Raw genomic sequence first — 60,948 nt, forward strand, 5'->3', positions numbered from 1 at the left:
TCAACAGGTGTACGAGCTGGAGGGATTTCTGGCAACTCTGGTACCACAGGCATGGATGGATTACTGTCAGCCTCTCGGAACATCAGCCAAGATCCCGACTCCACATCATCCTCGTCACTGTTATCCTCAGGGGGCCTTTGGGGCCAACCATCATAGCAAGTCTCTGTAGATGACGGGGCAGGCTTTATAGAGGTACGGTGGACTTGTCTAACAAGGTGAAGCCTATCAACTGGAGCAATTGAGTATACAACACCCCCTGAACTTGGTGCTCTCATGACTTGGTACACTGTAGACCCCCATGCGTCCTGGATCTTTCTGCGCCCTGGGCCAACATCACGCAGATATACTCTTTGCCCGACTTCAAGTGGCTCGCACCGGACCTTCTCATCATGCTTCACTTTCCTCCTGTGGGCTGCCAACTCCACTCTGCCTCTAACATCATCAATGGCCACATTTAGGCGCCTCCTGTGCTCTGCCACCCAATCACACACTTTAGATGCTGTGGGCTCAGGAAGATGGCCAAGCAGAAAATCCACTGGCAAGTGGGGCTCTTGTCCAAACATGAGGAAGTAAGGCGATTCACCAGTCGATTGATGGGCAGTGGTGTTATAATGGAAGACAAGTTGTGGGAGATGTTCAGGCCAATTTCCCTTTTCATCTGGTGCTAGGGAACGAAGCAGATTAAACATAGTTCGATTAAAACGTTCACATTGTCCATTTCCCTGTGGGTGGTAGGGAGTGGTGCGACTTTTCTGAACTCCGTACAACTCACATAACTGTTGTACCAGGATGCTTTCAAAGTTCCTCCCCTGGTCAGAGTGGATACGGGCCAGCACTCCAAAACGGTAAAACCACTCACGAACCAGGACCTTTGCCACCGTTGTCGCTTTCTGATCACGAGTAGGGATTGCTTGGGTGAACTTCGAAAACACATCCGTCATCACCATCACCAGCTCTCTTCCATCACGGGCTGGTTCCAAAAGTGTAAAATCAATAGCCAACAGCTGATTTGGTCTTGAAGCAAGAAGGTGACCCATAGGAGCTCGAACTCTTGGCTGAGTGTTCTTAGCAAGGGTACACGGTTCACACTGCTGGCACCAATCCTTTACATCTTTGTCCACTCCTGGCCAGAAACATCTCTGCTTCACCACATCTGTTGTCCTCTCGATCCCCTGGTGGCCATGATGTTGATGGAGTTCCTGCAACACCTCTGTTTTTAAACTCTCTGGGAGAAGAACCTGAAGAACTTCTTCACCGCCATCTGGTCTCCACGTGCGCCGGTACAAAACGCCTTCTCTCTGTACAATTCGGTCCCACTGGACTTCTGCCCACGGTCAGAAGTCCACGGGCACCCGGCCCTAAGCGCTCCTTTTCAGCCCGGCTCGGCACTCTTTGCTGCTGCTAAAACTCCAGAAAGGCTGAAATGGCCGGATCAGCCCCTTGAAGCAGGCACAGATCTTCTCTACTGCGGGAGGGAAGTGCAGTGATCGCCAACTGGGCAGCATCCTCTGGCACCCCGACAGACGCCTCACTGACCACTTCTGGAATTGCTGTCCCAGGAAGGTATTGCTGTAGTTGTGTTCGATCCTCGCTTGTCGATTGCCTTGAAAGGGCGTCAGCATTCTTATTTACATGGCCCGGACGATATCTGACACTATAGTCAAATACAGAAAGTTCAGCGACCCACCGATGTTCTGTTGCACCCAATTTGGCAGTGTCCAAATGGCTCAACGGGTTATTGTCAGTCCACACAACACATCGGTGGCCCCACAGGTACTCTTTGAATTTTTCAGCCATGGCCCACTTCATGGCCAGCATCTCGAGTTTCATGGAGCTATAGCTTTTCTCAGCAGCATGAAGGCTTCGGCTGGCATATGCAATTGGTCGTATTCGGCCACTCTGCTCTTGAGACAACACGGCTCCAAAGCCACTGTGGCTGGCATCGGTCTCTAAAATAAAAGGCAGTGAAAAATCAGCAAAAGCAAGAGTGGGAGCATTTACAAGCTTAGCCTTGAGCTCCTGCAAGCTCCTTTCACAGTCTTCTGACCATGCTCCTGCCAATGGTTTCCCTCGTCCTCGAGATGTCTTTGACCCAGCATGTGCTGAAACAAGACGATGAAGCGGACCAGCCAGGTGAGAGAATCCCTCCACAAACCTTCAATAATAATTAGCAAACCCCAGGAATGACCTCGGCTCCGGGACATTGGTAGGGTGGGGCCAGTCTGACACTGCTGTGATCTTGTCTGGATCTGTAGCCACGCCATCCTCTGAAATACGATGTCCCAGGTACTGAACCTGCTTTTTAAAGAAGTCACATTTTTCCAACTTCACCTTGAATCCCTCTTGTTTCAGGCAACTTAGCACCACCTCCAGCCGTGCCAAGTGCTGATCAACACTGGAAGAGAACACAACAATATCATCCAGGTATAACAAGAGTGACTGGCCATGCTGAGCCCTGAACATCCTCTCCATCAGACGCTGAAGAGTTCCTGGTGCATTGCACAACCCAAATGGCATAGGATTGAATTCAAAGAGGCCAAATGGCGTACAGAAGGCTGTTTTGGGCGATCCTCCTCTGCCACTGGGACCTGGTTATAGACACAAGCAAGGTCCATGGTTATGAACCAGCGGGCACCCGATAGGGAGTCCAAGGTTTCTTCTATTCGGGGTAGTGGAAAAGCATCCTTTCTGGTCTTTTTGTTAAGCTGCCTGTAGTCCACACAGAGGCGCAGACTGCCATCCTTCTTTCGGACCAGGACAATCGGTGATGCGTAAGGGCTACTGCTCTCTCGGATAACCTGGGTTGCCAGCAGCTGATTAATTTGAGACTTAACTGCCTCATATTCAGATGGAGGGATACGCCGATAACGCTGCCGCACAGGAACATCGTCCAACAATGGGATGTTATGCTCGATTAAGATGGTAACACCAAGGTCGCCATCGAAAGCAGAGAACACAGACTGGTACTTTAGCAACAATGTTCTCACTTTACACTGCTCTTCTCTATCCAGCATAGAGAGATTAATTGATGCTGTCTTCCCTTCAACCAAACCAGTCTCAGCAGTATGGGACCTGACAGCAGCCATAACTTGCTCCTGCACACAAGGAACTTCCTGCAACTCTGACGGTAAGCTAACCACATCTACAGGAGACATGACACCCAGAGCACAACGGGGTCTTAGTGTGACTGTACACACCCCTACATTCACCACAGGAACATAAACAGTGCCCCGAAAAACCTGCAAAAGGGAAAGAGACACCAACAAACCCTCAGGCAAGCCAAACTTTACCTCTAAGGGCTCGATTAATGCTCCGCCAGCCTGTGCCAACATGGCTGAACAAGTGGCAGGTACAAATTTAGTAGTGCCTCCAGGAACTACAACAGGTCTTCTACCGCGAACCTTTGCAACACTGGTTTGAATATGGCCTTTTTGAACCTCAGCCTGCTGACATAACTGAAAGGCAGGAAGCCAGGAAGTGGGAGCCCCTAGTATAGAAGGGAGTTTAAACAAATCAGGGCCATACTGGTCAAATAACTGAAGATAGTAGGACTTTATTATATTCATCCCGATAATTCCCGGTATCTGAGGTAAACTGGCCTGGCCTGGAGGGTCCCTAACAACAAGGATCCCTCTTCTAGGGATTATCACCCCACACACCTCAATATCAGGCTCAAGATAGCCCAAATAAGGAATAGTCAAACCATTTGCAGCCCTCAACTCTAACCAATTGCATACCTTTAACTTATCTGGGAAATGCTTTTTAAAGAAGCTTTCTGAAATGGTAGAAACCATAGAACCAGTGTCAAGAATACACTGGACCGGAACTCCAGATAGTTTTACAGTGACTTGGGGACAAGGTGCAATTAAACACTCCTTCACCTCATCTGCCTGGGGACTCACTGAGCCTGAACCACCCCCTCCTAATGTCTGGCTCCTAACACTAGGGGGAGTTTGTTTTCCTGCACCTGAGAATGAGTGGTAACTTGGACTTGAGGGGCACCACTTGCACGTGGGGACTTAAAGCAGCCACGAGCGGTACAATACCGAGCAATGTGGCCTGGTTGCTGACATTTATGACAGATCACACTACTAGAACTGAGAGACCTAATCACAGGAGACTGCTGCATAACTGCAAGAGATTGGGTAATCTGGTCCAACTGTTCCTGCTGTTTTTGTATAATTGCAGCAAGATTAGCGAGTTGTGAAGCAACAGAACTGGAAGGAGAGTCAGTTAGGGAAGGGGACCCACCGGCACTCTGTACAGCACAAAAAGAGGGGACACCACTACTTTTATTTTCCACCCCACCTTCACGCTCCCAGGTAATGGCCTCAGCCCTAACCTCCAGTAACGTAGACCGTGGATTATCATGAGCATAACGTTTTAGCTCTCTACGCAAGTCAGAATTACTAACATTTTGAATAAATTGATCACGAAGCAAAATATCTGCATTTGCTACAGCATTGGGAGAATTGGATTTAACTTTGTCCATCAAACAAAACAATGAATGAGAGAATTCCTGCAACGATTCACCATCTAACTGTCTCCGTGAAAAGAAGTCCTCCTGTAATGAGACATATGACTGTTGGCAACCATACAGTTCCTTTAAAATGGTGAAAACAGTTTCTGGATTCTCACGCTCAGTGGACGATCTATATTTAATTTCATCTCGAGCTTCTCCTTCAAGATGGTCAAAAATGAAAGCAGCCTGATCCATAGGTCCAACATGGTGGACTTGCATGCTCGTGCAAATCTCTTCTATCCACTCCTCCACCCCAATACCATGAGTTCCTCTAAAGACTGGACACTTTCTTTCCCTTGGCAGGTAGATTATGCGATCAGTCGTCCCATTGTTCCTTTGAGCTCCACTTGTACTCGGGCCAGCTTCTACATCATTCTCTTGTTTAGAATGTGCTAGTGCAGCATCCCTCTCCTTTTGTAGACGGCTCCTTTCGGCCTCCAACTGCTGGATGCGAGCACAGAGTTCTTGAAGTTCCTCAGCCATCGCACCGGGACGTTGATCCTTGTTCACAGCAAGAAACTTCCTGCCAGGTCCCACGATGTGCCTACTGTTGCACTATTATGCTCTCACCCTCTAAGTACTCCCCAAAAAAAACAGCAATAATGCTCTCCACTAATGCACCACAAAACCAGCACTAGGGCTGGGTATCATCTAGGATGAGCCGATTCGATACGATTCTCGATACACAGCTCACGATACGATACGATTCACGATACATAGCTCAGCTTGCTTTGATTCCAATATCGATATTTATTACTTTGAATTAATGCTCAGTGATTCAATCACCAAAATCAGCCAAATATTATGTTTATGTTCTATTTATTGATCACAGACATATTAACAGGAAAATAAAGTGCATTTGCTTCAATGCATTTAACGTGTCACAGAAACCAAAAATGTGCCCAAACATCTGATTTTAGGGACAAAGGAGCTTCTAAAATCCTGTCGGCCGTTCCACAAATTCGTCTCACTTGCTCTCCTTCGCTGTGAACTGTAATGGTTGCGCTGTAATAACGCCCCCTAGAGGTTGGGAGGTATATCGATATTGAAAGCCAGAATATCGATATTAAATCGTTTTTAAAAATATCGATATTAATCTTTATATCGATTTTTATGCACAGCCCTAACCAGCACTGTCAATAAAAAAAAGGAATATATAAACCCATACACTATCTGTTCCAACAACCAGATCCTGTCAACAACGCCAGAAAATTGTAACACGGGGAGATGGAGCCCGGACTGTGACAGAGGACGTGGCCCTAAAGCCAACTGGTAGACCTTAAATATCAAGTGGCCTAGGGTCTCCCAATTAAAAGTCCCCAGGTAGGTCTGGCTTAAGAATTATGAAACAGAAATAGTATACAAAATATATATTTTATTTCTACAGTCTTTTACAATATTAAAAATAGACATTATACCAATCTAAAACCCAATAAAGCACAGGAACACAGGACAATGCTAGAAACAATCTGAGAATTAAACACAAACAACTGCAACCCAAATTAGTAACAACCAAAGACACAAAATAATGTTAGATAACCAAAAAAACAAAACAAGTCTCAAACTGCATCAATCCAGTCCTGTAAAGCTGTGCCAAATCAGCTAAATAAAATTGAAAAGAACCCCGCACTATTGTCTGGTTCAGTGTGTGTGGTGCTACAACTCCAGCTCTAAACAACCCCTTTTCTTTATTAACCCAGAGCATTAACCATGCACCTGGGTGAGAGCATAATATGCAGCAGCAGCAACCTGAAATACCCAAAAAGATTACAATAAAGGGTCTGCTAACAACAAGACATAAGAAAACAAGGGAAAAACTGGTACCTTCAGATGCTGCAGTGAGAAGTCACTGAAATGATCCCAGCAACACAAATTTCCTGATACAGCAGGCTAACAGCTCCAGTGATCAGCCAAGTGAGATCCAAATCTACTCCTAGCTTGGCAGGCACACCTGGTGCCTATATACACCTACTAATGAGCCCAACAACGCTGCAAACCCGAGGAAGGTGGAGAAATAGGGCACAGATGCATTCAGGGACATTTAATGGGTAGGAATTTACAACCACTCCACTGTTCCCGACCAATAAACCACCCGGTTACATTAGGATTACTTTCTCATTGTGTTTTTCTCTTGTATACACACAGGTATCAGCTGGATTCTGTACAAAATCATTCTCAACTAAACATGTATGCAACATAGCATTCCAATTCCTCCCTGACTGTTTAAGACCATAGATAGATTTGCGTAACTTGCACACTAGCTTTTCACCTGATTTTGACATTTTCTCATAACCTTTAGATTGCTCCATATTAATTTCACAGTCAATTGGGGCATGCAAATAAGCGATCTTAACATCCATCTGGTGTAAGACTAGATCATCCTGCACTGCCTTTTGCATGACCACTCTCACACTTGTCATATCAGCTGTGGGTGAGAAAGTCTCATCATAATCAGTGCCTTGTTTCTGACTAGCCTTTTGCTGCAAATCTTGTCTTGTATTTGTCAGACCCATCAATTTCTGTCTTAAGTGCAAAAACCCATCTGCCCCCCACTGTCTGTTTGCCTGGTGGCAACTGAGTTAAGCCGGGCGTACACTGTACGAGTTTTTCAGTCGTGGTACTTATATACATCTCAAACTGTGCAACGGAACCGCGGGGTTTAAAAAGTTCACCGCTCACGATCTGTGCAGCGCGACGCTCGGACGAGACCGGACTGCTCACACTGTACGTCGTGTCCCCTCTGGGACCGCTTGCTGTGGGGACAGAGGCAGGCGAGCGACGGTAGGTGACAGGGACCCAGAGCAGAGGTTCGAGCCCAGCTCTGGCGAAGCCCGCAGGAGTGCCGAAACAGGCGGCCAGCGCGTTGCGCGGACCGCGGAGGAGTGCCGAAACAGCCGGCCAGCACGTTGCGCGGACCGGACTGCTCGCCCTCCCCAACACCGGCCGCAGGTTGCTTCAGGGACGCCCGCTTCCCTCCCTCCACTGGCGGGGACGGAGAGGAGGGGAGGGCGCCCCCTCGTAGCTCTGCTTGAGCAGCAGGATGCGCTCACGAAAACCTCACGACAGCCGACTGAATTTCAAACATGTTTGATTTTCACGATCGTCCGATTCCTGATCGGGAGGTAGTCGTGAGAAGCCAGTCCCCCCTCCTCCCCCCCTCTACGATCAAGCTGAATTTCGGCCCGATTCAAAAAATGCTCGCACGACTGAAGAATCGGCCCGAAAAGGGGAAAAACTCGTACAGTGTACGCCCGGCTTTAGGCTGAAGGTCTCGTTCTCCTCCAGAGATCGCATCTCCTCTTTCATGGCATTTGTCCACTGCTTCGCTTTGGTTGATGCAATAGCGTCCTGGTAAGTTTGAGGTATATCACACACCGCTCTGTAACAAGAGTCCATGCATGTGTGCAGTTTGTCCTCCTTATCCCCAGTTTCAAAATCCTGTAGATAAGCTGGTTTCTTTCTATTTCTCAGTGGGTACCTTTTGGTCAAAGTCTCTGTGACTTCACCTGGCTGTGTGTATTCAGTCTTTTCAGGTGAAGTCTCGGTAATACCACTTTGATCACCCTGACTGTACATTTTCCACATTTTCATCAACAACACTCTCTTCACTGTTGTCAACCCTTGGATGTACACCCCCGTGTTCTATGTGTGACTCAGATGTTTGTGTTTCCCTTTCCTGGGTTGTTTTAATGGTGAATTTCACCAGTCTATGCTTTTGGACCCTCTTTGTGTCTGGATCGTATACTAGATAGGCTGGGCTGTTTTTATCGTAGCCTATGAAAATGCCTTGCTTACATCTAGAGTCCAATTTGCTTTTCTCTTGCTTGTAAGCAGTGTGCAATTTGCAAAAAAACCAGAGGGGGGGATAATTTCAAAAGTTATATTAATGAGTCAAAGTTTTATTAATAATGGTTAGCTAGCAGGTGCTCTTTCAGGTAGCTAGCTAGATCCAGTAGGTTAGACTTTTGTTTTTAAACTTGCGCCATCTACTGTCGGGACTCAGGAGTGGGTATTGATTTACTTTAACCGCTTTGAGCAGAAAATGTAATAATACTCTTTAAATACAAACAACAAAATTAATTTACAAATGTGAAGGACACAAGACATGAATTAATATCAATTTTGAAAAATCCATCATATTCAGGGATTAAGTTAAAGCAAAAACAATCAATTTGACTGAAAACATTTTCTAGTCAGCCCATATATTCCCGGGCCGTGGACGTCATGCCACCTTAGTAACCTCATTTGCTTACAAGTCCACTTTAACCAAATCTGGTAGTTCCATTGACAATTTCTGTATCTCTCCCACCTTCCAGCTTCAGAGCCTTTGCACCATCAAGGACAGCCCTCTGCATAATCTCCTTCACTTTCCACACCCATAACATCACCTGGTTAACTTTCATATTTGCAGCATCAAGCAAGTTATTCCTTCGCACTTTTGCCAAACTGGTCCACAGTCCACTCACCTTTCCACTTTACAATTTCAAAACCCTCAATAAACTGCAGCTAATTCAAAAGACAGCAGCTTGCATCATTACATCATATTCTTCATACCTGTACATTAACACTACTGTAATATTCAATATAAATCAATCCTATATACTCTGTGTCCCCACCTCTCGCTCATTGACTGCTGGAGATGGTCAACAGCCCCATCCATGACCTTCTTTGTTACAGAAAAGAGCAGGTGGAATAATATTTATGATTTTTTTTTTTTACTTTTTCCGAATGAGACCCAGTCAAACAGGGACATCGGTTCACATTCCGACCCTCCTTCTTCTTAAAAGAAAAGCGCGTCATGCTAAATTAGCCGAGCTACAGCGTTACTCTTTCAGTTTTAAATAAAACATAACAGCAACAGACACATTTACCGAGGGAAGTTGTTGTCAGCTGTTTTATGCACTGAACTTTCTGACCTGCTGGTTTACATAAATCCAAAGAAAACCTTTGACTACCGCTACTTTCATTCATGCATCTGTGGTCTGTTTGAGATTTTCTTTTAAAAGTTAAAATGATTGAACACCGATAAACCTCAGACTGGTAGATTTCCGCTTTGCAAAGACCCGCCCTACTCTCCTTCTGATTGGCTAATGTCCTAGCTCTGCCAGATTTCATTGGTTAAGTGCAGCTTCTGTTTAAAATCTTGAATAAAAAGTCTACACGGAACATTTTGCGCTTATTTTCCAAATGACGAATGTCCCTCACAGCGACGGAGAACATTAAACCCCTGATAATATTACTTATTCAGATCAGAAGGGGGAGGAATGTATCCCCCCAGGGATAAAACACGAATGACCAGAGGGGGGTACGTCACAACCAGAGGGGGGGGGGGGGGGGATCCCCCCCATCCCCCCCAGCAAATCGCACCCTGCTTGTAAGTAAAACACATTGATCCGAATTTTTTCAATTTGGATACATTCAGTACCTTGCCTGTGAATAACTCGTAGGGCGTTTTCTTTGTGCGTCTACTGTAGCACATGTTTCTCACATAAGCTGAGGTCTACACAGCATAGTTCCCCAGCTCATCTGGCAGCCCGCTTTCTATCAGTAGGCATCTGGTCATATTGTAGAGTGTTCTCCAACCTCTCTCCGCAGTGCCATTTTGGTGGGGTGAGTAAGGAGCAGACATCTCATGCCTAATCCTATTCTTTGTTAATATTGCCTGAAAGTCTCGACTTGTAAATTCAGTGCCGTTATCTGAACGGATACACTTGATTTCTCCATAAGGCACTGTGTCTGCTAAGAATCTTTCTGTGGCCTGCACCGTATCACTCTTAGACTTTAGAAAGTACACCAGTATAGTGCCTGAATAGTCATCTGTGAAGGACTGCACATATCTGTGTCCCTCTTTGCTTGGTGTGGACATACACCCGGCTAAATCAGTGTGAACTAGTTCTAGGGGCTTCTTTGCTTTCCAATCTGGCTCCCTATTTCTTGTCTGAGTGAACTTTCCTTGTGTACACACATCACATGACTGATCCAAACCAACTGCACCTCCCTTAATCTCCATGCCCTTCACAACACATTGTAACCTTTTAACATCCTCAAAATTACAGTGACCCAGTATTTGGTGCCAAGTCTGTAGATCATGTCATACATTACACTGGTTGTAGCAGTCTAGCCAGACTTTATTCAGACGATGCACTCAATGATGAGGACTGATGGACTATGGTGGGGTATTCCAACCCATTTATTAACAGACAGAAAAATAGACCATAGACACACCGTAAGAGCTGTAGATAAATAAAACAAAATTACTCCAATGAACATATGACCATGTTTCATATTTAGATAACAAACCATAAAGGATAAATGCCATTAGCTAGCATTAGCTTATTCAAACTTTTTAGATATATACCTCAAATAAACACAGTCATTATAAACATAAAACTACACAACAAAGCAAATTATACCTGTTTGCCTTCCAGCTAGATGCCATATAAAATGTGGATGGGAACCCGTAATGTCCTTTAAGAAGCAGCAAAACCGTTAGGAACGGCCGTTAGGAACGGCCGTTGGAACGTAGCGCTTCTTTCCGTTTTACCGGAACCGGAAATAGAAAAAACATGCCTTCAAAATAAAAGCCCCGTGAACCTTTTTGCCGTAATTCACTATTAATGTAGAATTTATTAGTTAAAAACGGAAGAATCAGGAACATTAGGCATAAAAACAAAAGACAGTATATGAGTGAAAGTTAGAACAAATAATCTGGGTCATTTACACTCCAACCAAATCATTGGTGTTTCAAAAAACAAAAAAACAAAACAAAACAAAAACAAAAGGCAGATAACCACAGAAAGTGAAACACAAATTATTTCCAAAAAAAAAAATGACCAATGGCTAAAAATATGTCAATATTCACTATCTAGTAACAGGACCAGTTTCTGAACTGGGCGTTCGAGTACTGACTGTTTGGTGAGACGCTCACCTTTTTTGCCTAGCTTCCTGTCACCCAAACATATCTTTACTCTCCTAACCAAACCATCTCTATCCACTGTAGTTTCAACAACCCTACACAACCTCCAGTCATTTCTAGGCAAGTCATCGTCCTTCATCAGGACTATATCCCCCACTTGCAGGTTCCTCCTTGGGGCTTGCCTGCATTGTCTAACAGCAATGTTTGACAGATACTCCTTCCTCCAACGGCTCCAAAACTGCTCTGCTAAATATTGCACATGGCGCCATCTTCTTTTGGCATACAGGTCTTCTCTGACAAACTTGCACGGGGTAGGAGAAGCTGGAGTAGACTTCATGGTGAGTAGGTGGTTAGGGGTGAGTGGCTCAAGGCTGGGATCATTGAGGTTTTCAACAGTGAGAGGGCGGCTGTTAACTATTGCCATTGCCTCGTAGAAGAATGCTCGAAGGGAAGAGTCATTAAGATTTCCCGGAGAGAGCGAGAAGGTGGAGTTGAGAACGCACCTGATCGTTCTAATTTGTCGCTCCCACACTCTGCCAACATGGCTTGAACCTGGAGCATTCATAACGATATCACATTGATTCTCGGAGAGAAAGGTTGCCAATTTGTCATTGTCGACTTCCTTGAGAGCTTCCTTCAGTTCATTTTTAGCGGCCAGAAAGTTGCTTCCTTGGTCAGAATTAATCTGACGCACTGCGCCGCGTATGGCAATGAAGCAGCGCAGCCCATTTATGAAGGAGTCAGTTGAAAGATCCTCCAACATTTCGATATGGATGGCCCTAGAGGAAAAGCAGGTAAAGAGAAGCCCATATCTTTTACGTGTGTTTCGGCCCTGCTTTGTGTAGAAGGGGCCAAAGCAGTCCATCCCACAGTATAAAAAGGGGGGGAATGGATCTACACGCTCCGGAGGGAGATCAGCCATTTTTTGTTCTTCTGTGCATCTCCGAAACTTTCGACACTTCACACACACATGGATATGAGATGCCACGGCCCGACATCCCTGATATCCAATAGCCTTTTTCCCTGATGGCATTAATGGTCATTCCTTTGCCTTGATGTTTAATCTTTTCGTGACAGTGTGCGATGATCATTCTGGTGATGTGATGTTCCTTTGGAATGATAGCCGGATGTTTCACTTTTTAAGGGAGATTTGAGTCACGGAGTCGTCCTCCCACCCTGATCACACCATCCTTGTCCACAAAGGGGTTGAGGCGGTACAGACTGTTGTTGAGTGGCAGTTGAGAACCCTTCATTAGTAGCCTCAGTTCCTCTGAATATATTTGTCTCTGTAGGTTTTTGATAATGACGCACTCCGCATCTTCTCTTTCCTTCTCTGTTGGGAGACCATTTGATTTGTCTCTGTTAATCCTGCGAAGTATGCGTGCCACTGCACGCACAGCCCGGGACCAGGACGAGAGGCTTGACAAGCGATCTGTGATGGAGGCTTGTTCTATATTTTCTGTGCTTAGGGTCTGAGCTCCCTTTACTTCTGGATCTCCCACAGGTAGTTCCGATATCACCACTTGTGGAAAGTAGATTTCTCTTTCCCATAGGAAGGTGGGGCCAGTGAACCAGGTCGACGATATCAGTTCATCGATGAATAGCCCTCTAGAGGCATGATCTGCCGGGTTTTGGTCAGAGGGAACGTATCGCCATTGATCTTGAGTCATACTGTGATGTATTTTCTGGACACGGTTGGCCACAAACATGTGAAAAAGGCGAGCCTCATTGTTGATGTACCCTAGTACGACCTTGGAATCTGTCCAGAAATACTCTTCTATGTCAGCATCTCCAAGCTCCTCTTTCAGCACAATACTGGTTTTCACTGAGATTACAGCAGCTGTCAGCTCTAATCTCGGAATTGTGATGACCTTTGTTGGAGCAACACAAGATTTTGCCATGACTAAGGCACAGTGGATGTTTCCTTCTTCATTCATGAGTCTTAAATATGAACACTGTCCATAGCCAGACATGCTAGCATCCAAGAAGTGGTGTAACTCTCAAATTCCACCGGTGCATAACTCCGGGGTATGTTAAATTTTTCTATGTTGATTTGGTCGTTTTTCCATCTCTCCCACGGTGGACGAAGTTCATCTGTCAAAGGATCATCCCAGCTCGTTCCACGTCTACACATTTCCTGCAGCACCTCCTTTCCAACGAGCAAAAATGGGGCTACAAACCCTAAAGGGTCGTACAAGGAGGCAACTACGGATAGTATGCCTTGGCGTGTTGCGGGCTGGTCTTTCAGATTAATACTGAACTTCAAGCAGTCTGAGTTGACATGCCATTGGATACCCAACGCTCTCTCTGAAGGGAGGTCATCATAGGTAAGGTTGAGATCTTTAACATCAGACGAACGTTCAGAGGATGGTATGCTTTCCAAAACAGCTCTATCGTTAGACACAAACTTGTGGAGCCTAAGGCCTCCGAGAGCACAGAGTCTTCTGGCCTCTTGAGCGAGCTGAATGGCCTTTTCCGTACTATCCACACTTACTATCCCATCATCAACATAAAAGTCTCTCATAATGAACTTTGAACCTAGTGGGTATAGGTCTTTGTTTGCTGTGGCCAGATATTTTAAGCCATAATTTGCTTACCCAGGCGAGGATGCTGCGCCAAAGATATGTACTCTCATTCGGTACTCCTGGGGCTGCACACTAAGATCTCCTTTCTTCCACCAAAGGAAGCGCAGGTAATCTTGGTCTGACTCTCCAACGTGAAACTGATGAAACATCTTTTTCGATGTCCCACATAAATGCGGTTGAGTGGATACGGAAGCGAAGGAGGACCCCGTTGAGATTGTTCATCAAGTCGGGTCCAGTAAGCAGATGATCGTTTAGACTGGTACCCTTGTACTTAGCTGAACAATCAAAAACCACACGTAGCTTGTCTGGCTTTTTAGCATGGTATACGCCATGATGAGGTATGTACCATTTTTCACCCTCCTTTCCTTCTTCATGGACTTCCTCCGCATACCCCTTTTCTATGACTTCTTCCATGAACTTGATGTACTCCTTCCTGTAAATTTCATCTCTTAATAACTTCCTCCTAAAATGGCTGAGGCGTACAATGGCTAGCTGTTTGTTGTCAGGTAAGATGGTCCTCTCTTTAAAGGGTAACGGCATCTCATAGTGACCTTGACTGTTTTTCTTGATGCCGTTATTGAGCTTATCCAAGAACAGAATGTCTTCCTGGGATGCTGTCCTGCCATCTTCTTTGGCGTCTTTGAAGTCAGACTCCAGAACACGAATAGCATCTCCAGGGGTAACCGGAGGGAGCTCCTTGACAGCAATTCGAAAACATTGCCTAACTGCACTTGAAGTATCAAGACATGGCGAGGAGCACCCCATTATGCTCCACCATAGGTCAGTACAAACCGCAAAGGGCTCTTCGTTTCCTCCTGCTATTACTTCTCTTGGTGTCATTGCCCTTGCACAGTTGTATCCTATTAGAAGTCCAACTTCGCAATCCTGCAGTGGTGGAATCTCATTTACAACGTTTGAAAGATGATTCCAATTTCTGGCTGTTTCACATGTAGGAATATGGCCACGGTTTACCGGTATGCAATCCTTGGTGTAAGTGGGAGGAAGGTCAATGTAGAGAGAGGAGGAGTAGCCTCGCACACGAAGTCCTGAGACCCTTTGGCTTTTCACCACCACATCACGCCCAATCATGGTTGTTAACTTTAGTTTGACTGGACAGGACTCTGCCTTTAGAGCATTGCTTACTTCCTGGTCGACAAATGTGTCACTTTGTGTGTCCAGCAATGCATAAACCAGTTTTTCTGTTTGTGAATCATTCCTTGACACCCATACAGGCACAATCATAGACGTGTTGGTAGTCTGTCCTGTAGTCACTGACATGGAAGTTGCAGCAGCTTCTGTATGACTGCTATTACTTGGGGTGGCCTTTTCCTGAGGTGATGCCCTTTCTTTCCTTACATAATTGTTGTCATGTAGGCAAGTGGGATGTCTGCCTTTACATGTATTACAAGTATGTCGATATCGGCAGTCCTTTGCACTATGACCAGGTTTAGTGCAGCCATAGCAGAGGTTATGTTCCTTAAAGAATTCTCGCCACTCTTCCAGTGTTTTTTCAGTGAACTTGGGACATCCATGGAGCCTATGTAATGTTCTGTTGTGGTTCTGGTTATTTTTTCAGTTTAGGATTATTTCTGTTTCTTGTTTTGGATTTATGCTTAGCCTGTTTTTGTTATCTGATCTGGCCTTTGTTGTTAGTTTTTATTTCAGCCCGTGTCCGTGTAGTCTTATTCCGTACCTTAGGTTTTTGTTTACCAATCTTATGCTCCCTTTATCACATCCACCTGTTTTTGTTAATTAGCCCCACCCTGCTCTCCTGTTCCGTTGTCTATTTAAGCCCGCCTTCGTTTTCGCTTAGTTGCCGGAATATCTCCTCTTGTCCCTGTCTGCTACCTCCTGGTAAGAGCCTTGCAGCCTCTGTTGAAATTCTCTGTCTGTTGCCCTGCATGATCTGTCCTGTTTTTGAGTTTGTCCCAGCCTTTGCCTTTTTGTCAACCTGGAGGATCCATCATCTTTGTCAATAAAGACCTTTTTTAGCATCAGCTCCGTGTTTGGCTAAACTTTGGATTCACCACAAGCAATCATTACAGCCTATGCTGATTTTCGTGACAGAATGAACAAGGAGGCCTTTCCTTTCCTTTAGCTGGCAAAGGCGAGGGATAACACACTTATGTCAGCTGACGATGCTATAACCTTGTTTGTTTGATTGCTGGTCACAGCTGGGCTATGATTTATCTCTGAACTACTAGAGGAACAAACACTGCCTTCTTGTGATGCTCTCTGGTCGTAAACCTGCAGTCTGGCACGGGCAGCCTTTAAATCCTTTTCTGCTTGAAGGCATTCGAGTCTGCATTTTTCTACTTCTATTTGCCTTTGTTGCTGCTCTATTTCTTCCTTTTGCTTCTCTTCTTCCAGCAACCCTTGAAACTCTGCTTCCTTTTCCTTTTGCGGCGAGCTCTGCTGCAGCATCCGCTCGCTTAACTGTAAAGGATGTGCTCTCGTGACTTTTGACTGACTTTGTAATTCGGGAGACAGTGGATCCATAGATGGAACGTGCATAGCTACTCTTAAGTAGCTCTTTAAGACGGGATTTTACTTGCTGTTCATCATAATCTCCATCAAATTATACCTGTTCGTCTTCCAGCTAGATGCCATATAAAATGTGGATGGGAACCCGTAATGTCCTTTAAGAAGCAGCAAAACCGTTAGGTACGGCCGTTGGAACGTAGCGCTTCTTTCCGTTTTACCAGAACCGGAAATAGAAAAAACATGCCTTCAAAATAAAAGCCCTGTGAACCTTTTTGCCGTAATTCACTATTAATGTAGAATTTATAACTTAAAAACGGAAGAATCAGGAACATTAGGCATAAAAACAAAAGACAATATATGAGTGAAAGTTAGAACAAATAGTCTGGGTCATTTACACTGGTCATCTTCTTTTTCAACAGTTGGCAAGTAATACAAATTCCCAGTCTCATGAATGTCAAACTTGCTACCATCCTTGGTGACCATGCGGCTGTCCCCCTTTTTGAAAGTGATTGTAGCTCCTCCATTTGACGCTCTTGCCACTGAGAAGATGTTGTGTGGGTATGATGGCATGTGGAGTGTATCTCGTAGCTGCGCTGTGTGTTGTCGTCTAGCGTTGTCTAGAAGGTGAATCACCGCCGTTCCTCTCTGTAGGGCCATTCCACTGCACCTGCTTCCGTCGGCTAATTCCACACAGTGGGTCTCTGGCTGGAACGAGCTGTCGAAGTTCTGGAACTTGTTGATGTCGTTCACAATGTGGGAAGTTGCCCCCGCGTCCACCATGATGCCTTTTGTTTTCACGTTGAGTGGTGGTCTTTCACTTTTCACATGTTTAGCCATGAACAGGTAATCTCCTTCATCGCCATCTTGTTCCTCAGCAACTTTTCTGGCGCCATCTTGTCCCCCCTTTTTCTTACATAGTGACTCAGCATGGGTATTGTTTCTACAGTAATCGCACCACACTTTCTTGTAACACTTTCTCGCCCTGTGTCCTTTTATTCCATATTTATAACAAGTCAAGTTGGCATCTTATTCTTTTCTGTTACCTTGTGGCTTGCTGTGGCCTCCGCCCCGTCTTGTATGCATCTTCATCACGTTATCTGTAGTTTGTTCTGTCATTTTCATTTTTTCCGATTCTTCATAGACCCGTAGCCTTCTTTTAAAGTCTGAAAACGTAATCTTATCCCTATTCTGCGTTACATGGACTGCTAGCGACTTGAACGAGTCTGGTAGCCCGCCTAGCATCATGGCTACGATTAATCCATCACTCATCGTTTCTCCAGCATCTCTTAACGCTGTAATGATGTTCTCTGCCCTTATTAAAAAGTCTGTAACAGTTTCATTTTCTGCCATTCGCAGCTTTGTTAATAACGTGTACATATTTATAATCAAGGTGGCTTGCTTTTTCCTGAATAATGTTCTTTAAGTATGCTCAGGGCTTTCCTGCCATTATCAGCGGCTTCGTGCCTGATTAGCGATAGGCTTTTATCGTCTATTAGCCTTACCAGTTCGGCATAGCAGTCTGCATTTTTCCGGTTGTCCTCATCGCTCGCCTGAGTGGGTTCATGTAAAATGGTATCCTTCAACTTGAGAATGTGTAGACAGCTTAGGAACCTCGTTTCCCAAAGGTCATATTTCTCTTCAGATCCGTCGAATAAAAGCTGCGGTGCTGGAATTCCTGTTGCTCGGTTTGCCATCTTCCAACCTCGGCAATTTCTCAGCTTCTTGCTGGCTAGCTATCGCGTAATACGTCGCGTTAAACTTTTTCACACTCGCTTATCTTTGGCCCTGGGCCCATAACCTGTTAAGTTAACTTACTGTCGTGCAGGATTAACTTGACGTGGAGAAGAATAAGCGGAGTGTCTATCCAATGTCATTTATTAAATTAACTTTGACATAGAGTACGGCTCTGTTCATCCGTCTCCTTCATTAACTACATACAAGTGAAGCGGAAGTAGCATGGCATACATGTGGATATGAAAAACCGTAATACCCCACATATAACGACCAACACTCTTTGGCTACCGTAATACAATATAAGAGCGCTATACACAAATGATGTTTAACAGGATCTAGTTTTAATTCTTGTTTACTCCAAGACGGAGTTCTGTGTTTCCTGCAGCGCTCACGCTACCGCCTCGCCAACATTCCAAAAAAAAAAAAAAAACCTAACTCGATATGCTTGCATGTTTATTTGACGGAAACAGGCGTTTTTTTGTTGTTGCTTTCGCGCGTGCATATAGTGAATGGCAGGAAAAAAACAGGTGCTCTGCTCCGCCGGCCGTCCGTGCAAAGCTTCCTCTCCCCCTAAAGCTGCATTAAGTTAAAAATAACTACACTTATTATTAGTTTTTGACACAGAACTTAAGTTTGTGTGTTTTCCAACATTTAACTTATGATTGTAAATTGTCCTGACTTTTCTTAAATTGGGAATATACAAATCTGAAAGTTGACTTTCCTTGCAGTTTTAAGGCAGCTTTTGAACTTTCATTTCTACATTGAAAAGGCTTACAATTTTTTACAGTTCACAGTAGGATATATAACACACTGCCCCTCTCTGTGACAGTGAACACCTTTCACTTGTCTAATTGGCCTTAATTCATCCAAAATGAATTCATAATTAAGAGCACAACGTCAGTCACTACATGCCCCCCAACCCCTCCCATTCTCGCTGGGGTCTTGTTAAGAGCTGTGATAAAGTGACAGACAGGAAGTCAGATCATACGTGTCATTGTGTCACCTCATCTCCACTGATCCCATTTCAATTAACAGATCATTTGTGGCCTGTATTTTCAGCACAGACTTCCCAGCAGGTGGCCATGTGTTGCTCTTTCCTAGCAGTTGTTTCAAAGGTTTGCCAATAGAAATCAACACCATAAAGATGGTTTTCATTAGAGAATGTTGAAATCTCTACTTGCAAAAAGAAATAGAAAAAAAGCAAAGCTTCGGTGATTCTGTTGTCTCCTTTCATAAAACACAAGAGTATACTTTGTAATAAAGAGTGAGCTACGTCAATTAACTCATTGTAGCAACAGCTAATGCACACTAAATGATTATCAAAGGATTTTTTGGCATATGTACGATATTCATTGAATTGCTGTAAACTGGTCTATACCCCTTAATATCCTTGCTTTCCTTGATTATGTTGCTTTTGCAAAATGACCGGTTTAGTGTGCAAAACTGATTCTATTAATAATTTATGTCTGTAAAACTTATGCTAGTGATCTCTCCCATGCATGCTATCGTATAATTTAACCCTTTTTAAAATGTTTATACAACTCCTGTGATATTCTCCCTGACATTCCTGGCTGCATTAACACAATAAGGTGTCTGAGGAAATTGGGAATGTATGAGGGCAATATTGTTGCTTTATCATTTGCAAGTGTGTGGAGAGTTGTGTGTCTGTATCTCGATTTGTGTGTGTGCGGTAGGATTTGAAAATGTGTAAAGGAAGACCCTTTATTTATTTTTAAGAAGTCATCATTTGTCAGAGAAATGTATATCTCTCCGACATTGATAAATGCATTGCGCTCAAAAGTGCCCAGATTTTTAACAAAGACTTTTGTCATATGTAAAAGGATTCTCTAATGTTTAATTTTGAGATCCATGTATTCATCTTTTTAATACACATACTGTAGATCATATTCTAGTTAGGTCATCTTCTGGAGGTAGATAACTTCCTTTCAAAAGGATCTTTCAGTGCACCTGTTAAAGGTACTTTTAATGTATGTTCTTCAGTGAGTTGATGCAAAATTGCAAAATAATGTTATGTTTCTAAGAAAAGAACGAGTTGGTTTGATGACAAACCATAACACTTCATTTTGTAATGAGTTTTTACCAAAGATTCATTAAAAGTTTTCATGTTGAACATAAGCATAGGCGCTTTATTTTTCATCTCATTTGACCATATCATCACTGTCAAACAGTACATAACTTGGGTCTCAGTGTTCACTAACAGAACTATAAGAGCCTTGTTGTTATAAATATAAAAAGTATGTCTTGAATATGAGGAGCAGTGGTATGGTTTACAGAATATATGTTATTTAAACATTTTGTGTCCTACATGATAGATTACAAGGTAAATGTGAAGTTAAATTTCTTGTTATTGTCCTAATATATGTAGTAGCATATATTTTCTGTCATACACAACAAGAATCACACAATTTATAAAGCCTAGCAGCAAAATTCAAAAAGTTATGTACATCATGATGAAACCTATAAGTACATGGGAACTGATGAAAACAGGTCTGTTTTCTTTTTCTCCACCTGTATTTCTTTGACAGCTTGTCCTTTAGTGGTTGTGGGGTCTGCAGCTGCCTATTTCTGACTGGAAAGTGACAGGGTCATTCTGGACAGGCTTACAAGGTCATTTGCTCCACAAACTCTTTTTTTTTTTTACAAGAAAATATCACACGTGTCACAGGATTGTGCGTATACAAGCTCTTAAAAATAAGTATAACTCAATTGTTTCATCTGGTGTGGACGGTGCATGAAGAAAGTTTTCTGTCATCAGAAGGTATGTAAGTTCGAACTCTGTCTAATCACGTGTGAATGGTCCTCTGAAGACGTTGGACTGTGCAAGTTTCCATTGCTTGCTCAGAAACCTGTTTGAGATTATCTTGTTCACCAAAAAGCCGTGGAAATCTCTAATCTTACGAATGATGTTCCATAAGTGAACCACTTTTTAAGAGTTCTTCCTGAAAGACAAGAAAATAAACAAGTTCTTAAAGTACATACTTCATATTTAAAAGCATACATCATATAATATTTATCTTTTACATTCAAACATACCTCAGTGATATTTAAACAGGTGAACAGAATTAGCTGCTTATCCAAGAAGTCACCAGTAAAGTAATCTGAATTCTTAAGTTTTTGAAAAAGGTTCATCCTGTACTGTGCACGACGTTTCGTTAAGAAAGCCCACCAGCTGTCCATGTGCTGACTGTGGGTGCTGGATCCCACAATGAAGTAGTTTTCAGGATAGCTGTCATCAAGACGCAAAAATCTTTAAATGTCTTTCATTGTACCATTCATTCTCTGGCTCCATGTTAATATGAATTATGACTGTGGTACCCCCTCTTTTCTCAACTTCTGAAACAAAATATCCAGCAATAACTTTTGGACAGCTACCATCCATGTATTCAGCTTTAGAGATGCCAACCTGTAAACACAGCAGAGATTTTGTTATTGTTTTTTCAAGTTTTTTTATTTTAAACAAAGGTGAAAATAACAATTTATTTATCCCTTCTAAAAATTGAGCATGTTATTTCTGCTAAATCTGAGAACCTAAATATTCCAATTCAAAGTTTTTAAGTAAAATTTTAGTGCCAGATCAAATGCACAGGCATTCTAAGATGTAAAAGAGAACATTCATGATTTTCTGTCTGTAGCCATCTTACACCTGGTCCACCTACCTTGATGCTTTTGTTTATGGGAATTTTAAAAAGTAATTTTACAGAATTCCCATCAAAAGGAGAATAGCTGCAGTTTAAAATTGTGATTAAAGGTTAGACTGGATCAATGTAAAAATCACTCAAACCTAGACTGCAATGGAACAATGTTGTTGATTAAGATTTGTTTTCTTTTCTGAGTGAGTTTAAAGACATCAGAAAAAAACAAATGCAACAACAAATAAACTGAGAACAGTGTTGCCTTGCTGCCAAGAGCTTTTATTGATAAATTCTGATATTAACTTTTGAATTTACAGCAATGATACATCGATTATCAGTTTTTGCTTTTCCCCTTATTAAAGCATGTCAGTAGTTGACTGTGTTTATTAATGGAGCTGATATAATTAGCTGTCCTTCACTGGCTTGTGAATAGTCACATTAGAAAGCTCTGTATTCATCACTTTGTTTTGACACAATAAAATATGGATAAATGTAGCTTTATCTAGCTTCACTTTCATTGTGTAGAATACACATACTTTTAATTAGCCTTACAAGTGTTGAACTAAAATTTATTTTAATTATATTTAATAAAAAATTATAAAGGCATAGGTACATTTGCAGTCAAAGGCCCTGTTTACACCGAGTACAGGTTGCAGTTTTTTTGGGCACGTTTATGAAAGTGAAATCGCTTATTTGGGCTCCAAAATAAGTGATGAAACAGCGGTTATTAAGAGACCTGCCTGCACTAGACACTTTGTATCCAGCTGGAATATCCCTCCACTATGGGAGCCGACGGTAGTAAAGGCAGACAGAGCAACTCTGCTCGTATTTTCTGCAGTTTACGGTGCAATAATCGGTGATAACTGCTGAAAGTAGATTACTTGGTGCAGATCACCATTTTCAGCAGACATTGGTTCTGAAGATGAGCTTTTAACATGCTGATAACATTGCAGAAACCCAACCCATAAACCGTACTTTAATGCTTATTAATTTGTTTTCTCTGTATTTGACAAACTAAGGCTGAATCACGTTGCCAAACGAAGGACCTGGAGTTACTAAACAGTTGCTAAACAGTCTCATTCAGGGCACTAAGCTCCTGCCCAGTTGCAAGCAAAGTGTAAGACTGGAATAACCTAGAGATTTAAAACCATTTTCCAGGCTTAAACTGTATGAATATGGATATAAACACCAAGCAAAAATATTAAAAGAAGTTATTGTTGGTGTGAAAGCTCAGAATTAGATGTGTGTGTGAGAGAGAGTGAAAAAACGAGCAATACAACTTATGACTTTATTAAAATGTAACATTTTTATTAATGCCTAATACCATGTCTATATTTGTTTAAGAGGCAAAAAAATATATCGGCATGGTATTTATTTACAAATTGATGTTTACAAATTTGTAAACATCTGGGGCCTGTTTCAGAAAGGAGGTTAAGTGAAAACTCTGAGTATGTTATCCCTGAAATGAGGGAAACTCTGGGTTTTCTGTTTCAGAAAGGGAGGTAAGTTAAACCTGAGAAAGCAGAGTAAGTCAAGCCCGTTTATGAAAGAGAGGTAACTTATACTCAGAGTCAGTTACCATGGCAATTTACTCTGTGAACCCAACCTGGTCGGGAGCAGGTTTTCTTCAGAAAACCCAGAGTTTATTTTGGTCTCATCCCCTTTTTTAAAGAGGAAGTGGTGTTTAAACACCTCATTGATTCTTTGGGGACGCATTCATTGCGCACATTTCAGTCACGCAGAGCGCATCAAAGGGAATGAAATGGCATGTCCTTTTATGGATGATCCTGTTGACGAAGAGGCTTTATTACTTCGTAGGGAGTTACATTTACGTCGGGATTTTGAGGCCCAGAGTGGATTTTTTACAGCTTTTTACAGTCATATCCCTATCCTATCACAGCAATTTATATGGTGTTCTTCATTTGCTAAAAAAAAGAAAACAAAAAAAAAAAAGATTTTAAAATAGTTTCAATACTTCCTAGAATTCACCTGTGACCATACACTCACCCCTAGCTTTAGTTTCAGAATGTTGATTTCCAGATCTGCCTTTTGGATCTGGCGGTCCAAGTATACAAGTTCTTTGCTGTTTTTTTTCTATCTTTTTAATAAGAAGTCTATATAACTCCTTAACTGGCAACTGAAAATACATTAGATTAGAGTTACATCATGAATGTAGTCTAAAATTCAGAATGAAACTGTGGCATTTACTGTAAATCACTGAACTGTGTCCATCTGTGCACCAGAAGTTGATGGACCTTCCTCCTGCTGTTCTTCCACACTCTGGGGGGTAGAGATAAGAATGACCATTTATAGATATAAACTTGGATTCTATAGGCTACTCCACATATAAATGTGAATGTGTAGATTGTTTGATGTGTAGACATATGATTTTAAAATTACCTCTGTAGGCCTGTCTGTGGTAGCAGAAACGGTTTCTTCATCCCCATCATCCTGTGAAGATGAGCATTTCATAGAGTACACTTTATAATACTATTTGTCATAATTGATGGTGTATGGAGTAGGCTACTGACAACTGTATGGGGTACTGTTGGGACAGGAGGCTCCAAGAGGCAGATATTACCATCCGAATCTGTTGGGACCAACAAAAAACCCAACCCAAAGTAATATAAATGGAAATATCACATTTAGTCTATATAAAAAAAATAACACTGTAGGTAGACCTCTTACATTTTATGAAGGCACTTAAATCTTCTGGAGTGACTGGCTCTGATGAAGTCCCTCCAGGAAGTCCCTCAGCCATTGGCCTTCCAGCATTTAGGCTCAGGGCCATCTCTTCTGCATTTGTCAGGGGTGGTGGTGCAGGTCCTTAGCCTCGTGAGACCATCCTGATCTCGCGAGCTTTAAAGGTTTCACTCGCAGATCAGTCTGGCTACTCTCCGTTGAAGAAAATTTGGAGCCGTTCACCAAACGAACGTCCAATCAGCGTTGGCTTTGAGGCGGGTTGAGGTGTGACGCAACGGGAAGCGCGTCAGTTCAGTCTAAACAACATGGCGGCTTCAGCCGATGAAACTAGCGTTAGCGTGGCTATCGAGCAAGTTTTATCAGAATTAGAGTATTTCTCTGCTGAGCTAACGAGCCTTTACCTGCAGCAGCAAGAGTAGCTTGGCTTGTGGTTGTGTTTTCGTCGTCGCTCGTAACAGAGTCCTCCCCCTGTTTTACGAGCCTCTGCCTTCTTTCTGTTGGCTGAGTAGAAGTCAAATGAGAATGAACATTTGGACATATGTCAAAAATGCTACACCGAATGCCATTTAGTCATTTAATATGTCAAATGTTTGTAAAGCCAGGTAGCTACTCCTATGATGTGCTCAAGGCTTACCTGTTTGAAGTATGTTTTTATATTTCATTTTCAGCTGCTGCCATGTTCTTTTGATGCCTGCAGGATTGCACCTATCCATGAAAATTAAATTAGGTTTAATAAAATACTGTTCTTCCAGTTTCACCTCTGATATTATAACAGTTGGGTAAGTTACTCTAAAATAGTTCTTAATTACTAACTACAAATTTTATCTTCAAGTCTAATTAGATTAATGTAATAATTACTGTCTCGAGAAAGTATTGGTCTACTTACTAATTTGTTTTATTTACTTATTAATTACTTTCTAAATCCCAAATCAACCTCAACCACTTGAACAATACAAGGAGAAACAAGAAACTGCACTTCTAATGCTTTCAAATTAAAACAATATTCAATTGCATGAATTAATCCTAAATTGACCAAAGTGTGTAACTAGAGGGAGAAAGTTAAATTAAAAATATACCTTTTAAAGTTTGATATTAAATCCACTATTGTTTTATAGTCTTTAATTTAATTACAGTATTTAGATGACTTAGTAACTTAATTCATTACACCCAACACTGTATAAAAGTAATTAAAATGTAAACTTACGCATTGACTTGAGCAGCTATTTTCACCCAAGCTAACTCTCTCTCCTTCGCCACTGCAGTCGTATTGCTTTTTTTTTAAATACATGCTCAAATTCTGCATATGCTTGCATAAGCACATCCAGTTCTGCTTGTGAGAAATATGCACACCTTTTTTTGTCTGACGCTGTTGCCATGGTGACTTGTAATATCTGCGCTCCAGTGATAATGGCTTTTTATAGTTGTGGTGACTTGAAAGTCACGTGACATCCCGCAGCCGAATAAGGCAGCCTGTGAGCCTGCGCTCAGGGCAGCAAATCAAGAAAAAAATACATACAAATCCTTTTTACGCATTTGTGCATCTCACTCGGCAGAAGTGTAGCAAAAATCATGTGTGTAAAGAGAGCCAACTGAGAAACCGCTTGACTTGTAACCAATGATTTGTTTGTATTTCTGGGTCTTGAAGCGAAAATAGTTCAGGCATAAGTTTCTCTGTGTGCTTACAGATTGATCTACACATTTGCAAATCTTAGTACACATTTGCAAATCTCAGTACACATTTGTAGATTTGAATACAGATTTATGGATTTTTTACACATTTGCAAAACGGTTTACACACAAGTAGTTCTACACTTTTGCAGATTGTTGTACAGACACACAAATCTCCTCACATTTACAGATTTATTTATACATTTTCAAATCCCACTGCACACACACAAATTGAGATACAGACACACAACTCTCCACACACATTTGCAAATGATAAAGCAACAATATTGCCCCCATAGGAAAGGTGCCAAAGTACACTGTATCTGAGGATAATTGCCTAGAAGCATTCTTACAGTAGAGTATTAATCAGCAAGTGCATATTGTAAAACTGTGAATGACTGACAGGAAAAAGCTGTCTGACCGTTTGGGTGTCTTTAATGACATTTTTCTAACTTAGTATTTCTTTTGGTACACTGCTCGATCCAGTAGTCAAACAATTAAGTGTTTTTCTGATCCACATGCAGGAAATCACCAGGAGACAGGATGAAGTTAAACAGTTTATTAGAAACTGGCAGGTGAAGGTATAATCTGATCCAGGAGGGTTTAGTAGGACAGGGGCTCCATCCAAATGCCCTTCATAATAGCTTCTAGCTCCTATTTCTTGACCTTTCACGGGGCCAACAGTCAGAACTGTATCGTGGGGAGGAAAGGAATTTCAGACTGCTGTACTGAATTCAGACAGCCTTTAACTCCAACGTAATTATGTGACGGAAACGCACATAGACCATGCGAGTCAAATCTGGGCCTAACGCCTTCCGAAATTGAACTACAAAGTGAGGGTTCTCTTCTCTCCAGACATCTTCCTTGGATTCTGTGAGGGGATTGTGGGATACTTTAAGGCTTCTTAGCGCCAGTAAGGGACGCTGCAGGGTTCCTAGGCAAAACTAGCTGTGAGAGTAAGCATACAGGCTCCTTTTCCTGCCTCCTTCCTTACTGACTGCACTATTCGGACATAACTTATTATGGTGACCGCTGACACGCTTCTGCTTTGGCTAAAGAATCCCTACTCATTAAGGGTATTCGGATTGAGCCAGGGAATGGAAAAAACTGTGAGGAAAGGGGAAACCAGGTGAAAGGACCGAATACTTGAACTGAGTAGTAAATACATCTCAGAGGTTAGGCTTACTGGTGTAGATGATTAGTCTACACCATGAGTCGGAGGTAGATTTCTCAGGGTCTGGAGCAGTTCTGAATGGGTCCAGGTGGGTGATTTTACTGTGGGGGGCAGAAAGGTATGAGATGAGCCGAAGCTTCGAAGAGTGTGTCAACAATAAAGGTGCGTTTCCGCAAAAGATGCATCAAGGCTTAGCGAAGGAGCTGAAAATGACGACTGCTGAAGTCTCGCTACCCAGCTGTACCACGTGACGGCTTCGGGAAGTGGTTCAGATTGCCAGTGAGTTTTGACAGGCATCGTCAGTGTTCAGTCGAAAAGTGGATGCTTGTGGCAGAGTTGTGGTCAGTTCAGGTTTTGGATAGATTTTTCTAGATTGGATTGTAAAGTTTGGATAGAGTTTCCATAGTTTAGAGACAGTTTGTAAAGTTTAGGTAAGAGGAAGAGCTTGGAGATTGAAGAGAGTTAGGAGATGATAGAGGATGGAGCCAGCTAGGAAGAGGAGGATTTCACCAGTGTGGAAACATTTTGACTTGATATCTCCCAATAAGGTAAGGTAAATCTAACATATCTAAGATTCATTAGATTTGCTAATCAAGAACTGTATTTTTCACTGTTTTTTTTTTCATTTATAGGAATGAACAAACTGACATCCCTTCATTAACATCAGACTAGTTCAACATTGTTGGAGGGCACCTTTCTTTACTGTCTCCATTTGATGATGTCGCTGCTGAGCTGTCTGCAGAGGAAAATGTTTCTACCTCCAAAGTGTTCCCCTCATGAAAATGTTAGAGCAAAGCCTTCAGGAGGAGATGACAAAGCCAGCACCAGCAGCTGCATTAGAAGTTGGAGACCATCTCATCAGACAACTACAGGAAAAGCTTCAGTTTTAAACCCATCAGTGGGCTGGATAAACATTTTATGCAAGCCCAGAAATCAGTGGCCTTACTGGCATCAAGTTCATAGACATCAGGATCTCATTCATTCCATCCTCTCGCATGCAAGGTTGCTGAGTACAGCTGGTAAGACCCCTCAACTGCTTTCATTTGTCCTTGCTTTATCCTGGTAGCCTCATGACTATGGCTGGAGCTGAAAGGTAATTCCCCCTTAAGAAACTGCATAAACTAATCTCCTCAAAGGTAATGTCTGTCCTTAAGAACACTGTATGCTGTTTGACTGGCAAGTAATTTTTTCCCCATTTCTTTTTACTCTGCGGTAGTGTGTTTGGTAGCCACAGCAGTTTTGTTTGTTTACCTGGTGTTTTGTGAAGGTGCTCTTTCATACCCTCAAGATGGGAATAGTGGTAGTCTGGCCAGGGATCCTGACCCCTGAGCAGAGTGGGGGTTCAGGGATTCCGGCTTTTGAAGAGAATTCAATTTCCCTGGCTGTGTCTGGGACTCATTTCCAGAAGCAGTTTGAGTGTAGTTTGTGCGGGTCAGTTGCCGGCTCTGATTCCTCCTGCTGTTCTCGGGCAGAGGAGGATGGGTCTATATATATATGGCCCATTTCAGAATTGCGCGTACATTTCAAGTTTAGACAAAATATGATTTTTTTAAAAAAAATTTTAGTAAAACCTTTTTCATTCCCATAGAGAATACTTTAAATTTAATACTTCCAGCATTTGCCAAGCTTAAACATGTAAGATTTAAAATATATAATCTGAAAATCATCGTAGTAACAGTAAAATCTGTCAACTCTGTTGCAGACAAATTAGGGTAAATATTTATAGTTCTCAAATGTAATACATTTTAAAACCATGTCTTTCCAAAGAGGACTTTTGTCTTTACATCCACTAATTCAACTTTAAGTTTTCTAAGATAAAGAGTCTTTTTTTCAGGAGTAAAACCATTGACACATTTAATTGGAAAGTTACCAAAACAGTTTGCATTTTCTCTAAATATAGCTCCAAATGCTTTGAAATTTCATGTAGTGAGAATGTTAGTTATGACACAGCTTCTGGTTAATTTGTCAACAATAATACATATTTTATTATATTTTTTTTTAAACAAAACTTGGTGAAACAGAGTTGACAGTGATGTGAACAGAGTTGACATGAATAACAGAGTTGACAAACCATGCGTAAAAGGCCAAAAACTTTAACATTAAAACTTTTTAAATGTAGAAATATTTCATAGAACATCTTAAAATCTATAAATTCATCAATCTGAGCAATAACAACACAACAAAATAACAACTGTCACCCCTTTACTCCCTTGAAAAATTATTCACTGGCGATTTCAGCCCATATTTCTTTGTCTGTTTCAACATGGTGCCCTGTCACTTGGGTTGGTTGTGAGATGATTCTGACATCATCAAAGGGTTCTAACCTGGTTGTATGTGGTTCAGGGTCTGGTTCAGGACTTGGTGGTGGTGTTTCATAACCTGACTCTGCCAGATGTATTTCGCTCCGCCTAACTTCACTCACATACATCTGGGACATCGCCCATAGAAAGTGATTTCTCCAACCAATTTTATGGTCTGGCCAATCAGGACGCAGGGCTGGAGTTTCATAGATGACGTAGTGGAGACGCGACCATGACGTGAGACTGTTTTGATAGCAATGGCGGCTCGTCGAGGAAGCAAGCGTTAACATTGATGCTGCTATTTCTTCCGTGTTGTCCTATCTACCTAATATTGTTTCATTAAAAGAACATCAGAGAACGCCTCTGAAGGCTTTTGTTGGTGGAAACGATGTTTTCGCCCTTCTCCCGACCGGATTTGGCAAGTTTTGTTTTCCGGGGCGCTGTTTTATGAAATGTTTATTTCAGGATCGGGAGAGATCGGCAAACACAAATAAGGACTCAAACACTGTTTCTGTTAGAATATAAGGCACACATTTATTATTATTCCCCACAGAATACAGCACATCAAAACAATTAGCTCTTCACACATGCAAAGTAGCAAGCAATAAAGCAACAAGCTTTCAAAAAAACGTGACGCTCAACAGATTCTCAGAATCAGCTCTTACCAGTGACACGAACTGGGAGCCCTTAGTCCTAGGTTAAGATCAGCGTTCACGATGCCGGTATTCCACACACGAACACACGGCAGACTCACCGGGCTGAGGGCAGTCTCCTCTTTATATACTTGTAAACAAAGAGTCAGATGTGGAGCAAGAGTGGCCATCTCTCCCTCCACACCTGCCCTGCCTCCCTAAGCATGTTTCCCAAAACATCAACCGTTCCCAGCACCTCAGCAGTGTGCGAAGCAAAATAATATTGCATACAACAAATCAAACAAAATAAGAATACAGAATCAGTCTTTCCCACAACACATTGTCATAGGTTCCCACCACAAGTTAAAACAAGTAATAGCACAATAACACATGTGGTTCTTAGTTTTATGTGAGCAACATAACAGGCACGAGCATGTATGTTGCTCTTAGTTTAAAACTAACCAGTTTTTCCCAAAATACATAGTCAAAGAACAAAAATAACTCTTTAATATATCAGGCGCGTAGGCAGCGTACGCAGCGGACGCGGATGAGCCCCGGAGCGGTTAGCAGTTAGCATGAACCATGTTAGGAGGCCTTTAGTCCTCAACGCGATCGGCCCGGGATCGACTCCGACCCGTGGCGCTTTGCCGCCTGTCTTTCCCCCTCTTCCAGTCAGCTCACTGTCAATAAAACGCATGCCACTAGAGCCGCAAACACATTTTCCTGCGTCGCTCTCACAGCATCACAGGTTAGCTTCAGCTTGAGTGGTTGAAATAGCACGTCGATAAAGATGACAGACAAGTGGCTCATCCAATCATATGCAAGAAGTTTTGATATGGCCCAGCCCAACAGATGTATGTGAGTGGAGCTAGGCGGAGCGAAATACATCAGGTGTCAGGTTAGGTGTTTCAAAAGTTCTCTGCCTTCTTACTCTACACCTCTGCTGAGCCTCTCTCCAATACCTCTGTGTATGCCTCTGCTCCCATTCACTCAGATTAGCCACTGTGCTGGTTAACCCTGCATTTCTCTTTTTCTTCCATCTCTCCCTGTCTTTTTCCAAATTTGCTGCCCTCCTTTCAGGGTCAGCATTTCGCCGTGCCCTGTATTGCCGTTGCCTTTCTGCTGCTGACACCTTCATCTTCACCTAACAAGAACAAAAATAATAACATTTTCTTGACCTGAAAAGCGATATCAGAAATCTTGCCTGTACAATAAAATTACCCAGAACCCACAATAAATGTATAAACTAAAGCAAAATGCTTAGAAGTGATTGGGAACATCTGACTTTGTTAGTCACTGTCAACTCTGTTATCATTAAAATTTGTGACACATGTAACAGAGTTGACAATAACAGAGTTGACATTTTCCACCATTTTGTGCTTTAACTCCATGTGCTAGCTTAAAACCAGATACCACATATCATGAATAAAACCATAATTTTATTAATTTTCATCATATAATTGTTTAAAAAAATGATGGACATATTCACAAGAATATCATAGTAACAGATTTGACATATAATTAATCTACTGTTGGTGTATTCTCAACATTTTGTACAAATTAATGAGAGAGAAAGTTTAACATACCATAGCTCCCTCCAAATCTTTTCTGCAAGAGGAAGTGACATCACTGGGTGCAGGTCACATATTTTTATTTGAATGCTGTAGGGTTTTTTATGTGGTTTTATAACAGTGATAACAGAGTTGACCAGATCATAGGGACAGATAAACAATATATATTTTTAATGTTGAAATCCCATGTATTACAGAAAATAAATACTCTGTGCAACTGATTGTATAAGTATTTGTAGAATTAGCACAAAAAACTGCAAATTATTCTGAATTATTTCATGTTAATTCAACATGAACATGTGAATCACAAGCTGAAGACAGTCAATAATTGGTGGGGTGGGAATCATTCAATGAATATTTTATATGTAAATTGTGCCTAAAATACTCACCAAACATTATTATTGGTGAACATTCAATATAATTAGCAATATTAATTAAAACAGATCCAGTAAAGACTTTTTTAGGGGGAAATAACCAAAGGTTTTTGTGGGAGACGTGAAATGTACCCGCCATTCTGAAATGATCCATATATATATATATATATATATATATATATATATATATATATATATATATATATATATATATATATATATATATATATATTCTAATTTTCACAAATATTCACATCTGTTTTTCAAACCTTCCTGAATGGGTTGAATGCTCTTCGACTGGAACCAAACTATTTTTTAACCGCAGTCAGCGGAACTATAAAGCCTGGCGTTCGTTTCGCGGAATTCAAAACAACTACGTACAACATGCCGCCTTCCTCTTGATAATTTCTGGGCTCTTTTGTAGGTTTTCCGCTAAAGTTGGTTTAACAACAGCAGGGTATAATTCGTGTTTGGGGCTGATAACACGGGTCTGAACGTACTTTACCCCGCAGGTCGAGTTAGGTTCCGGCTCTGAGGCGGAGTTGTCGGGGACAGTTTATCGAGAAGCTCCGCTTCCGGAGCCCGCAGCCAACGTCGCTTCGTCCTGGTGAAAGGAGGCAAATGGTCTGCAGGAATGTGTGATCCGGAACAGGAGGACCTGTATGCTGTCCTCGGAGCCAGCCCCTCCGACTCCCCGCAGCAGCTCAGACACAGATACCAGCAGCTGGCTCTGAAGGTGAGAACACCGCTCCCGCTGGTCCTGTCCACTCAGTTTAACCCCAGATTATCGCATTCTGTCCACCGCTTTACTCCCTTTTTTGTGACTTCCCAACCGTGATTCTTCATGGTAGGGGAAAAAAGACAAGCAACGCGATGACATGATTCAAGACAACTATTAAAGCATTTTAATATGATCTTAAAGCAGATTTACAGGCGCATACTGCAGTAGGCTGGAGTCTTCTCATCCAGCAGGTCCCTGCTTTTTTTTTTTTTTTTTTTTTTTTTTTTAGCGTTTCCCGTCTTTATAGAACCAATCATATGCATCAGTCAGACCCCAACTAGAAACCTGGAGCCAAGCTGCCAGAAACTCAGACCCTCAACATCCAACCAAAATAGACCTAAACAACATTGATGCACTGCATCTAAAGCTCAACAGGTCACAGAGGAAGGTGCTCCATCCAAACGGAAATAAAGCAGAGCTCTCCTGATTTAATATTAAATGTTTAATATTATTCTGGGGGTGGTGCCATCTGACTTGAACCCTTTGCCAATTGTTCTTTGGAAAATGGCTCAAACTCAGTTACATTAGACGGAGTTTAAAGGCTGGACTTGGCTTTTCTAGTACTTGAATATCATAAATTATCAAAACAATTAAAAATATATATATTTTAAGTGCATCCCTGGCCATTTTACACGATGGCTTAGCAACCTATTTTTAGATGCAGAACACACGTACACTGAATTCAAACTCCATCCTTTATTCAACCAAGTGTTTTTCAAAACCTCAAGTTTAAAAATAAGAACACTGCTCTCTCCGTTCTAAAGGGGGCGGAGCATTCATGGGTCTGCGTTTGTGATTGGTTGGGAGGATGTAATGACTGTAAAACTCCCCTACATGACTAGAGTGCAAAAGGAAAGAAAACTTTATTTTATTGAACTTCTTATTGACCCTTTTTATCTATAATCGATAAACGTCTATTGGTCAATATATATTGTCATTGAATTATCGTCCAGCCCTACTTGAATATGCTTGGATCAAAACCATTGGTTCTGGCTGTGTTTATGGTGGTTTGTTCTGCTGGAAGGCATCCTCCTTGCCACTCTACTCTTCTGCAGCTCTACCAGGGTTTCTTCCAGGTTTGTCCTAGACGTAGTTCCCTCCATCTTCCCGTCATCACTGACCGGCTTCCCTGTCCCTGTTGAAAAAACTCATCCATGCAGCATGATGCTGCCACCACTATGTTTTGCCATGGTGATGGTGTGTTGACAACAGTGTTAGTTTTCTGATATACAAAGTATGTAAGCCAAAAAGTTAAATTCTGGTTTCTTTTGATCAAAGCACATTATTTCACGTGTTTGCTGTGTTCCTACATGGTTTGTGGCAAACGGCAGAGGTCTTCCTCTGGCTTACTTTGCAATCTTCCTGTTATTCCATAAGGGCCGGGTCAGCGTAGCGCACAGCTAATAGTTGTCCTGTAGATGGATTCTCCCACCTGAGCTGTGGATCTTTGCAGCTAGTTACTACAGACCTCTTGGCTGCGTCTTCGATTAATGCTCTCCTTCCCCAGCCTGTCAGTCTAGGTAGACGTCCATGTCCTGGTAGGGCTGCAGGTGGTTCATCCTTTCTCCGTGTTCAGATGATGGATTGAACAGAACTCAGAGATGTTCAGCATTTGGAATGTAGCTCAGTATTCCCTCGTTCATAATGCTGTTTATTCACCAATGATTTTTAACAAACCTCTGGCAATTTGAGCTGAAACCGACTTCCTCCTTTACATTTATGCCATTTATACATTTCTGTAGTGTAGGTGGGAAGCCATTTTTCCTACATTCTACTTTGCTGTTAACTGTAAAGTCAGAAATAATATATTTTACCTTTTTTATTTTCCAGAAAGAGGTGAGCTAATGTTCTGCCAGTATTTTGTCACATGTCTTGAATCCTGACAAGAAAATTAGCTGTATTGTTAGAGACAGGTGGCTAATGAGCGTTTCCTTTATCCAGCAGTCCCTGTTGGTTCCTAGCTAGTTTCCTGTTCCATCGGCTCCTCACGGAACATGAAAATTATTTTACAGCTGTAGTCAAAGAGCCCCATAAAACCTGGCTCATTACCGAAAGAAATCAGAAGAACATATTTGTTATATGTTCAGATCACATCAGTGTTCTTAAAGGAATGTTATTTTTATCAGTCATGAATGTCTCATTTGTATTTATCAAGGAGCCTAATTTACTCACTTGATACAAAGGAATGAGATGAATTTATTAAACCAATGTCATTATGCTCAGAACCGTAATAGCAACACTTCCACAGGAAGCAGCATGATAATACCGGATCCTGTCAGTGAAAGGTCAATAATTGCTCAAAGATGGCTGTTATTGTTTGCTGCCCTGAAAGGTAGATTTTCAAGATTTGAATGAATAATTTGGAATTTCCAAATAACTCATGGAAGTGTGAGGGAATGTTTTGTAGAACTCATGAGAGCAAGTTGTTTGGGATCCTCTGGGTCCCTATGCCAAAAAAAAGCCTTAGTTAGAACGGGAAAACAGTTGGGTCAAGCAATGTGTATTTGGTCACAACCAACCCCATTTTGTTAGCTGGAGGGGTTGTTGACTGGTGAAGTATTTGTGGTGTAGCCGAGAAACCTTTTGAAAGTCCATTTGACACTGCTTGTTTCTGTGGTCTCAATGTCTCAGAGGTCCTTCTCTTTGGATTCAGAACTGAATCCACTGACCATCAAATGTGAAGGGAAAACTGCTCTGTTTTTCTCTTTTTAGCCTGAAACTCTGTCTTCCTTGTGTGTGTGTGTGTGTGTGTGTGTGTCCAGTACCATCCAGACCGTCTTGGAGATGAACATTGGTCAGAGTCTGGTGTGAAGAAGTTTCTTGAAATTGATGCAGCCTGGAAGATTCTTGGTGACCAGACTACAAGAAGACAATATGACATGCAAAGGAGAGGTGAGGTTTAGCATCTCAATTTACATTTCTTAATTATTGTTACATTAGGCTTTACTCAAGACGCATACATGCACTGCTCAAAAGAATAAAAGGGTCGCTTTTCAATCAGCAATATAAAGCCAGTTAAACTTGTGGAGTATTGATCTGGTCAGATCAACAGTAGAGGGGGTTGTTAATCAGTGTTGGCTGTTCTGTTTTTAATAAAACTAATAACAGGGACACTAAATGGGCGACAATGAGTAGAACCAAATGGTTCTGCAGTTGGAGACCGCAGAAATTTTTTCCCTCCTTATTTTAGGCCAGATTTTCAATAGTTTTGCATTTGACCAGGGTCATAGTCACTACTGGTAGCATGAGGTGATACCTGGACCCTACAGAGGATGCACAGGCAGTCCAACTCCTCTAGGATGGTGCATGAATATGGGCCTTTGCCAGAAGGTTTGCAGAAGGTCTCCCAGGGCAATCTCAAGAGCCTGGAGTAGATTCCTGGAGACAGGCAATCAGTCTAGGAGAGCTGGACTGGACCATCGGAGGTCCATAACCCATCAGCAGGACAGAGATCTGCTCCTTTGTGCAAGGAGGAACAGGATGAATATATGTCCAGAACTCCACAAAGTGACCTTCAGTGGGTTTACTGGTGTGAATGTCTCTGACTAAACCATTAAAACCAGATTTCTTGAGGGCTGCCAGATATCCTCTAGTAGGCCTTGTACTCGCTACCAGGCACTGTGGAGTTTGACTGCCGTTTGACCAGAGAACACCAGAACTGGCAGTGTTGCACTGACACCCTGTTCTGCTCACAGATGAGAGCAGGTTCACTCAGAGTTCTTGACTGAAGTGAAAGGGTCTGGAGAAGCTTCAATGAACATTATGCTACCTGCAACATTGTTTAGCATGATCGGTTTGGTGGTGGGTCAGTGGTGGCCTGGGGAGGTGTCTCCATTGAGGGGCACTCTGTACAAATCTGTACAGGATGTATGATGGTACCCTGCTCTTGAATGCAGAAGAGCATAATGACAGTAGTAGCCACTGGTCCAGTAAACAAAGCAAGCAGGGCTGATAGAAAGCGGACGATAGTATGGATCCACTTTTCAAAATGTGTTGTAGATTACGCTCGCTGCAATTTTTGTGAGGTACAAGGCCAGTGACAGGAAAACTTCTATTCTGAGGAAGCACCTGGTCACTGCAGTCAATTTAGCGAATTTCTCACTATATGTAGCAACTTTTCAGATCAACCAGCGAAAACTCTACAGACTTTTTTTCTGTTTTTGGTGACTTCCTCTGAAAGCAACAATCGATCCGACGTTATTGTCTTGGGAGAGCGGCGACCACTGCTGTGAGCCCATTCAAACTTCTTTAAGCCTTGTCTCACAGCCAGCCAGCCTACCTACCTTGCTTCCTTCCTTCCTTGATAACTTTTGTATTGGTAAAAAATTGTTTTGTGCTGTGGATTCAGGCAATGTATTAAAATTCCTAAATTATTTAATACAGTTAATGTCTAGATCTAACCTAGATTATATATTGAGAAATAAATATGTTAATTGAAAAATGTATGTGTTTATGTAGTAATGAGTTTATTAATAAAGACTCTAAAAGTACTGAAAATAGGCACTGTTAAGTACTGGTATCGATTCCCAGGTACCGTATCGGTTCAACTGTGAAAGGTACCTATTAGATGGTGACACGGGAATGAATTTTCACTTCTGTCCCGTCCCACTCCCACAGAAGAAAACTCCTGTCCCATCCCTCTCCTGGTAAAATTACTCCCGCTCCTGTGCCACTCCCATTTTTGTTTACTTCATTAAGTCTTCTGGCAATACATTGAACCTGGATTTCTATGAAGGGTCAGTTAAGTTCCTGTTTTTAGCCAGTTAAAGTAAAAATAATAATAATAAATAATAAAATAACAAACAAGGAAACAGACCATGTCTATCTTAGTTGAATAAACAAAATGTACAATGTAGCCTTTTAATAATTTGTTTCCTTTGAACAAGGATGTTACTTTTGTTTCAAATTGCTGAAACTAAAGGAAAATGCAGCTAGCAAGAGATCTATACTCTATTAACAAAAAAGTTCCTAAAGGCATTACTTTCACAATTTAGATAATGTACCTCAATGGTTCAAAAACTCAGTTTTGTGAAAAGAAAAGTTGGACATGGTACAAGCATATTGGTATTTGTCCATTTGCAAGAAAATATCCACAAAATAATTAGGGTTTACTATCAGAACCGATACATTCATTGAACATTAAACACATTCTTGGATAATGAGTCCAGGAACAACATATATTGCTTTGTAGGAACAAGAGTGTATCTATATTCTCTGGATTGAGGGTGTAATGTCTCCTGAGTCTTCCAGCAGCACTGAAACTCCATTCAGAAGGAGTACTCGTTACTGGGGTTGCTAGCAGCCTCTTGGCAACTGGTACTACTTGCCCACCTGACTGTTCTTTCCAGAAGTCAGGAAGAGATTGGAAGGGTGTCCAGTTGGAGCCAGTCATATACTGGAGGACCAATTGGTGACCCCGTGATTTCACAATGCCACTGTCCTCTTCATCTCCTCCTCTACGACACATATTGCAAAGAAGTTATTCACGTCTGTGGCTTTGTGGATGAGCTGGACGGGGGTGACCTTTCAGGGCAAAAAGATAAATTGTTATGGAACATTGCCATTTGCAATATAGTTGTTCGTGGTCCAAAAAGTATATATTCGTCTAACACAGGTCTTACCTATATTAAACATGACCTATTAGATAATACACACGTGTGTGTGTGTGTATGTGAGAATGTTTGCCCAAAATAAAAAGGCATCTAGCTATTTCCTTTTGCCCTGTGAGTGCTATGTACATGCTAGTGTTAGTCACCCTCTCCTCTGTCCCTGATGTTTCTGAGTGCTGCCAGGTTGTTGATGACCTCCTCATACAGAGATAGTTTTCCTCAAGAAACTCCTTAAACTAGGTTAGAAAGCTGTGGCTAGTTTAAGGTACTGGTGGATTTTGAACTTCAACTCCACTGCCTGGGTTAACTTCACTTTCAGCGATGGAAGGCGGAGGGAAATCAGATAATGATACATGCATTGATATCATCATGATAATATATGCAACATCATTATTATGGAGTTCTTAGCAGACAGGCAATGTGCTTGACTTTACTCATGGAGCAGTTGTGAATTTATTCAATAATTAGCCTAAACTTTGTGTTGGTCAACATCAAACACATAATTATTTTCTTGTTTATTTGTCTGTTACTGGGTAGTGCCAAGCTCCTGTCAACAACATCAGTCACCACCACCTTAACAACAAAAATCACTAATGTATTGTATTACCTCTTTCATAACCGCACTGTCTCCATCCTGGATCGACAGACCCCTCTGTAGAGTCGCCTTAGTTGGGAGAACAAGGTGAAGGGTAGGTGTCTGCTCAGTAGAGCGGTGTCTGGTAGCCTCATCAAAAGGTTTCAGGAGTTTGATGATGTTCTCAAGGACATTGCAATCTATGTTGTTTAGGTAACAGAGCTTATTTGGCGGAGCAGGATCTCATGCAGCTTACCAGACCTCAGAGCATCATTAACAGATTGGAGCATTGTTAGGCTGGTATTCCACCTTGTCTCCACAGCTTGCTTCAATGACTGGTCCAGCTCTTTTTGTTTGTCTTTTAGGAAAAAATAATTTTGTTTAAGTATCTTGGGGTCTTGTTCACAAATGAGGGGAAGATGGAGCGGGAGATCGACAGGCGGATTGGTGCTGCATCTGCTGTGAAGCGGGCACTGTACCGGTCCGTTGTGGTAAAGAGAGAGCTCAGCCAAAAGACAAAGCTTTCAATTTACCGGTCGATCTACGTTCCTACCCTCATCTGTGGTCACGAGCTTTGGGTCATGACCGAAAGAACGAGATCCCAGATACAAGCGGCCGAAATGAGTTTTCTCCGTAGTGTGTCTAGGCTCTCCCTTAGAGATAGGGTGGGGAGCTCAGTCATCCGGGGAGGACTCCGAGTAGAGCCGCTGCTCCTCCACGTCGAGAGGAGCCAGTTGAGGTGGCTCGAGCATCTGGTTAGGATGCCTCATGGACGCCTCCTTGGTAAGGTGTTCTGGGCACGTCCCACCGGGAGGAGACCCAGAGGGAGACCTAGGACACGCTGGAGGGACTATGCTTCTCGTCTGGCCTAGGAGCGCCTTGGGATTTCCCGGGAGGAACTGGCCCAAGTGGCTGGGGGGAGGGACGTCTGGGCCTCCCTACTGAAGCTGCTACCCCCACGACCTGACCCCGGATAAGCAGAAGATGATGGATGGATGGATTCATAATTAGATACAAGAAGAGATTTAATGTTTTGTTACCCTGCTCTCTTGAAGTGTGTGACAAGAGTCTTTGTGTCCCTAAAGAGTTTTATTATCTTAATGTGGGCTGGGTTGTCTGCATCCAAGTGGTCAAATACATATTTTAAGATCAAGTTGACATTATGGCTAGCAAAGGAGATTCTGACTTAATCCTTGAAAGCTGCTGTTACGTTGGAGCCGTTATCTGTCACAAAGACTTTGTCCTTGCTTAGGATGACAAATTCCTGTTGGTACATTATAATTATTATTTCTTTTTACAAAGACAAAGCATAGATAGAACCTTAGCAAATACCAGACACAGCACGCACACACAGAGCTGGTTGAAGAGAGTTTTTTTGCACACGGTGGATGATGGATGACATGAAGAACCAGAGTCGATTACCGAGCCGAGTTGTAGGGTGCAGAAGCTGGCCGGCAGGTACAGAGCGGAGCTGATAGTCCAGACATGGGAGAGCTAGGCTGCTGCAGAAAAAGGAGTACAACCAGAGACCAGAAGACGAAGACGTAGGAACAGAACCAGCAGCGCCGCAAAACAGGAACTAAACTGACGAGACGGGAACCAAGACGGGAGGACAGGAGCAGACAGGCATGTCTTGGAGTAACTGAACTTAAGAGCTGGCAACGAAGAACAAACTGAGGTGAGCTTATAAAGGGAGCCTGACAGGTAATGAGAATCCTGACTAATTAGTGTCCAACAGGTGAGACTAGTTGCAGAGGGAGGGTGAGCTGAGTGACAGGAGGATGAACCGAAAAACAACAGGAAAAGAAGCCAGACAAAACTCAAACCATGAAAATAACCTTATTCAGTTTTAATTTTATTACATTTAGAATCTGTTTCTGATCCATTCTGGCATTTGGATCAAATCATTTGTCCTCATAAAGTTAAAAACACAGAATTCTTTTTACCTTTATCATGTGTAATTCTGTACTCAATAACACTTGCAATATTTCTACAATTTATTTAACATTATCAAAGATTGCTCAGTGGTGCACTTCTGTATGGGATGACACATGGTTTGGTTGGTATGAATAAAGACGGATCAAATAATTTTGTATAAGGAGCTTAAATAATTGAGGAATATTGTTACCCAGTACTCCACAGACTTAAGCAATCGTTTGTTAATCTTTTTATTTCTGGTAAATATCACAATGGAAGTCTGAATGTAAATTGCACAATCTTATATTCACAAAGCCCAGATAATCCTTACAATAGTTCACCCCCACTCCTTCTCTGATTCAAACCAGGGACATTTCTACTTCCTGGTGAGACACACCAGTGCTAAAGATCTCACTACTGTGCTGCCCCTCACCATTGATTATAGTGCAAATTATCACTAGTTTAGCAGCCATTATTCTTACCTTAGTGTGAAGCTAATTAAAACCTGCACCAAATTTAGCATACATTATTAGTGCTTCAAAGTATTTATCACTATCAAACTGTACAACTTGATAATCACTGTTTCCTCAAGAGTGAATTGTAAAAAAAACGGTGTGAACATCTGTGTTTTCACCTGTCCATTTTTTTAATCCTCAGTCTGTCCATTTTCCTCCCCTCTATCAATGTTCACAACCCGTCTGTTCATATAAACACAGTGCAGCTAGAAATTACACATGGCACTTCACCTTTTCACAATTATGTTTTGGTGCATTATTCCAAAATGAATTAAAGCATTTAAATTTAAATTTAAATTAAAGCTTCATACTAACATCATAAAACTTTTTTTGTGGAAATTCTACCCAAATTAGTCCAAAATGGAAAGTCTACAAAAAAATGCATTCATAAATATTCACAGCCTTAGGTATGCCACTCAGGCTTGTTTGGGTTCTCCTGGTCATCCTTTAGATACAATCCAACTTTATTTATAAAGCACTTTGGTCAACAATGTTGTTTTTAATGTGCTGTACACTGATTAAAAACAAATAAGATACATAAATACCCTTTCCACCTTTTGAGAAGATTTAAAAACGGCAAGTGAGTCAGCCCGTCTGATTTGCAGGGGCAGCAACTGAAAGCGCTTGCTCACCAGCTAATCTTCCTCTTTGGCTTCGGGACTACCAACAGTAACCTGTCTGCCGACCTGAGGCAGATATGCTTGTCTAATGTAATTTGAGTCCACCTGTGGTCAATCAAGCTGATTGGAATTGAAATGGAACAAACTTATACATAAAAGGTCTTGTTGTAGACTGTGTCTGTCAGAGGATAAATTAAACAAGGATTTTAAACAAGTAGTTTACAGACCTCTGTGTAAAGGTTTGTGTTTGGCTAGTTCCTTCACACATTCCCGGCAGCCTCACCATGGCCAGAACAGCTGCTGAGATTTTCCAAATGTGACGATATGCCAGGTAACCGCCAGCTCCAAAAAGCAGAAATCCTGTTATCATAAATCTAGTTATGTACGCATCTTCAACATGCTTGATCGAGAAAATTGACAGACACATAATTCTCCCCTGCTGAAAGGAGTCTAAAGTGTATCCAGCTGCAAATGTCCCGTCGGGGCACGAGGGCTCTCCCTTGCCCGGTCTACTCATTGAGAAAATTTGATCAATTGCATTGAGCGACTAGCTAAATAGACCAGGAAAAACAAAATTCTACAGTTTGACAAAAAATTGTTTCTTATGTACTCAGGTGCTTGGTGGTAGTAGCATCATGCTGTGGGGATATTTTTCGGTTTCACAACCTGAGGAACTACTCTGAATAGAGGGTAAGATGAAAGCAGCAAAATATAGTAAGATTCTAAAAGCCTGCTCGAGAGTGGAAATCTCTCTGCTTACCTTGCAGTACCTGCATGGTAATGTCACATGTTATTTAAGAGTTTCTAACCCTTTACTGTCCTTCACACACTCTCTGTTCATAGAACACTGACCCTTTACACATTCCCCGGACTCAATTCCGGACCATGGGAAGATCGGGCCTTTTCTATCAAGTTTAGAACTTTGAGATTTCTTGGAAATGTAAAGTGCATTACAAATAAAAATTACCCCACACTAAAGCGATTATTCATTGTCTAACACAGTGACCTTAAGCACATAGCCAAGATCGGAATAAACTTTTATTGCCATGTTTGGCATTTAATTTACAAAGTTTACTTCGGTTCCACTTTGCTCTCAATGAAGATATTTTAAGTTCAAATATACAAAAAGGGAAAAAATAAATAATTATTTGTAAAAATATGTCTATACACATTTCTACAAAAGATAAAAGAGGAAGATGTTGTTGGATTGTTCCTAATATCCATTATCAACCTGGGTCCTCTGGTATGGAGGACCAAGTCTTCCATAATTAAAAATAAATACAGAAATAAATAAATGCTCAATAAATAAATATGAATACAATTATGTGCCACCAAAAATATAATAAACAAATTAATGTAGGTAGAAAATAAATTATACAGTGAGACAAAATGTATATATCTCCTTTAATTAGCCACTTTATTTATTAATTACTTATTTTTTTAAGTATTTATTTATGTGCATGTTATAATATTTTTGTCTGTTTTTTTCTTTCTTTGTATTTTTTTGCCCTATTTATTTCTCCGATGGACTGCCTGTCCTTTTTACATTTCTGTTTGTCCTTTTTACATTTCTGTTTGTCCTTTTTACATTTCTGTTTGTTGTTTTTACATTTCTGTTTGTCCTTTTTACATTTCTGTTTGTTGTTTTTACATTTCTGTCTGTCCTTTTTACATTTCTGTTTGTCGTTTTTACATTTCTGTCTGTCCTTTTTACATTTCTGTTTGTCGTTTTTACATTTCTGTCTGTCCTTTTTACATTTCTGTTTGCCGTTTTTACATTTATGTCTCTCGATTTTACATTTCTGCCTGTCCCTTTTACATTTCTGTATGCATTTCTGCCTCATTATGCAAATGAGGGGGGGCTGTGTCTTAAGGGCTCAACTTCTTCCCATTGGTTGGTTAGCATTTTTACTGCATCGGTCAATCTACATGGCTTTTCCCCGCACTAAAGAATTGTTTAGTAATTTCAAACTCAGCAGGCAGACGTTCAGTGTCCGACCTCTTAAGGGAAGCTGCTAATAGACTGAAAGAATTAGAACGCTGTACATTTGGGATCTGAAATGTTTTTCGGTGGTTTCAGATTTGGCTTTCCAGATCAATAACTCATCGGCGGATGATTTATTCTACAAAACAGACACCTCTCCGCAACCACCGCAAGGCAGACACTGAGCTACAACCGTAGTTTCCTCAAAACGAGTCCGTGGGCCAGAATCTGTGGGACGTCTCCTTAAGAACGTTCGTATGAACTGTCAGGGGGCAACTTTCTTGCACTTGGATAAGTTGCTACACATAGCAGTGATCTCAAAACACCAATGTTCCCACGTTTTCACTTGCACATTAATAAGTTATTGCTGATAAAAAATCTAAACGGTTGCGCTCCGGTCCGAGAGGTCACGTGATTCGATTTTTGCTGCTCAGCCAATCAGATCGCTGTATTGTCAGCTGAGTGCGTTCAATCTGTAAGGTGTTGTGAACATTTGTTTCCAGACGAAGAAAGCCCAATAATAGTATTTTCTGGCGCCAGTTGGCAAAGATCTTGATGGCAAGGAAAAATAAATGGCCTAGACCATCCATCATCCATTTTCTAACACGCTTATCTCTGCTGGGTTCGGATCGGTGCCGATCTCCAGCTGTCAATGGGCGAGAGGCGGGGTATAAACTGGATAGGTCGCCAGTCCATCGCAGGGCAGAAATAGCCCAGACTTTTGCTCATTTTGCTGTGATATCACCAAGACCTGCTGCGCTAGGATAGCACAGCCAAACGACTTATCCCCGGCAGAATTTGGATCCCCTGAGTCGGGAGAGTGTTTGAAAGCAATAAAAGTTTTAACCTTCAGCTTTGTGAAGTCTAAATATTTTTAAACATCACATTCTAATGGTTCTTGGTTGAATTAAAATCTTATTAAATCTGATAATTTTGGCTGTACCTTTTATTCAGTGTTTATTTGATCACACGTGAAATCCGCTTTATATGATCTATTCATGCGGGTCTAGCTACCAAAAAAGAAAAAGAAAAAGGACGAACAAGTAGACAGCTGTGATGGACTCATGAAGGTGGATTTTTGGTTTAAGCAGACAGACATGCGACAATCTAATAACAAAGCTAATATTTTTGTGACACATGTGGAAATGACCACAGAGCCGTTTTCTTTCTCATAACGTGTTATATTGAGTGATCAATCGAGTTTTAACCGACATAGCAATCCCTTATAATCGTACTAACAAGTGTTACATTTTCAGTTTTAACCCACTAACTGAACGATAATGTAACGACACCATTGCTATATTTCGTTAAGAAAAGTAAAACATCTTCATTTCCACGCCGGTTGGAAATGAGGCGGAGTTGACTGGATTCATTCTTCCAGCTGAATGCACTCCCGACGCAGGGGATCCAAATTCTGCCGGGGATAAGTCATTTGGCTGTGCTATCCTAGCGCAGCAGGTCTTGGTGATATCACAGCAAAATGAGCAAAAGACTGGGCTATTTCTGCCCTGCGATGGACTGGCGACCTGTCCAGTTTAAACCCCGCCTCTGTCATGATTTGGGTTTGGTTATAGTTTTTGTTTGTATTGGATTAATTACTTCATTCTCCTGCCTTAAGTTCAGTTTCTATTTTTGGTTCTGTCTTAGTGTTTTTTGTTTTAGGTTATAAGTTTATCCGGCCTGCTCAGACCATTTCTGTCACCAGTCTAAATTCAGTTCACCTGCCAGCATTCTTTTGTCTTCCTGTCACTCCCCTTCACCAGTCACCATCCAATCGGCTTCAGTTTACTCCCAAGCACTTCCCTGTTCCGATTAGCTCCACCCATGTCAGTAATTAGTTTCACTCCATTCACCTGATCACTCCCTTACTTATACCTGCCTCTGCCACCTGCAATCTGCCACATCATTGTTTGTCTTTCCAATCCCTATCAGTGAGTCTTGTCCAGCATTCCCTGTTCCACGTTTATTTGCCTGTTTAACTGACCACTGCTTGAGTTTATTCTGCCCGCCTGTTTCCTGATCAGACCTATCTTTGGATTTTTGAGTTAGCCTGTCCTCTGTTTTGTAGATAGTTTCATCTGTGACTGCTTTTTGTTATTTTTGGTTATTAGACACATTCTTCCCCTTTTTGGCCTGATGCCTGTTTTTGTTTTTGCATTTTTGTAAATAAATGTTCTTTCACCTAACCTCTGCTTGTCTGGTTGAATACTGGGTCCATCTGTCTCTGGTTCGTGACAGCCTCTCGCCCATTGACAGCTGGAGATCGGCACCGATCCAAACCCAGCAGGGATAAGCGTGTTAGAAAATGGATGATGGATGGTCTGGGCTATTTCTTTTTCCTTGCCATCAAGATCTTTGCCAACTGGCGCCAGAAAATACTATTATTGGGCTTTCTTCGTCTGGAAACAAATGTTCACAACACCATACAGATTGACGCACCCAGCTGACAATACAGCGATCTGATTGGCTGAGCAGCAAAAATCGAATCACGTGACCAAACGGACCGGAGCGCAACCGTTTAGATTTTTTATCAGCAATAACTTATTAATGTGCAAGTGAAAACGTGGGAACATTGGTGTTTTGAGATCACTGCTATGTGTAGCAACTTATCCAAGTGCAAGAAAGTTGCCCCCTGACAGTTCATACGAACGTTCTTAAGGAGACGTCCCACAGATTCTGGCCCACGGACTCGTTTTGAGGAAACTACGGTTGTAGCTCAGTGTCTGCCTTGCGGTGGTTGCGGAGAGGTGTCTGTTTTGTAGAATAAATCATCTGCTGATGAGTTATTGATCTGGAAAGCCGAATCTGAAACCACCGAAAAACATTTCAGATCCCAAATGTACAGCGTTCTAATTCTTCCAGTCTATTAGCAGCTTCCCTTAAGAGGTCGGACACTGAACGTCTGCCTGCTGAGTTTGAAATTACTAAACAATGCTTTAGTGCGGGGAAAAGCCATGTAGATTGACCGATGCAGTAAAAATGCTAACCAACCAATGGGAAGAAGTTGAGCCCTTAAGACACAGCCCCTCTCATTTGCATAATGAGGCAGAAATGCATACAGAAATGCAAAAGGGACAGGCAGAAATGTAAAAACGACAAACAGAAATGTAAAAAGGACAGACAGAAATGTAAAAACGACAAACAGAAATGTAAAAAGGACAAACAGAAATGTAAAAAGGACAAACAGAAATGTAAAAAGGACAGGCAGAAATAAATAGCATCGGAGAAATAAATAGGGCAAAAAAATACAAAGAAAGAAAAAAACAGACAAAAATATTATAACATGCACATAAATAAATACTTAAAAAAATAAGTAATTAATAAATAAAGTGGCTAATTAAAGGAGATATATACATTTTGTCTTACTGTATAATTTATTTTCTACCTACATTTATTTGTTTATTATATTTTTGGTGGCACATAATTGTATGCATATTTATTTATTGAGCATTTATTTATTTCTGTATTTATTTTTAATTATGGTAGACTTGTTCCTCCATACTCTGGGACTGTTAGTCTAACTTTTGGACTGAAAAAAATCCTGAAAACCGTTGAATAACTTCAAGAACAAGGTAAACTTTGAATATTCATGTATCAAAAGTGTTCAAATTAAGTTTAAATATAAAATATTGCGCATTTTTTACACCGATTGTGGTATTCCACGCTTGAGTGCTGCCTTCGTTTACGATCGTCCATTTCCAACGTGTGACATCAGTTCAAGAACACCGAGAATGCGCGAAGCGAACGATGTTTTCCAGTATCTTCTTTCACACACCAAATCTGCTGATCCATGTCTACTTTGAGCAAGCGCTTTTAAAAAAATCGCCAAGCTAAGTCCACAATAAAATGCCTTCTAGGTGCGTAGTTGGTGGCTGTAGTGTCGCTTATAGACCAGTTCACTGCTATTGTTTTCATCCAGGTTTTTCGCGCATGCTCGCCGGACTGGAAGGCGAACACTTAGCGGGCACAAACGGAGGAAACGACGAGTTCTTGACGTATTTTTCTTTTTTAGATAACGTATCACAAGATCGTTATAAGAGTAAGTTGATGGTGGTATCAGATTGCCAGATCCACAAAGCAAAAGCCTGAAGGGACGGAGCGAGTCTTTGAAATGCTGGCCAAGTTTTCCGTACAGCGTATCACTGTCCTTGATCAGACCATCGACAGTGGTGTCGTCTGCGAACTTCAGGAGTTTTGCACATCGGTCCGCTGAAGTTCAGTCTTGTCAATGATCTGTTAACACAACCTTACTTCTAAAACGCTAAACTGTCCTTTTGCTTGTTCTTCTGCCACTTGGTTGACACGTTGGCAGCGTAGCATGGGTCATTTTCATGTAAGGGAACCCATCTACTGCCCGTTTTCAAAGCTTTCTCTGAGGGGAGAAGGTTTGTGTTTTGGTTTCATCTAACTGTTTATGTCGGATGCGTTTCTGATGATGTGTGTCCATCTGGTTAGTCTACTACTGTTTTAATACTAAAGTCATACCTCTGACTGTTCTCCAGCACAGGAACTGAAACAGAACTGGGCAGTAGATTCTACAGTCTACCTGGAGGACATGCCATGGGACCCAGGTAATGATAAATTAGCAGGTAAAACCTTATATAGCAAGTCTGACATGTGTTTTCATGTATTTCTGACAGTGAAATCTCTTCCAGATTCTAGCATGAGTTGACTCTTTGCTTCAGGAATGAGCTTACTTTTGTTTTTGTTTTTTTAAGTAACCCAACAGAAGTTGTGTAATTAAGAACATCTAGGAACAGAATGTTATTAAACATTCTCACATTGAGTTTTGAGTTAATTTGATTTTTTTTGCGTTTGTCAGAGAAGAAACTTTTTAGTTGGACCCAATAAAGAATAAGAACTAGTAAAACCATAAATTCTACATTTCCTCTTTTCCTTGATATTTCTGGACATTCACATATTCCTTCTTCCAAATGTTGCCTTCACATCAAAAAACCTTGAGGCAAGTTATGCAAGCACTTACGGGTTCTGTATTCACTGCTGCTGAAAAATACACAAGCCACTTTATTAGGCACACGTACTTGATAGCCTGATAAAACAATTAAATCTGCCAATCACATGACTGCAACTCCCAGCATTTAGACATCCAGATTCAGTTGTTATCATAATGGGGAATATGGGGTAAGATAACTGTAAATGAAAACCTATGTGTAGGTGTCCAGATTTGTAAAATGTTAGTCAATAAATCTGAATACATGTCAGTTTTCCTTCCCTCATGAGAGCTCAGTGTTCCCATATCCACAAATGGCTAGCTGCTTTCACAACTAGAAACTTAGGTGGATGCTACAGCAAGGGGGAACCAAGACACACAGTCAGCTAGGGGAAGTAACCTCAAGAGAATCTCCTAGATGGTTTGAATACAGCACTAAGTACAATCCCTATTGTAACCAACACAGAGACCAGTTAATGTCTAGAAATGTTCTTCAGGTGATAGAAAGCTGACCTTGTACTTGTCTTTAGATGCTTTTGGAGGTTCAGGTCTGAGTCCATCACTACTCCCAGATTTCGTGCCTGATCAGTAGTTTTTAGCTGAAGCTGTGTGCTAACTTTTGATCTCTCCTCTATTGGTCCAACGATTATTACTTCAGTTTTTGTTTTTATTCAATTGAAGAACATTTTGGCATATCCATGCATTGATTTCTTCTAGGCATCTACTCAGTGCCTGAACTGGTTCATAGTCACCTGGTGATGTAGAGCGGTGTGTCGTCCACATAGTTATGGTAGCTGATGTTGTTTTTTATGATCTGAGCTAAAGGGAGCATGTATATATTGAACAGGAGGGGACCCAGGATGGACCCTTTGGGAACCCCACATGTGATTTTTGTCATCTCTGATGTGAAGTTACCTACTGATACAAAAAAATTCCTGTCCTTTAAGTAGGATTTAAACCAGTTGAGAGCTGTACCAGAAAGGCCGGCCCAGTTTTCCAAGCGCTCTAACAGGATGGAGCGATCGACAGTATCGAATGCTGCACTGAGGTCCAACAGAACCAGCACTGTGGTTTTTCCACAGTCTGTATTTATATGGATGTCATTAAACACCTTGATAAGGGCGGTCTCTGTACTGTGGTGAGCACAGAAACCAGACTGGAAAACGTCAAAGCGGCCGGTCATTGTTAATAAGGTGTTTAATTGTTGAAATACAGCTTTTTCAATAATCTTACTGACAAAGGGGAGGTTTGAGATAGGCCTGTAGTTCTGGAGTAGTAGTTTGTCTAAATTGTTCTTTTTCAGCAGTGGTTTGATATTTGCTGTTTTTAGGGACTAGGGGAAAACACCTGACAGAAGGAACGTGTTTATTATCTGAGTCAAGTCAGACACTATGACAGGCAAAACTTTCTTAAAGAAAACTGTGGGTAGAACATCAAGGCACCAGGAGGAGGAACTTAGCTGCTGAATGATCTCCTGTAAGCTTTTGTAGTTTATTTGGCTGAAATGTGACATTTTGTCAAGGTAAGTTCCAGTTGGATACAGCTTTGGTTCTGGAGTTGATTTGGATGTAAAAACTGTCCCTCTAATCTTTAGGATTTTCTCAGTAAAGTAGTTAGCAAATTCATTGCAGGCCCTGGTGGTCTGTAATCCTTGAGATGTTTGGGAAAGGTAACGTTAAGAGTGGCCAGAATGGACAATGTCCACCATGGAAGAGAAGGTTGGAAGCGAAAATCAAGGCAACACCGAAAGAAAGCAAATTGTGGGTCAGTTGAAATACCCTAAAAGAGCAAAGGACTCTTTAGCCAAAGTGGAAGTGCATCAGTGGTTGCCATGATAAGTGTTGTCCAAATAGTGCAGTCAGTAAGGAAGGATGTTGAAAAAGTAGCCTGAATGCTCCTTTCCGTGGTTAGTGTTGCCAAGGAACCTACCGACATCTCTTAGCGGCACTAAGAACACTTTATGTATCCTGCAATCCTTTGTGCGCCATGACGTATCAGCACAGCTCCCTCATGGAAATAAACAAAAATGTCCAGAGAGAAGAGAGCGAGCGCTTTGTAGTTCATTTTCAGAAGGCTGTAGGCCCGGATTTGACTTGCATCATCAATGAGCGTTTCTGTCACATAATGACGTTGGAGTTAAAGGCTGTCCAAATTCGGCACAGCATTTCAAAGCTCCTTTCCTGTTGATCCCATGGAAGGTCAAGGAACAAGAGCTAGAAGCTATTATTAAGGGTATTTGGATGGAGCCTTTCTGAACTCCAGAAGGGTGCATCCAGTAAGGGAATCCCCCAGAAATACATATGGCCATACCTGAGGCGCTGCAATCTGCCAAACAAAGACTCCAAGCCTTGGCTGCCAGACTGAAGAGATACACAAAAGAGATAGAAGCCAGAACAATAAACAGGCTTTTTTCTCCACTGAATCAGCTAAAGTGTACAATTTAGTAATAACACACAAGCCAACCCACCAACGCAAGAGCCTGAGCAATACTGGAAAGGTATATGGGAGAAAGAAGCATCACACAACAATGATGCACAGTGACTAATGGATCTAAGAGCAGACCACAGTAATTTCCCTGAACAAAGTCCTATGAACATCACAATGGCAGACCTCCAACAAAGACTCTCAGGTATGACGAACTGGACAGCACCAGACCCATATATAATGATCCAAGCCTATGGGCTAAAGAAGCTGACTTCTCTCCATGAACGCCTAGCAGCACAAATGAACCAACTGCTGACGAATGCGACCCACCCAGAATGGCTGACACAGGCAGAACAGTCTTGATAATGAAAGACGCCCAGAACTGGACGGCCCCTACCAACTATCGACCAATAAGCTGTCTCTCCACAACATGGAAGCTGTTAGGCATCATAGCGGCTAAAATAAGTGGGCACACAGATCAACACATGACAGAGGCCCAGAAACACATGAGTAAAAACACCAGAGGAGCCAAACACCAGCTGCTGGTTGACAAAACAATTGCCCAAGACTACAAAAGCAGACAAACAAACCTGTGCACTGCATGGATTGACTACAAAAAAGCTTATCCACACACATGGATCCTAGAATACCTGAAGCTGTACAAGGTCCACAGCACTCTGACAGTCTTCATTGACAGTCTTTACTCCATGAGGCTGTGGAAAACTACCCTTGAGCCCAACTTGGAGCCAATTGCACAAATCTCATCAAATGTGGAATAAACCAAGGAGATCCTCTGTCTGCTGTTACGCATAGGTCTGAATCCCCTCAGCCAAATAATCAACAACTTTGGCTTTGGAGACCGACTCAGAAATGGGGCCACTATAAGCCACCTTCTGTACGTGGGTGACAGCAAGCTGTATGCTAAGAGTGATCGAGACATTGACTTGCTGATCCACACCACCAGGATCTACAGTAGGGACATCGGAATGTCATTCGGGCTGGACAAATGTGGCTGGATGGTGACAAAGAGAGGGAAGGTAATCCACACAGAGGGTATTGCAGTCCCAGAAGGGAGAATAACAGATGTTCAAGAGAACTATAAGTACCTTGGAATACAAGGACCCCTTGAAGGACCCTGCATGATATGAGTTACACCAGCTTTTAATTTTCCTTTGGGATTAATAAAGTATTTTTCATTTGAATTTAAAGAGACAGATGGATAAACAGGAGAGAGCAGAGCTTAAGGGTGACAGAAGATGGCTGCTCTTATAAAGCTGTATCCTGTGTTATAAATCGAAAGCTAGTTGGAAGGAAGAATCTTTGTAACAGCCCAAAAAGAAGTGACCCCTGCCTAACATAATTTGTAGGATAAACATTCTATATGCGTTACATTGTTTTTTAACATGTATTTCTGAAAAAATAACCTTTATCCTCGATGTGTGGTGGCTTTTATTTTACCGTGGTGGTGCACCACGATCACTTACATGTTACAGCAATCCTTACAAGTGCAAGAACTACCACTGACTGAAATTAGTGACATATGTTATTACTTGTTGCCAATTAAACAGTCAAAACATCTAAAATGTTTGAATTAATAGTTTAATTTTCATTGAAAGTCTTTTCCATCTAAACCGTGTTGAAGTATTCAGAACTTTACATATTCCTGTCCAGTTTTTATTACCCCATTTTTTGAACCATAAGGCACACTGGATTATAAGGTGCACTAAATATTCTTCCCAAGTGTAATATCACTCTGCCCCTTCACGTACACAGCTCTCTATCTGTCTCTGTTGGTAGGACAGAGTAGTTGGACTAAACTGCCCTGTTTCTAACATGAGGCCAAAATAAACATAACTTTTATATTGAATTAACTTATTAGGTTTATTGTTGCTAGCACGTGCTGCCTAAAGGCTCCCACATACTCGGGCATACTGTGCACATACTGTGAGCTGCGCTGACTCTCCAGACGTTTACCCTTCATAGTCGAGCATACTATTGGCCTACATTTCTTGTGGCAAATTCCTACAATTCCCACACTTTCTGCTATCTTTATATTGGAGAAACCAAACGACCTCACCACAGATGCATGGCTCAGCACAGGAGAGCTATATCCACAGGACAGGACTCAGCCATCCACCTGCACCTCAAGAACAAAGGACACTCTTTTGAGGACCAAAATGTTTACATTTTGGACAGAGAAGACAGATGGTTTGAGAGAGGGGAGAAGGAAGCCATTTAAGTTTGGGTGAGTGTTGACCTAGTGGTTAGAGCAGCGCGATTGCACTCAGAGAAGGATGCAAGTACCCGGTTTGATCCCCTGCGCCTGTACTCTGGGTCCCTGAGCAAGACCCTTAACCCCTGATTGCTCCCCGGGCGCCGCACATGGCAGCCCACTGCTCCCCAAGGGTGATGGGTTAAAAGCAGAGAACAAATTTTGTTGTAATGTATGTTTCAATGACAATAAAGATATTACTATTATTATATTATTGTTTAAGTAAAGCGAGAAAAAACAACTGAACAGAGGAGGAGGGCTCAGGTTTCAACTTTCAAAAACTTACAACACAGCAATAGGTTTGATTCCTGCCAAGTTTCACCCCATTTCACACCTCCATACATGTGACCACATTTCTCCTGTGAGCCAGGCAAACGATGAGCCTAACGACTCTCCATTGAAGGGGCGATCAGTTCCAGGTGAATCTACATGTGAATCTAAGCTCTAATGAGGCCTCACCAGCAGGTCTATAAAACTGGGAACTCCACAATACTCCAGACATTTTAAGTCTTATATAAGGATTATAAGGCGCACCATCAATGTTTGAGAAAATTTAAAGATTTTAAGTGCGCCTTATAGTCAGAAAAATGCAGTATCTTAATATAGTACTTGAATTTGTTTTGTGAATTAGACAAGTAATTTGATCAAAATTATTGTAGTCACTGAAGATTTGTATTGTTTCAGATGACTGTGAATACACATACTACTGCCGCTGTGGAGGGAGATTCAGCGTCTCGAAGGAGGTGGTGGAGGAAGAGACGCAGAGGATGCTGGAAGTTCATAATGAGGACGAAATGCACACAAGACAGCACAGTGGCATGCTGGTTTGCTGTAACACCTGCTCGCTCACTATTTTTGTCACTTGGTCATTAAATAATAAGATGCAAATGTCAAAATAAATGTTTAAATATTTAAAAACATCTTGCAGAGTATTGGTGTTGACTAAACCTTTAACTTGTTCCATGAATACATGAGCCCAGTTTGTACTGGCCCGATGCAAGGGTACACCATGGGTGCCTATCAATACAAGAGTAAAGCATCTTACATTGCCGTCAGGCTTTCAGTAGTGATAAACTTTCTTATTATCCAGTGGTTTAGATCGTTTATCAGGAGCAGCAGTGACAGACATACAGAAGCAATGGAGAGCCCCACAGGAATCTACTTGCGAGCTGCTGCTCCCTCTGAGGTGTTTGTTACATGTACAGACTTGCCTTTTAGCCACATGATGCTACGTGGCAAACCTAATGCTCAGCAGACCCAGATGCACAAAATAAATCCAAGTCAGTGGATCAAACAGGCAGATGTTTGTAAATGAGCTAATTTCATGTCTGTGGGATTCCACCTTTTTTCATGCAAAAGATTAAAATTACCATTCATTTATTACTGGAGCACGCTGCAGTTCAATGACTGAATGTGGGATCTCTGTCCGGTCACCTTGTCCTCCATTGCGAAAGCAGAGTTTGTGGACTTGGAAAGGTGCTGAAGGCTTTGTACATTGTGAAACTAACACATGAAGGACATTCATGGACAGGATGTCACGATGTAATAGTGGAGAGGGGTTTGTTCTATTGGTTTGGGGACCTCAGCATCTCGTGTTTATTTTTTGCAGATGTGGCTCTGTTAACATCTTTTAGCCTTTGGGAGTGGACTCAGCCTCAATGCACCAGACGTCGGTTGCTGCCTTCAGTCTAGTAGTTATAGGATCAGTGTGACAAAGTGGGTGAAAACACCATTTGTGTTGCCCTGTGATGGACTGGCGGCCTGTCCAGGGGGATCCCACCTCTTGCCCAATGGCTGCTAGAGATAGGCACTAGCCTATTACCAAACCATCGTTCCAGTTGATAATCTGTTACATGTTACAAACACACTACTGGTTACACAGGTTTCTGACCAGGTGAGAATAATTCACACTGTCTCTCACTTGTGTACTCACACACTTCAATCTCTCAGGGACTCTGATTAAACATTCATGCATATTGCACAATTCTGCAACCAAATTTATTTCACAGTATTAGATTAGATAGAACTTCATTGATCTCACACTGGAGAAATTCACATGTGACATCTGCTCTTATAAGCAACAGAAGGTGCACAAAGGAGGAAAAGGTGCATGAATTATATACAGAACATCCAGATATATACAGTGGATGGGAAAAATAAAATAAAGATGAGATTTAAGGTGACTTATATACAGTAAGGATTTAAGATATCTTATGTACATTCAAGTGGTGGCAGGTAAAAAACAGTGCGGTTTTCTGGTTTGTTAAATAAATAAAATAAGTGGGATAACAAAGATAGGTTGATTACAGACTGCTATTTGACTTTTTGTTATGTGTAATCACGTGCATTCTCTGCCGGTGTCTGCTGCATCAAAAAATGTAGTTATGGTAACATATAATGGCATTAAAGATTCTTAAGAAAATTCGGTCGCTGTTTGTCAAACACGTCATCTCCTCCTGTGGTCCTAATACAAAAATTAATCATGCTGAGCATGTGACAATCTCTGCACTGGCGCTGTCCTGATCGCGTTTCTACACACCTGCTCTACCCCTCCCTCTCTGCAATTAGTCATCACTGGATTCACCTGCTCTCTTCTCCATATATACACTGCACAGACTAGCTGCCAGTGCTAGATTGTCTCAAGCTATTCCGTGCGAGCCTTCCAGCGTTCTGTTCTGCCTACCTGTTTATTCGATCCGACCCGTGCCAGCCCTCTGTTTTCGAACCTGCCTGTCCCTTGGTCTGTTTTTGTCTGCCAGCTGGAATTCCTGAATAATCTCTGGATTTTTTAGCCTGCTCACCCTGGACTGCCTGCCTGTTGCCTGAACCCCGCTCGTCTGTGATTACTGAGCTTGCCTTTACCCTGCTGACCATTAGCTACTGAACTCGGACCGGACATGGATAAAGCCTCTGGATTTCTCTGTCGGAACACTTTCTGGATTTCTGCCTTCCTGATCTCGAACCCTGGACCGTCACTGGACAATCGTCTCTGAAAAGCCTCTTACGAATAACCTGACTCCGCCAGATAGATTTGCTCCGCATATCCATCTGGAAACCTTCCGTTGAAGTAATTTTGGGAAGGGGCGAAAATACTGGTTAGCTGATTGGCCTATGTTGGTGATAGACGGGGCAAATGAACCAATCAGATTCGTCGCCACTCTGTTACGAGCGACGACGAAAACACAACCACAAGCCAAGCTACTCTTGCTGCTGCAGGTAAAGGCTTGTTAGCTCAGCAAAGAAATACTCTGTAATTCCGATAAAACTTGCTCGATAGCCACGCTAACGCTAGTTTCATCGGCTGAAGCCGCCATGTTGTTTAGACTGAACTGACGCGCTTCCCGTTGCGTCACACCTCAACCCGCCTCAAAGCCAACGCTGATTGGACGTTCGTTTGGTGAACGGCTCCAAATTTTCTTTAATGGAGAGTAGCCAGACTGATCTGCGAGTGAAACCTTGAAAGCTCGCGAGATCAGGATGGTCTCACGAGGCTATCTTACGAACCCCGCTGCCTCACAAGCAAGCGGACTTCGGCTCCCGCCCAGCTCTCCTGCTCCCCAGTAGTCATTCCTGGCTCTGCTACCCCGACTTCAGGTTAGTGCTCCAGTAACCCACGTTGCTTCTTGTGAGCCACTACTGTGCGCTAACCTGTTGTCTTTGCCCCAGGAGTTCGTCAGACCAGATGAGAACCTTGGTGTAGAGAGAAGCCGTGACTACTTCCTGCTTTGCAATAATTTCTTTAAAAAGTTACTGACCTGTGTGGCTTAAATCTGGGTCCAGAAACCAGTCCTTAACAGAGCAGGCAGCTTAGCACGTCTCTCAAATACAAAGTTGGACTCTGTTAGTAATTATTTGACATGGATCTTTTAAAGCAAATTTCAATTTGTGCTAATATGATTCTCAAGACATTTATAGGAGAAAAAGTAACAAAAGCAAATTAACTATTGTAGGTGTTCTTGTATGTGTTCCTCAAGGCTCCATCCAAGGACCCCTCCTGTTCTGCTTTTATGTGCAATTCGTCTTTTCATTATTATGCAAATCTATCTACCACTAGAAGGGTTAAAGGATATTAAAGCTCAGAGGTAGCTTAACTTCTTCTACGTAAGTGGAAATAAGTGGGAGGTGATGGTTTTTGGGAAAACAGACTTGTTAACTGAGTGTAACAGTGTATTGGTCCTTTAAACAAATTTAATTGTACTGCTGTCAGGAGCCTTGGGGTAATTTTTGATAACGGTTTTTAAATTTGCTAAACAGTTTAGTGCAATAGTCCAGTCTACCCTCTACCTTCTGAGGTTGATTGCTAAAGTCAAACGCTATCTATCTCAGAGTGCCCTTGAAGGGGTGATTCATTAGTTGCATCTAGACTGGACTACTGCAACCATCTCTACTGGGATGGACAAATGTCTGCTGCATCGTCTGCAGCTTGTCCAAAACGCTGCGGCCCATCTGCTGACTGGTAATAGGCGACGTGAGCTTATGACTCCCATAATATTGTCCTCTCTGCATTGGTTGCCTTTACAGTTGAAGACTATTATCAAGATTTTACTTTTGGTTTTTAAATGTTTCAAAACCAATGTATTCGGACACCTCCTTACTTATTTGAGCTTTTACACAGGCATGTCCCCAGCAGAACTCTGAGGTCAGGTGACCTGTTCCTTAGATGTTCCTCGTCTCATCTTGCGAGCCGAGGAGACAGAGCTTACTCTGTTGCAGCCCTTAAAGTTGAATAATCTTCCACTCACTGTAAGGATGGCTAGTGTTAAAGGCTACCGCACCATTTAAATTTAAATAAAATTTTACTGCAATTTACAAGCAGTATGCAACGAAATTTCGATCTGTACGCACTCTGTGCATACAAAATGACAAATAAAGTTGTCTAAGTCTACCCTGTCGCCGGTGAAACACCCTTGGTTGCCCCAGCTCTTTACCCCTAGGGTGACCCCACTTGTACTTTAACGTGTTTTCAATTTACAACACATGAAACAGAAATCTGAACTTCAACTGGTTTAATCTAGCAAAGTCACAGAAATGTTTACAGACAGATCAGCGCTGACGGGCTCTTGATCGGACATGACGCAACGGAAGTGAATGTGGCAAGAGCCCCGACGGATCATTTCTTAAGCCTTATAAAGAAGTCTGAAAGGACTGTACGCTTCCTAACATGTTGTCAGTAAAATAATGTGTCACCACTTGGGTGCTCTCTGAGGACCTTGTGTCCCAGACTGTCTAGGTGTGCATGCCGTTCCCAGGACTGACGTTCCACTCATTCATCCCATTTCTACATTCTACTCATACGCCGCATTTCTAACACTAGTATCGTAAATGATTTTAAATGTCTTTTAAAGATTGTCCATCCATCTATCATTATTTGGAGAGACCAATTAACTTTAAACATTACCTATCAATCATGTTTTTAGACTGTTGGAGGAAGCTGGAGTCCCCAGAAACAAAATGACATTAGTAACAAATCAGTAACCAAGTCTTTTGGTGGTGCATCTGTTTAAATGTTGTGGTTCTGTATTAGGTTTCTGGGTTTTATCCTTGATCAAGCCTTCATGTGAGGAGTTGCCCCCCCCCCCCCCGACTGTAAAATGGACAGCATGGAAGTGTGTACATGTGCATAGTTATCCATCCTATGTCATTCTGTGTTAGTCAGATGACACACACACACACACACACACACACACACACACACACACACACACACACACACACACACACACACCAACCTTTCCCAAGGACTGAATTTTAGCAGAGTTTTACTTTACAATTTTTCAAATATTTTTTAATTATAAAAATGACTGGATTTAACCACACTAAACTCCATCATCATGAAAAGTTTTAGAAATTAAAATCTGAGCTTATAGTATGTTGTTTGGCACCCACAAACACAAGGCTGTAAATGCTAAGTAGTCATAACCCAGAAGTTCAGAATCAATGACCTAAATGACAGAGCTATTCTCCTCTCAGCAGGGCTACTAACACACAAAGGATAAAGACTGATAATGACTTTGCTCTCCCTGGTCACAACCTGCAAAGGTTACAGCTGACAGCAGCTCTGTGTGAAGATCACCTCTTATCCATCCATCTATCCATCCATTTCACACTCTACTGGAAAAGTAACGAAGAGGGCATAAACGACTGTCATTTAATAAAAGAGGAGGGACAATCTATGGTGTTGTACACTAATTATGGGTCCCTAGAATGTTATAGCCAATAGGGACAGATTCAGAGATGATTATCTCCCGCCTTAAAAAAAGAGGATGGGTCAGGAAGGTATTGTGTGTGTGTGTGTGTGTGTGTGTGTGTGTGTGTGTGTTTTGGTGTGGGGGATGGGGGCTGACAGCTGATGTTTAATTAAAGGGCTGAAAGAATATTGATGTGACAGACACAGATACATGCTGGGCACAAAATCACTTTCACCAGCACATGACCTACAATTAGGGTGCTTTAGATCACTTTCTACCACCTAACGGCACAAAAGCAGCCGTTTACACAAAGCGCTCAGCTGCTTGTGGCGTCATTCTCTAACTACTGAAAGTATTCAGAGCCATCTCTGAAAGGTTTGACCAAACCTTTTCTTTTTGAATCATTTCCAACTTTCTGTGTAGCAACTGCTCCAAAAGACAAAATACTATTTTTCATAGACTAAAATATAATTAAGGAGTTTGATAATTTCAGTAATTCAATTTGGAAAGTTAACATCATGTTTAGATTCCTTGCCTTCTTTGTGATATTTCATTTGTTACGTTTCTGTCAGCTTTGATGATTTTAGATTGTAAGTAATGAATATCCCAAACTCAGTTTGTAAGAAAATTAGGACATTACGTGTGACTGATAAAACAATTCAATTAAATTTCAATTCAATTTTATTTATATAGCGCCAATTCATGAAACATGTCATCTCGAGGCACTTTACAAAGTCAAAATCAGTCAGATTATACAGATTGGTCAAAAATGTCCTATATAAGGGAACCAGTTGATT

At 41.8% G+C, this 60,948-nt stretch overlaps 2 protein-coding genes across 4 annotated transcripts; one reads left to right on the forward strand and one right to left on the reverse strand.

Annotated features, from left to right (window-relative positions):
* Window positions 1–1,945: 1,945 nt before the first annotated feature.
* Window positions 1,946–3,649, reverse strand: LOC118565232. The gene has a single exon (XM_036145365.1). The coding sequence runs from the start codon at window positions 3,564–3,566 to the stop codon at window positions 2,472–2,474; it is 1,095 nt and encodes a 364-aa protein (XP_036001258.1). The 5' UTR covers window positions 3,567–3,649; the 3' UTR covers window positions 1,946–2,471.
* A 28,988-nt stretch (window positions 3,650–32,637) lies between these two features.
* dnajc24 (DnaJ (Hsp40) homolog, subfamily C, member 24) lies at window positions 32,638–54,883 on the forward strand. Of its 3 annotated transcripts, XM_036145421.1 has the most exons (5): window positions 32,638–32,736; window positions 32,829–33,052; window positions 35,860–35,989; window positions 48,819–48,905; window positions 54,648–54,883. In XM_036145421.1, the coding sequence occupies exons 2-5, from the start codon at window positions 32,951–32,953 to the stop codon at window positions 54,860–54,862; spliced, it is 534 nt and encodes a 177-aa protein (XP_036001314.1). In that variant the 5' UTR covers window positions 32,638–32,736; window positions 32,829–32,950; the 3' UTR covers window positions 54,863–54,883. The 3 variants fall into 3 exon arrangements, with proteins under 3 accessions (XP_036001314.1, XP_036001307.1, XP_036001318.1); XM_036145414.1 differs by having other exon boundaries at window positions 32,679–33,052; XM_036145425.1 differs by having other exon boundaries at window positions 32,687–33,052; window positions 48,819–48,887.
* The last annotated feature ends 6,065 nt before the right edge of the window (window positions 54,884–60,948 follow it).

This window comes from Fundulus heteroclitus, chromosome 2 (assembly GCF_011125445.2).
Source record: "Fundulus heteroclitus isolate FHET01 chromosome 2, MU-UCD_Fhet_4.1, whole genome shotgun sequence".
NCBI classification, from domain to species: Eukaryota; Metazoa; Chordata; class Actinopteri; order Cyprinodontiformes; family Fundulidae; genus Fundulus; species Fundulus heteroclitus.

Excerpts from the sequence above, each read along its gene's own strand:
- dnajc24 (XM_036145421.1), top strand. The coding sequence starts at position 32,951 with ATGTGTGATCCGGAACAGGAGGACCTGTATGCTGTCCTCGGAGCCAGC. Across the intron at positions 35,990-48,818 it reads ATATGACATGCAAAGGAGAG|CACAGGAACTGAAACAGAAC; the intron begins GTGAGGTTTAGC and ends ACTGTTCTCCAG. Across the intron at positions 48,906-54,647 it reads AGGTAATGATAAATTAGCAG|ATGACTGTGAATACACATAC; the intron begins GTAAAACCTTAT and ends GTATTGTTTCAG.
- LOC118565232 (XM_036145365.1), bottom strand. The coding sequence starts at position 3,566 with ATGAATATAATAAAGTCCTACTATCTTCAGTTATTTGACCAGTATGGC.